Source organism: Salvia splendens, chromosome 20 (assembly GCF_004379255.2).
Source record: "Salvia splendens isolate huo1 chromosome 20, SspV2, whole genome shotgun sequence".
Lineage (NCBI taxonomy): Eukaryota > Viridiplantae > Streptophyta > Magnoliopsida > Lamiales > Lamiaceae > Salvia > Salvia splendens.
The window spans coordinates 25906759-25974707 of NC_056051.1; the positions used below are offsets into that span (position 1 = coordinate 25906759).

A 67949-nucleotide genomic window follows, 5' to 3' on the forward strand; every position below is an offset into this window, starting at 1 on the left:
CCGAAGAAGTCATCGGAGAAGAAGAGAGAAGAGAGAATTCACTGAATCGAGTGATTAGAGAGAGAAGTGTAAAGTGAAAAACAAATCAGCCATACACTTCACACATAACAAACACAACCCTCCATCCAACGGTGCAGATTCAAGATCCAAGTGAAGGCAAGACGTGACAACAATCTGACGGTGGAGAAGAAGGGTCGTCGGGCTAAAGGGCTCACCAGCTTGGGCTTAGCACAATCAATTCGGCATTGAGCCAGAATTAATACATAGCCCAAATAAATGTCCACCAACAAATATTCAACACATCAGACCTATAGTATTTTCTAGTTTGTATATGTATGATTCTTTATCTGTCACTTTATATAAAACTTGCAATTGCAAACATTGGCATGCATGTTAAAAAGGTGCTCCTTCAACTGAGCTACATCCTTTAGTTCTTATAATGCATATTCCATTTGATATTCAAATTTGCTAATGTATTAGAGACCATCCCAAAAGTAAAAATTAAAAGAATTGTTAAAAAAAAAGTAGAAGAATTAAAAAAATATTTCTCATATATGTACTACTGGAGAAATTAAAATTTTCATTAGTATATATACCAAATCCAAGAAGAAAGCAAATGTACTACTCGGATGCACTATAATCAATAAGTGAAATCCTATAAAAATCAAAGCAAATTTCAGTCATTGGATCCTTAGATTGGATGATTGTGAATTTGTGATAATAATATCTGAGCTACATTATTATAGTAAAAGCGTTACATTATTAGCTGAGCTACATTATTAGACTACACAATCTACATTAGACTAAAGAACGTTACATTATTAGCAGAGCTACATTATAAGACTACACAATCTACAGTATTAGATGACACGTGACATTAATCTAACGGTTACATCACAAAATCTAATGACTGAGATTTATTTTGATTTTTGACATAATTTCACTTAGTGATTTAAGCACGTCCTTGTACTTAGTATATAGCATCTTTCATGATTATATAATTCTTTACTTGTCGACGATGCCAAATAATATTATCAAATATTTTTATCTCTCTTTAGAATAAAGGTGCAGACTTTGCTGCTTTAAAAGAATTACTCATGTAAGAGTAATATACTTTGAGTTTGGGTACAAGTTTTAGTGGTATTACGCACTTTACTCTTAGCATATTTTATGAAATGAATAATTTTGATAATAGATGTCAGAGTATTCTACAATGAGGCGAAATTATAAAAGTAGTATTTAGGTGGACATGTAACACACCTTACTTGATAACCAAATAATCAAATATCGACACGATTTTGGGAAGGAACAAAGAAACTAGCAACATGGTATTTTTAACAAAATCTTTACTCAGTATATATAGAATAAAAAACATACCAATGGCAATGGCGTCGAACCAAATTATCCACGTGCCAAACCAAATTAATGAATATAATTAGTAATGTGACGATGACAATTGAAGAAAGTGGATGTTGTGATATTCTATTGATATTCTTGGCAGACTAACCAAGTCAAGTATACATGATATACATGCTGCTTTGTGAAAGTAGCACGCATCATTATTCCATCCAAATCATTCAATATATATATTTGAAATTGTTGTCATCTTCTCCTCACTCACATTCAATTGCATTCATCACTTAAGAGAAAACATTCAGAGGCACTTTCGCATTTCGTCGACTTCTCTTACCTTAAGTTGGTATTTTTGAGTTGATCTTTTTTTTTGTTTTAACTGAATATTGAATTCTGCATATAACACAATAGTTAGCTTGTCTCATGGAGTAGTATTCTATAGATTAAGATTTGGCTAGGTTAGTGGCTGCTTTTATTTGAAGTTGTTGTATTTGAACACCATGTTTCTCTAATTTTTAATGACAGGTGATATGGAGGGTGATATGCATTTCAGTCATGATCATCCATTGATTTCCTTTCGAGATGAGATGGAAGAGGATGCATTTACTGATAACTATCATTCTTGTAAAATTTGTGGTTTACCAATTCTATTTGCTCCCTCCTACACTTGCACCTTCGCTGCTTGTGATTTTTTTCTGCACGAATCTTGTGCGCACAAAATCCAACCAGTAATCATCCATCCCAATCATAAAGACCACGCCCTTTGTCTCCAAGTAGGAAGTCCCAATTTCTTCTACAAAAGTGTAGATAGCGATTTTAAAATGCATCCTTTGGATGCAACAGCAGTGGATGATGTAGAGATCAAAAGCAAACACAAGAGCCATCCACCTCACCCTCTCGTGGCTCACTGTAGACAGATTTTGACTCGTTGTGATGCGTGTGGGGAGAGACATGATGGTTTCTTCTTCTCCTGCCAACAATGTAAATTCTGGATTCATCAAGACTGCACCATACTGCCTACCACTCTCAACCTCCTCTCTAATCCTTGGCCTTTCCTTCTCGTATATTCTATTCCTGCCATTTCCCAATATTATGAGTGCATCGTTTGCCTCAAATCCTTGCTTCCTACCCATAATGCCATCTATTTGTGTCCCCAAACCTTCCAGTTTTCTCATGTCAGATGTGGACTCGAGAATATTCAATCCAGTACGTAAGTATATATACTATAACCCATTCACTCCACTTCATATATTAATATCGATATATTCGTTAATTGCAGAAACAAGGCTAGAGTTGATCCAACTGCCGGATGACGAGTTTGACACATTTCCAAGTTTGGAGATCCGTACATACTCCCAGCCTGATGAGGATCCTAGTCATGAAAATGAGAATTTTCATGAGCATCCTTTGATCCTAGTTGGTGATGAGGAAGATGGTCACACTTACAAACTAGTGTGTGATATATGCATACAAACCATTACTATTCCATCTCCATTTTACAGATGCTCTCAACAAACTGGCGGCTGCTCTTTCCTTGCTCATAAAGTTTGTTCAGAGCTTCTCCCCATTATCAAGTTTGTGATTCCAATTGGTTATGGCAGAGATACAATTATGGCAGAACCTTGTCCAAACCAGGCCAAATGGTTCTTCAATTCAATTTTTTTCTGTATGTTCTGCCATCTTCCTTGCAATGCACCTTGCTACTTCTTTTCTGAGATAGTTTTTCGTTTGTATGATATCCCCTGCATGATGGTTAATCTGTCGTGCATGGCTGCTCCAAGCATTATAAAGCACATCTCACACAGTCAACACCTTCTCTTTCGCACCACTGCCTATAGGCGTGCCTCCCCCGTCAGTTGTTGTTCCCGTGGCTGCTTTCTTTATGATGTCTATAAGTGCACTATCTGTGATTTCTGCATTCATATAAGGTGCGCCTTGCTACCAAAAAGGGTTCGTTTTCGTGAATTCGATCAACATCCACTGAACTTGATCACTACCGGTACTAGTAATAGTAGTGGTAGTGATCATGATATATGTGAGGTGTGTGAGGAGGGTATAGAGTGCAAGTATTGGTTCTACCACTGTGCTAAATGTGACTACTCTTTTCACATAAACTGCATTCCCTCGGTTGGCTATTTGTCCAAAGTCAAGTTTGGAGGCAAATTTGATATTCCTTGTCACTCTCATACTCTCACACTTAAACGGATGCTTACTTACGGAAGAAATGAGAAGTGTGGGCATTGCCACAAAATCATTCCGGGATTGGTAGATCAAGCGGCTTTCTCCTGTTCACAATGCGATTATTGGATTCATTTTTCTTGTGCAAGGGATTCATTCACCTCCTCCCAGGATTGTACATCCTTGGTTTTCGAGGAAATCAATGAAGGGGTAATAAGCTTGATGGAGACCGACGAGATTAACTAACTGATACCGGCATAGTATCAACAAAGGAGGCGACGGTTGTAGAGAATCCATAGATAGAACCAAGTGCCGAGGAGGAGCTGCCCTAGGTGATAGAATATTAGAATCAGGGACCGAGGAGGAGCTTGCGTCGAGTGGACAAGTGTCACCAAGGAAGGAGAAGGAGGAGAAGAGGCAGCGCCATTCTGTAATGTGAATATTCAATCAGAATCAGAATCAGAATCACCTTATTTAATTTTGCCTCTTTACTTTATCGCAAGTTTCGTTCTTCCCAAACCCTAGTTTGGGCAAATCCCGGTTGCTCGACGGAGACATTCAGCGAACTGACCACATCTATCCCCACGATCTTGTTTATGTGTGTTGGTTTTACAAACTTTGATTTGGCTCTCTTTTTTTAGTCTATATTGGGGACAATAATAGAACTTGCTTCGGATCGTTCAATTTGAAAAATTATATCTCATATTTAAATATAGAGTATTTAGTTTGGTTCACAAAATTAAATTATAAATAAATAATTAATACTCCATATAATAATGAGAAATAGCCCCTATAGTCAGTTACAATACACTTAGATCCGGGACATATCCATTCTTTGACTATCTATTCTCTTTGTTCTGTTTTTTTAGTATATGAGAACATGTCTAGGACAATCAATATCATTATTCTTATTTTGTTCTCTTTATCATTTTCCAAAAATACATTAAAGCAATTTATGGAAACATATAATACTAAAGTTTCATTTTGGTCCTTAATATATTGCGATTTTTTTATGTGGGTCCAAAATATTATCTTTTGAATTATTCGGTCTCTCACATTTGAAATCGGATTACATTTAGTCCGAAATGGACGAAACTGTTAAAATTTAACAGTCAACATGGATTTATCGGATTTTGACCCGATTAATCATTTTTAATTAATTCAAAAATAATAATTATTATTATAAATAAAAAAAAAAACTTTTATATTATAAATTAAAAATAATCCCCTCCCCCTCCAACATCTCCACCGTCTCCTCCGCCCTCCCCGCCTCCCGATTCCCCCTCATCGCCCCCACCACCGTCGTCATCGTCTCATCCCTCAGCCTCACCCCCTCCTTACATCATCACCCCCTTCGTTGAGAATGCAGCGGCGTCTTTTCCGATTTCAACCCCACTCATCCCCTCCCCCTTCCTCCCTCACCCAGAAACACCCACATTTCTCTCAAACCAATCCACCGCCTTCGTCCTCGCCTGGGCCCACTCCCGCCCTCCAAATCCTCATCAACGATGAGAATCAGCAGCAGCTGGAGCAGAATGACCCTTTTACCCCCAAGCCCACCCCCTTCAAGAGACCCCATCTCCAGCAACAATTCTTCTGTTCACTCACCAAGACTCCGACTCTCTCCAACGCCCTCCACAGATACGGCGTGGACCCACCTGCAAAATTCAGTCTTTTCCACAATAGGTCTCAGAAATTCTTGACCCATTTCCACCACCACCTCCGCCACCTGCGCCGCCGTCTCCGCCTCCACCTCCGCCTCCGCAACAATAGCAATCCTGAGGCTCCCCACGATTAGGTTGTTCCTTGCCAAGTCCTTGTCGATTAAGATAAATGCCAAGGGCCAGGTGAGCCAGCCTCATTTTCCGGTGCTTTGGTCAATTGGTTCGAGGCAGAAGGCGGATAAGAAGGTCATTTCCGGGTGTTATGTTCAAGCATACACCAATGGGGATGTCTATGAGGGCGAGTTTCATAAGGGGAAATGTAGTGGCAGTCGGGTTTATTACTATTACATGAGTGGGAGGTATGAAGGTGATTGGGTTGATGGCAAGTATGATGGCTATGGCGCTGAGACGTGGGCTCGGGGCAGCCGGTATAGAGGGCAGTACCGGCAAGGCCTTAGGCATGGTTTCGGAGTATATAGAGGGCAGTATCGGGAGGCGGGGGGCGGCGGAGATGGTGGAGATGCTGGAGGGGGGAGGAGGTGGGGTGGGGGAGGGGGGGTTTATATAATATAAAAGTTTTATTTATTTATAATAATTATTATTATTTTTGAATTAATTAAAAATGATTAATCGGGTCAAAATCCGATAAATCCACGTTGACTGTTAAATTTTAACAGTTCCGTCCATTTCGGACTAAATGTGATCTGATTTCAAATGTGAGGGACCGAATAATTCAAAAGATAATGTTTTGGACCAAAATAAAAAAAATCACAATATGTTAAGGACCAAAATGAGACTTTAGTCAACATATAAACAATATGACAATTTTATACAGTTAGAAAATAGTATTTTCTCCGTCCTATAGAAATAGGCCATTTGGGATCGGCACGAGTTTTAATGTGTAATTGATAAAGTAAGAGAGAATAAGAAAAAGTAGTTGAAATTATGTGATAGATTGTGAGGCACATAAAAGACAAAGGAAAAAGAAGGATAATAAAGTTTTTATAAATTGATATGGACTATTTCAATGGGATGAACGAAAAAGAAATATGGCATAGTATACTATTAATGTACTAGAATGCTATCCACCAATAAAAATAGATTGATTTTATTAAACATACCAAATAAAAAAAGTATATAAAAAAAAGTATTTAAACGACGAATGAGTTAATTAATACTGGTAAAATATAATTTCAGAGTATCTGCAATTTCGGTCTGTTCGTCAACGTACACTAATCAAGCCCCCTTTTCATTTTTAAATTTGAACTAAAAATAGCAACAAAACTCATAAATTTTCACCAAAACACCAACAAACTCACGTGTTTTTTTAAATAAAAACAAAGAATTTCCTCAACAAAGCATTTCTTAATTTGAATTAGAAACCCAATGCTCTCTCTCCTGATTCTCCCTCTCTCTCAAAGAAATGCTGGAAATCTGCATTTGCATGTAGAAATCTGGAATTAGCGGTTGGAGAATTACGAAAGAGGCTGTTCCTTTATCTTCCGACACTTACAATTTTATTTGAATTTGAAAAAATGGCAGCAAATATAGGGATTATGGACAGTGCTTACTTCGTCGGGAGAAATGAGATTCTTAGCTGGATCAACGACAGGCTTCACCTCAATCTCTCTCGTATTGAAGAGGTAAAATGATATATTTTAGCAATGTATATGAAAACCTATTTCATTTTCGGTAGAAATTGTTTATTTCCATTGTTTCCGTAGAAAATGATTGCACTCGAATTTTCGTTTTTCATTCAATTTCTGAATTAATTTGGTGCAATTCGTAAATTAGGTCACGAGAAAATGTACATTTGGGAGAATTTCTCGTGATTTTTGTTGCCATTTGGTTAATGTACTGTTTTGGGGTTAGGCTGTTGCGCTGTTTGCTCCATCTTAAAATTTTGATTTTGAAATATGCATACAGTGAGTTTTTTGGGGATTTTGTTCTATTTAAAAGTGCATAGTCCATCAAAGAAACTAAATCATAGTGTGTAGGGAGTATATGCAGGTTGAATTCGATTTGCTGTAATACACAATATCCTTCTTATCAGCCGTGTGTTTGAAGCAATAATTCCAATTCAGAGACATTTAGCTGTGTGAATTCATCTAATAAGCTAACTTTCTATGCAGTTGGTCTTGTCGTGATCTAAAATATAGACTGTGGTACTTTCTAACCATTTAATTGTTGCCTTCGCAAGGGCTTCTATCTGGATTGACACTGTTGAATCATGTTACACGCTAAATGAATAAATAAACTTCAACTGCATAGTATACATATCTGGATTCTTGAAACTAGTATTTTGCACGTACCCCAATCTATGTCAAAGTGTGGCAGTTAGTGGAGTGAACAATTTGAATCAGTATTTTATTCTATGCAACTATGCAAGGTGTGTCTCTCATATAAAAGATCAGCATTGTATTTATATTATAATCATCCTATTAGTGACAGCTTCGTCTGTTTTTTGTGTTGATTAAAAACTGAAGCTTTTGGTGTAGGCTGTTATGACTGTGGTTGAAACTTCGTGTACAGCAAATTTTACAGAACCAAAGGAAGAATAACTACTAATTTGGATTATTTATATGTGTACACGTAGAAATAAGTAAATCGGGGCATAAATATATATTAAAATTATGCCTATTTCTATCATCTTGTGTGTCAGTGAAAGCTAGTTTGTATCTCTTTTCGTTGACTGAAGAGCTATGCTCGGTTGATATCGTGCTATATTCTCACTATACGCATTCATCCAGGCTGCATCTGGGGCTGTGCAATGCCAGATGATGGACATGACTCACCCAGGAATCGTTCCCATGCACAAGGTGATGACTTCATTTTCTTGCTCTTTCTTGTTTTGCTCATGCCTAATCTTAAGGTATTTCTGACATCATTCAGTTGTAGGTGAACTTTGATGGTAAGACTGAATACGATTTTATCCAGAATTACAAAGTGCTTCAGGATGTTTTTACAAAACTCAAAATTGATAAGGTACTCCTTTGCTTTGTTCATATATTCTGTTAATTTTTGTTTTATCATATATCTAGCATTACTGCTATGAGAATACTTCTCCCAACTCAATTTCCAACTAATAATAAGCTTCTTTCATATAACCTTTCTCGTCATGTTTATTGGAGCGTAAAGTCTTTGTATATGGTTTTGTTCTATTACCATAAAGTGCTACCACAATTCCAGCATAAAGTGTATTTCTTAATCCTCTTTCAAATTATTGCAGCATATTGAGGTCAACAGACTTGTCAAAGCAAGACCATTGGACAACTTGGAGTTCCTACAATGGCTGAAACGCTATTGTGATTCTGTAAATGGGGGTCTAATGAATGAGTAAGACCTCCTTTAACTGCTGATTTTGAATTTTCCCCAACTGAAATTAGTCACTGAATCACTCATTCCTTTTCTTCTGTATTGACTTTCCAGGAACTACAATCCCGTAGAGCGCAGAACTAAAGGTGGAAATAGAAGTATCAGGGGTCCACTGAAGAACCAGAAGTCATTACAGACAAACAACTCTGTTAACTCGGGCTCATGCGATGAAGATCCAGTGGTTCTTAGAAGAAGTAGAAGTAATATCTCTATTCTTTTTTCCCATTTTCTTTATTACTTAAGCTTCCATGCTAATAAATTCTGACCTTCAGGCATTGGCACCAAGAATATGAAGCCAGGGCCCACCTTGTCTGAGTTCCAATCAATGACGAAGGAGGTATAATGCTGGACTTTTTGCTGTATGTTGTTATCTAGAATGACACTATTGGCCTTATCAGTTTCAATTTGTGTACCTTCTGTTTGCTATCAGTAAGAAACATCAAGAAACGTCTTTATTCAACATTTTTCTGTCAGTCTCATCTGTTCTCGACATAGATATTCTTGCTCCGTACATCTTTTGTGTAATCTGACAATCTTTAGTTATATTTCTTGGCCATCCATTTTCAATATTACTGCTCTTCATGTTTAACATACGACCTTGTAAATCCAGTTTTATCTCATTGCTTTCTTAAACTTTGATGTTTTGCTTTGTTTTGATGAGGTTCCGTAATTTCAGATTACTGATCTCAAAGTTTCAGTCGATCTTCTGGAAAAGGAAAGAGACTTCTACTTCGCCAAATTGCGTGATGTAGAAGTGCTTTGTCAGACTCCCGAGTTAGAAAATCTTCCGGTAAGAACTATACTTAGCATACTCACATTTTCTGGAACTGGTACTAATGGTGTAACTGCTGCATTAAACGTACTCATGTCCGTAGTCATTTCTGACCTTTCAGTCCGTGTCGTATATGCTTAGGAAACGTAGACCAATACTAAACTCGTCGGTATATGTATCTTGCAGATGTCTGTGGCGATAAAGAAGATTTTATATGCTGCAGACGAGAACAAGGACGCTCTTGCAGAGGCTCAAGAAATAGTGTCTGAGTTGATAAATGCTGAGCAAACCGGGTTGTCCGATGATAGCTGAACACTAACTCAAGAGTAGAATCTAAATGTGCCATGGAAGAAAGGATGCCAAATCTCTTTATTGCATCATTTTAGTTCAGTACATCTGCTGAATTTGGAAAGCATTTGTTGGAAATTTGTGTGGCACTTTGTTTTAAAATTTGTGACAAATTTATGGAATCTTGTGGTTTCATATTGAGGTGGTTTATGCCAAACTATTGCTCATTTTTCAATTGTATTGTTAACTATCGACTTTGACCAATTAATTCTGAAATATATGATAATCCAAATCTATGAGTTTATATTTTAGTATGACAACTAATTCCTATTTTGAATACTAAAATTGATAGTTTTGGATGATGAAATATTGTTAGTTTCATTAACCCTTGCATTAAAAAAGGAATGCTCCAAGTGGTAGTATGGTTAATCCAGATCCTAAAGATTTCGGGTTTGAGTTCACCATGATATAGTCTTCAAAATTTATTTCTATTTATTAAAAAAGAAAAAGTAATTATGCGAAAGTGCAATATTTAGTTTTTAAAGGGTTAAAAAATGTAGTGAAGGAAATTTGCAATTTGCAGAGTAAAACATTAATTAAAAGATTCAAAATCAATCCGATTCCAAAAGGTCGCAACATCGAGAAATCGATCAATCTAGCTGAGCTTTGAGGTTCAATTGAGGAATAGATATGGAGAAATTGATGTTGATAAGATCCTTGAGCCGGTCAATTTTGCGCAGATCTCAAGTGTTTTCATCCGCCGCCGCCGTCGCCGTCGCCGCCAACCAAAAACTCCGTCACCTCCACTTCTCATCTCCATCGGTCCCCGCCTCTTCTCCAAATCAGGGTATTACTCTATTTATTTGATTTTTTTCTGGATTATCTGTGTTCAGACTGAGCTGTAGTTATGCATGCGCAACATTTCTTTGGGTTTTCCTTTTTGTGATACGATTATGGAAAAGAGATGGTATATTCCTGGAGTTTAGCTATAGGCCGGATTAGTCTCATGTTTGCGTTCTCGGAATTGAAGAGTGAAATTGACGAAATTGTGAATTTTCTAGTCATTGTTTGTAATTTTGTTTTATAAGAAGCAAACAGAAATAGGAAATGCCTGCAATTTGTTTGCTCCAAAATATGTATATGGAACGAAAGCTTTGTGAGCATTCTGGTTTGATTTTTTGTACTATGTGTTTTCATTCGATGGTTTATCTCGGCATTAAAAAGAAGAAGTCGAAGGATTCGAGTGTTTCCGTTCCATGCTCATTTCTGTAGAACTTGACATTTTTGCCTCTGTTTCATTCTGCAACATTAGATGTGGAGCAATGGAATAATTTCTTCGTATTTGTAAATATTAGTGGATGATGCGCATGCGTATAGTTTTATGGAACAGGATGTAGGGCAATGAAATTAGGATATTTGTCAGGTATGGCCTGTAAAGTTGCAGATATTATGCATAGATGCATCTCTCTCTAATCAAAAGGATGCATAGGAAAAAAAATTGATGCATATGTTGTGATTGTACCTACCTACTGCTTAATTAGATCCTGGTAGGATTTATTTTACCTGCATATTTCTTTTAAGCTGTGTTTTTGTAAGCTGTTTCATGGCTATCTTGACCTGGATGGTGCATGCCACTTATGTGCATTTGGTATTTCTCACCTATAGATTTCCGGCATCCTTTTGTGCAAAATCTTGGGAGCATTCGCTCTTTCAGTTACGATATTTCCAACTTTCCTGCTATCGAGGACCCACAGATTAAACGTGCCTTTAAAGACTTGATGGCTACAAACTGGGATGACCTCTCACCTGCAGTCGTCCATGACGTGAAGAAGGCATTATCCAAGAGTACTGAAGACAAATCTGCCCAGGATGCCCTGAGAGATGTTTTCCGAGCAGCAGAGGCTGTTGAGGAATTTACAGGGATCATCATGTCTCTGAAAATGGAACTGGATGATGCTATTGGACTTAGTGGCGAGGTACTATGAATTATGATGGTTTTGATTCCATAGTGTCTTTCCTGGTTGTATCTGATAATCGGGTTTTTGGCAGAACGTGAGACCACTGCCAGAAGACTATCAGAAGGCAATTAAGACACTCTTCAGCAGATACACTGAGTATTTGGCTGCGTTTGAGCCGAAAGAGACCTATTTGAAGAAGAAAGTTGAGACAGAGTTGGGATCAAAGATGATATACTTGAAAATGAGGTGTGGTGGCCTTGAAGCTGACTGGGGAAAGGTATAATTCCTCTTCATAATTATTGATGCAAAACTTGAGCTCCCCCCCCAAAAAAAAATAGATGGCATATATTTCGTAATTTATCCAATTAACATTTCACCCCTTAGGGTGTTCTTGATGAGCTTTGTAAACAACCGAATAACTTCCAAAATTCAAAGAAAAAAAAAGTAAAAACAAGTTGCTGATAGTGGAGCATACACCCATAAGCTTCTTATCTTTAGGATGTAAAACAACTCTTAAGCCTGAATGATTAGGTAAATCTAAAATCAGGAGTGAGCCACTTGTGGGAATTGTCACTGCAACCATTCTTGTCAATCAGCTCGAGGTTAAGGATCGTGTTTCTGATACAAACTATTTGTTTCCAGCAAATATTGTTACTGATCACTAGTATTGGAACCCTGTCACTGCTTAAAAACATGAACTATTCGCCACCTAATGATCTTATCCTTGCTTTTTTTCCCATCAAATTGCAGGTTACAGTCCTCGGGACTTCTGGACTCTCTGGTTCTTATGTTGAGCAACGAGCATGAACTTCAGAAGACAGGTCACAGAATCTCTGCTTTGTGTTTAGATCCAATTTTTAGACAATGGCCATTGGAAAAAAAGTATCTTCTGCCATTTTTTCTGTTTCTAGTAGCATGTATGCTGAAACATGTCTTACCATCAAGTTAGTTTAATAAAAATAAAGGCAAACTTCTCTGCTCTCCAATGCTATTTTGATTAATCCGCGTTTGTCTTTAATTGGATTGTCAGTTTTTTCTAGTTACCCATTTTTCTATGGCTTATTTGTATTTGAAAATAACCATCTTTTATCCATTTGTCTTATAAGTCAAAATATAATAATCACTGACAATTTATGCATCTTTTCTGGAGTTGCAATAGTCAAAATAATACTATTGTTTGCATTAACCTTATTGTTTGCCTTGCAATTTATTGTTACAACAGCAGAAACCTCAAGATAAACAAACTGTCTGAATTAAACATTAAAATTAAGCACTATCATCCCTGAATCAACCAAATCTTAGTACTTGTAGCCATCCTCATATTTGTAGTTGTCTTCATACAACGAATGGTTATTGGTGAAATTGTCCATGCTCGGCATCGTCTCTTTCTTACTCTGCAATGAGAAAACCTCTAAAAAATGAGCAGCTACGTGTACATTGATGATGTCATTTCTGCTAGTTATGTTTACGTACCCTTTGGATGATCTTCTCGAATGCTTCGGGCCGGTTTTGTCGGATGTATCCCTCAGCTGCGGCGACAATGTCGTCAGGCTTGGTGAAGGTGTCCTTCATGTTGGGGACGTACCATATGTTGATTTTCTTCTGGCGTGTGACGATGTAGGGGCGCACCACGTTGTTGTACACAGATGCGGCTCCATTGAAGTATGGTATGACTAGCCCGCAGGTAAATATCAGCTTCGCATATGCCCAAAAGGGAAGCCTAACCATGGAGAAGGTTAATTTAGTCAGGCCTGTCATGTCAAATTGTGCGTGAGTTATGGTTTATATCCCAACTTATTGGTCATTCAATAAGTATCCAATGTTATTCATAATTCAATGAAATATACATTCATCTTAAATTAGCAAATAGATCATTGTAATAATATCTACTAACAATCTTAAAATTAACAAAAGTTATCAAATACTGCCACGTCCAAAAAAAAATAAGGACATTAGAGATGACATGAGAATTAATACATAATTGATAAAGTAAAATAGATGAGGATAAGAGTAGTTAAATTAGTGTCAGCGGACAGTGAGACTTATATTATTATTAGCGTTTAATGGTCATTAGTGGTTTAAGTTGTAAATAAATTGACGTATATATGTAATGAGTTTAGGAGAAGTTTCCATAAATGGACATAGGATAATTTTATGGGACGAACGAAAAGAGAAAATATCTTTTTTTATGGGACGGAAGGAGTAGTAGTAATCATTTTCACTGAACTCTTTAAACATCACATTTTTTTAAAAATCTCATACTTAAAATAAGTGCTTGTTTATGATAGCACGGAGGGAGGAAAAAATAGAATGTTGATATAGTGACCTTGAGGTCACGGGTTCAAACTGTCACTCATTAGGATATTTTCGGGCTTAATTCATAAACCCCGTTGAGTAGGATTGGTCGGATTTTGTCAAATGCGGGTCCGGTACACATGTGATAGTATGAATTAATTAATTTAGATTAGTACTCCATCCGTCCATTATTTAAAGAGTCATTTTGACTTGGCATGAGTTTTAAGAAATTATTTGACTTTGTGAAGAAAAATAAATGAAGATAGTGAGTGGAATGGGAGACTCATTTAAAGTATTAGTTTTATGTTGAATTGTAAGGATAAAAGGTTAGTGGGATATGTGATCCGCATACTAAATATGAAATAAAGTAGAATCGTGAGTAAATGCAAAAAGGTTCTTTAAACAGTGGATAAAGGGAGTATACAACTATACTATTTCCATCATAGTTTATTGAAATATCGAACAACTTTTCCAACAAAAAATTCCTCGACTTGTTGAAATGCTGATGTGTAAAAATGATTCCAATTGGACTCCATCCCAATAAGCATCACAGACCCTACTATCAGTCAATCCACTTTCACTCCTCCCTCCACCACCACCATGGGGTCTCACCACCACCACCACCTCCCCGCCGCCCCCTCCTGTCACTGCCACTGCTACCACCAACCCACCTACCCTCCCTGCAACCCCCAACCTACCTGCCCTCAGCCTCCAAATCCCCACATCCTCCCCATCTCCATTCACCCCTCTCCCTCCCCCCAAATCTACCTAAACACCCAAGAAAGCTACATTCAAGAACCAAGCCCCACCGCCATTTCCTCCCTCCTCCGCCGCATCGCCGCCCTCGAGTCCGCCTTCCTCCGCCGCTCCCCCTCCCACTCCCTCCGCGACGCCGCCGCCCGCTCCATCCAATCCCACTTCAGAGCCTTCCTCGTCCGCAGATCAATCACCCTCCGCCACCTCAAGGATTTGGCATCGATCAAATCCAGCCTCGGATTCCTCAAATCTAGGGTTTCTCACAAGACCCACTTCGATTACGACGCCGTTTACCGTAAAGCTGCGAACTTGCTCCTCAAACTCGACGATATTCAGGTGGGATTTCAAATTTGCGTTTAAATTATTGATTTTTAGGTTTTGAGTGTGTTTGATTTAACTTAATTTATCGTAAAGCTTCAACTTTGCTCCTCAAACTCGTCGATATTCAGGTGGGATTTCTAATTTGTATTGAAAGAATTGATTTTTAGGTTTTGGGTATGTTTAGTTTAATTTAATTTTATCGTAAAGCTCCAAACTTTGCTCCTCAAACTCGATGATATTCAAGTGGGATTTTAAATTTGTATTAAAAGTATTTATTTTTAGGTTTTGGTTATGTTTAATTTATCGTAAAGCTTCGAACTTGCTCTTCAAACTCGACGATATTCTGGTTGAATTTAATTTTGTATCGAATTTTAGGTGTTGGGTAAGTTCGAATTGATGTGTGGTGGATCTGATCTGATTAATCGTTTTGTGTTTGTTTTGATTTTTTGAAGGGTGGTGATCCCATGATTAGGAATGGGAAAATTTCTTTGAGCAGAGAGTTGTATAAATTTTTGGATTTTATTGAAGGGGCTTGTGTGCAGAGGAGGTTTGTGAAGCAGAATTTGAGATCTAGGGTTTCCAATATTGAGAATAAACTAGGCAATGTCGAATCCGGGTTTTCGAAAAGGGAGAAGCTTAGGGGTTTGGTCGAAAGAATTGATAGATTAGCTGAGGAGCTAGAAGAGGAGGAGGAGGTGGAGATTGAAAAGCCTAAGGGTGAATTGATCATGAGAAAGTATAGTGTTTCTGCGAATCCGAGCAGTGGTGGTGGTGGTTTGGTGAAGCAACGCGATGGGGTTGGGCCGAAGGTGAAGAAAAACGTGACCTTTGCAGAGAATGGGAAGGTTTATCGGGTCTTGAGGAGACCTTATCTAGAGGATGGTTTAGATGATGAGGAGGAGGATGAGGAAGAGCTCGTGGATGATCTTAGTCGGGAGATTGAAGAGATTGGGGTGTCAACGAAGGATGAAGTCGAGGATGGTTCCTTGAGCAGTGAGGGTGAGAAAGAGTTACATTCTTTGACGAAGCTTGATGAGGACGAACGTGGTGAATCCTCCGTGTTCTCTGCACCATTGCCTGCGAAGATGGAGAGGCGAAGCGGCTGAGGTTGAGTTGAGGTACAAGGTAGATTAACATTTTGATGAGATGGTGAGTGTTGTGACTTTAAAATTAGTAGGCCAGGTTGGATTGGTGTTGTGATAGTACTATGTTAGTTTAATGAGACATTGATTGAAAGTTTGGTAGGGATATGACCATTTATTCTTCTTGTGTAGAGGTGATGAATTGTACTCCCTCCATCCCAAGGAAGATGACCCCTTCCTTGGGCGACACGAGAATTTATGCAATTTTATTTTGTGTGTGGAGTGGAGAGAGTAAAGTAAAAGAGAGAATAAAATAGAGATAAAAGTGTTTCCATATATAGTAATGAGTCATCTTTGTTGGGACAAATCAAAAAGGAAAGTGGGTCATCTTTAGTGGGATGGACGGAGGGAGTATTAACATTTTGATGTTATCATTGTTGGAATTAGTGATGAAGTTGTGCTTTTTTGCTTCGTGAAAATTGTGTTTTTGAAGTTGTGTTTTATGCTAAAATGATGTCACTTTACAATTGATAAACTAATGCTAAAAAATGAAGAGGTGGAAATTACAAGTTCAGGTAAAATATGTTTGCCTGATAGAATTTGTAGTAAAAAAAAGAGACCTCAATTGAAATTGAGAAAGTAAGTGAAATACACACAAAAAAAGGGCCATGCCAAGTTTCATACTCTTTTTTATTTCATAAAAATAGACTTAAAATAGTAATTTTTTCCTATAATAAGGTGAGCATAATCTACCCTAACAATATTTTAGTCACTTTTATTTTTATCTTTCTCATACTTTAAGTTGTGAGCATTTTTTCTTACCACTATTATTTAAACTTTTATTTGTTTTTGGTACTGCCTAGATTATATAAGTTGTAGTGTTATACCATCGGGATTGCATAAAAATCCAATTATCAAATAATCAAAAATAAATTACAGTCCAATTGGGTTCTGGTTAATTTTTTTTGTGTGTGGCTATTTTTAATTAACGAATAATTGAACAGTTCAATCGGTTAACCAGTGATTTTACTTTTTAGTTCGATTATAACCAAACCAACCTGGTATACACAAAGATCAAAGTTCAAGTTATTTTTCAAATAAAAAAATAATTCCAAAAAATATTAAACAAATAAAAAATTATTTTAATAAATTGAAGGGGGCTTTTTAGGAAATTAAAAATTATTTCCCGGCAGAGAAACTCCTTTTTAGGCGGGAATTATCGCCATTCATTTTCTCCTCAAAACACTCCAACTTCTGCTTCCGCCGCCGTCGCCGGAAAGGTGAAGTTTCCTCCTCCGCTTCTGTTTCCGGTTAAACCCCAACTTCTATTCTTTACTTTATTATTCTTAGTTGCTTGCTTGTATAGCGTCGGACAATGCGAAGCAATTAAATTACTACTCTATTTAGGGTTTTCGTATTAAATAAATCTCAATTAAATGATGAATCAGAATACGATTTCGTCGCCATTTGTAGAGATTCAAGTGCTGACTTGTTTAATGTGTGTGTGGTTTTACTTTATTTCCTTTTTAGTTTTACTTTATTAATTGAAGTGAAGTTTATTGTGAAGGGGAAGTGAAAATTGTGCATCTAAAACCCCCAAAAATTAACTGCTTGATGTTTGTTGAACTTACACAAGGTTTTTGATTACACAAGGCCTTGAAATCTAGCTAGTTATGGATTATTGATGATTATTGAAGGCTTGTGACTGAGATTTTGCTCTCATCTCTTGAGAAAAGCTGACAAAAATCCTAATTTGTGAGTATTTTGTAGAGTTGGCATGCTTTCTCCAGCATTTCATGCTTGAGAAATCTGTTTCTTGAGCTTTTAGAGTTAGAGCTGTGTGTGTTTGTGTGTGTGGTTCTGTATTTTTTTAAATTTATTCATCATATTTTGTTCTGTTTTTTTTGTATGTTGATCAATGTGAAATTTCATTCAGATGGATGGGGATAAAGTTATTTTGGCTCATCACGGGCAATGGCAGGGACACATATACCGAACTAGGACGGAGTCACTCATCTTCTGGCCGGTGCTGAAGACGTCTCTGGATGAATTCATGGATCTCGTGCATAGCATTGTCGAGGCTGATCTGACCAAATACAAGTATGTTCTGTATTGTCTGGTCTCTCTTGAGGACTCTCAAGTGAAATCGAGAATCTTTACGACACGAGATTTGCACCGTGCTGCCAAGATGTTAGCAACGCCTAAATTCTTCGTGACTCTTGATTGGAGGAAGCCCCATAAAGAATCCCCTCCTTGTAATGATCAGATTCCAACTGTCCAGCGTTTGCAAACTAGTGTTGTTTCTAGGAACAAACACCCTCGTCCACCTTCGTATAGTCCACCATCTACGTATTATCCACCATCTGCGTATTACGGAACAAGGCCTAGCTCAGCACCGGTGGCCAAATCAAAGGCTGTCAACCAGCCTAACAAAGTGGCAAAGGTTTTTGAAGGTCAAACTGCTGGGAAAAACTTATGTGGCATTGATGGAGGTAATCACGACGAGGTGCGCTCAGATGACGAGGATAAAGTTATTGTGGCTCATCAGGGATGTTGGCGGGGACAAATATACAAACCTGCGATGGAGTCACTCATCTTCTTGCCGTTGCTGAAGACATCTTTCGATGAATTTGTGGATCTCGTGCATAGAATTGTCGAGGCTGATCAGACCAAATTCAAATATGTTCTGCATTGTCTGCTCTCTCATGTGAAATGGAGAATCTTATCGACACAAGATTTGCACCGTGCTGCCAAGATGTTCAAAACACCTAAATTCTTCGTTACTCTTGATTGCAGGCTCCCCACACCATCCCATCCTACTAATGTGGTCAAGTCAAAGGCTTCTCAAGGTGCATTTGGTGACAATCAAATTCCAACTGTCCATTGTTTTCCAACTAGTGACGATGAAGATAAAGTTATTCTGGCTCATCACGGGGAATGGAAGGGACAGCTATACCACTCTGGGACGGAGTCACTTATCTTCTGGCCGTTGCTGAAGACATCTTTCGATGAATTCGTGGATCTCGTGCATAGAGTTGTCGAGGCTGATCAGACCAGATTCAAGTATGTTCTGACTTGTGTGATCTCTCATGAGTACTCTCAAGTGAAATGGAGAATCGTATCGACACAAGATTTGCATCGTGCTGCCAAGATGTTCAAAACGCCTAAATTCTTTGTGAGTCTTGATTGGAGTGACCCCACGCCATCCCCTCCTTCTAATGAGGTCAAGACAAGGGCTTCTCAAGGTGCATTTGGTGATGATCAAATTCCAACTGTCCACTGTTTTCAAACTGGTGATAGTGAGGATAAAATTATTGTGGCATATCACGGGGATTGGGTGGGACGGAAATACCAATCCGGGAAGGAGTCACTCGTCTTCTGGCCGTTGCTGAAGACATCTTTCGACGAATTCATGGATCTCGTGCATAGAATAGTCGGGTTTAATCAGACCATATTCAAGTATGTCCTGCATTGTCTGGTCTCTCATGAGGACTCTCTAGTGAAATGGAGAATGTTATCAACACAAGATTTGCACCGTGCTGCCAAGGTGTTCAAAACGCCAAAATTCTTCATGACTAGTGATTGGAGGCTCCCCGCGCCACCCCCTCCTTCTAATGAGGGCAAGTCAAAGGCTTCTCAAGGTGCATTTGGTGATGACCAAATGGATGTCAACCAGCCTAACAAAGTGGCAAAGGTTTTTGAAGGTCAAACTGCAGGGAAAAACTTATGTGGCATTGATGGAAGTAATCACGACGAGGTGAGCTCAGATGATGAGGATAAAGTTATTGTTGCTTATAACGGGGATTGGTCGGGATGGAAATACCAATATGGGACGGAGTCACTCTTCTTCATGCCGTCGTTGCTGAAAACATCTTTAGATGAATTCATGGATTTCGTGCATAGAATTGTCGAGGCTGATCAGACCACCTTCAAATATGTTCTGCATTGTCGGGTCTCTAATGAGGACTCTCAAGTGAAATCGAGAATCCTATCGACACAAGATTTGCACCGTGCTGCCAAGATGTTTAAAACGCCTAAATTCTTCGTGACTCTTGATCGTCTCCCTACACCATCCCCTCCTCATGAGGTCAAGTCGAAGGCTTCTCAAGGTGCATTTGGTGATCAAATTCCACCCGGCCATCATTTTCCAACTAGTAGTCGTGGACTCAACTATGGGAAAGGTAATTATTACGAGGTGAGCTCAGATAGTGAGGCTTCTCAAGGTGCATTTGGTGAGCGAATTCTAGCTGGCTATCATGTTCCAGCTAATGGTCATGGACTCAACTATGGGAAAGGTAATCACAACGAGGTGAGCTCAAATAATGAGGTCAAGTCGAAGGCTTCTCAGGGTGCATTTGGTGATCGAATTCCAACTGGCCATCGTTTTCCTACTAGTAGTCGAGGACTCAACAATGAGAAAGGTAATCACAACGAGGTGAGCTCAGATGATGAGGACTACAAGAATGAGAGTTGGGTGGAGGTGGTGCGTAAAACTATATACGATAATTTAGGGTGGGAGGAGGACGAGTACTTCATCCCGGAGGATGTGCCATGGGGCAGACTCACGCCTCCGGTGGGACTTATCATTGGTGGTTTAAACGAGCGAGTCCTGAGGAGCAGAAGGATTCCAATGGAACACACATTCGAAGATTGGTGGCCGAGGGTGTTGTCTCGCTTGCCCGGTTGTGGGGTTGCACCGGCTGGTGAGACGGTTACAGAGGTGGTCGATGAGACAGTTGTGGAGGTGCTTGATAGTTGGTCTTCTTGTCTAAAGAAATCCAGCGTTTAGTGCTGCACAAATATGTGATGTTGAATTTCCTCCTATTTTGAGTAAGCATTTTTGTACTATGTTTCTTGTCACTTTGTAAATTAGTGATTTATGGGGTGTCATTTCTGCCCAATTCTCCTCTCAAAATTATTTAATGAAAAGTCTCAAAGAAAAGCCCCAAGTGCGGATCACGTGGTAAAAATTGATCAATTAATTATTAAGAAAAATATATTGTGGGATAATGTGTATAGTGTGTAGGATGAGAATCTTATGATATATAATTAAATGTAGTATGCCAATTGTAGATGATAGAGTAGAACTTACTTTTTCTTGCAATTATAGATTGGGTCTTTGATATAATAGAATTTAATTAGAAGTTTTATGAACAATTTTAATGTAAAATTATTAAAGTAACGTAGAGATAGAAGTTGATTAATTTAGGGGGACAGATCAAAATGATAAAAGTAGATTATTTTTTGAGGAAGGATGGAGTATACTGTTTCAGGTGGTATCCATAATATCGTCGAAATCGAAGCCCATGATAAAAAAAATTGATGGACACCTTATTACTAGATTCCCAATCCATTCACAACTCTTCTATGAAATCGCTATACATAATCTAGTTATCAGTGCACTCCACCTGTTCGGTAAAAGCCCCAAGAGAACCCCTCAATTATAGCAGCGATGAGGCGATTGTTGTTGAACTCTGTTTCTTCTCTGAAGCATTACTCTTCATCTGCATCAGCATCAGCATCAAACGTGCTTAAACCCGGTGACATTTTGAAGCAATCCAGAATATTTTCCATAGCCGAAGTCGAGGATTACTCGAAGCTAACACACGATTATAATCCACTCCACTTTGATTTGGAATGCGCCACGAAAGCCGGATACAAAGACACTCCTATCCCGGGATTGCTCGTTGCTTCCCTGTTTCCGAGGATCATTGCTTCCCATTTCGTAAGTGTTTCTTCTTTCAATTGCACATTTTGTTTTAGAATTGATTCCAAGTATATGTGATTGATGATCATTGTATCTTTGTTTAGCCGGGGGCGATTTACGTGAAGCAAACGCTGGAGTTTAGGGCGCCGGTCTTCGTTGGAGATGATGTTGTTGGTGAAGTGCAGGCAAATAGCATTAGACAGATCAAAGATAAGTTCATGTAAGAAATAAAACTTGCTTTTTTTGTCATGTGAACTTGTTTCTTTATTGAATGGTGCGTTGTTTCTTTGGCCGATAGGGTGAAATTTGCGACTACTTGCCGGAAAGATGGTGGCGAGGTCGTGATTGGTGGTGAGGCTACGGCGATTCTACCCGCGCTGGCTGTGAATAGAGACGGCCGGTGTTGATCGAAGACTGCAATTTCTACCTGCCTTTTTCTTGAATGCTATGAGTTTGCCTTTTTATCTTTCTTTGTTGCTTAAATTCTATTTTCAATCCATTGATTTTGAAGGGATCTTTTGATTCTTGATTCTAAGATGTTAGTACATTTGAAGAGACTATTAAATTCCATCATTTTTAGCTAGTCCAACTTCAGAAATTGTTTCATACTCAGACTATCAAAGTTCTTTCAGAGTAAAAAAATGAAGATCGAGAAACATCAGCAAATATTGAAAGCTTGCATATTCAGACTATCAAGGTTCTTTTAGAGTTAAAAAAAGATAGAGAAAAATAAAAACATATTGAAAGTTTGCATATTTACAAATAAATAACTTAAATCATATCAATAGGTTACTAGTCTCCACCAACTACTAGCTTTGCTCACTTTATGGTTTTCCCCGCGAACTTCAAACTCGGTGAAAACACCCATTAACTTGGCGATAATAGCCAATTTCCCACTAGTTAGATCCGACGTGGCACATCATGAAATGGCATCGCTTACAGAACCTCTAATTAAGCGACGTTGTTTGGTGAAACATCCAACTGAATCCACGTATAATCATATACATTTTGATGTGCCACATCAGACTTTTTTTTGTCAATTTTAAAGTTCGTAGGAAAACCCAAAAGTGACATAGTTGATGATATTAGGTTCTAATAAAGTAATAGCAATTCATTAATTATTAGCCTCCCCGTTTTAACATAATATACCACATTTTCGATTAATCCTATGATTCCTACCAACCTAGATCAACCGTAATTATACTAACACCATGTCTAGACAAAGCAGTTGATGGTAACCACCCCTATTTTTACCGAAACAAAACAAAAATCTCAGGCAAACTGATGAAAACCAAACAAGAAATTTCATTTTTCAATTCCCACAAAAAACATTTCCAAAAAAATCGGATTGCACAATGCCTAATGTAGCTTGTACATAAAATCCCAAGATTCTACAATCTTGATATCATTTTAATCCAGAATCTAGGGAGGATGAAAGACGCCGACCGACGTCCGGATGCAGCGATCAACATTGTGAAGCCCGTGAACTTCGCCGGGGGGCTCGAGTTTTCCAACCTCACATACACTGTGATCAAGAAGGTGAAAGATATCAATGGAAAATGGGTGAAGCAAGAAGCTGACTTGCTGCATGACATAACTGGCTATGCAGCGAAAGGCTGTATCACCGCAGTCATGGGCCCGAGCGGCGCCGGGAAGTCGACATTTTTAGACGGTCTGGCCGGCCGGATCGCGGGGGGGGGGCTAATGGGGCGCGTGCCACTAGACGGCACCGACGTTAACCCGAGCCTGATCAAGAGGATTTCAGCATACATAATGCAGGATGATAGGCTGTTTCCTATGCTCACTGTTTACGAGACACTGATGTTTGCTGCTGATTTCAGGCTCGGATCGAGGTCCACGTCCGACAAAAGGCAGTGCGTCGAGCAGCTGATCGAGAAGCTTGGTTTATCGGTATGTCACTTGAAAATCCTACTCCTAAAATGAAACAGTTTAGACACTAACTATTGAGCAGTCATCGAGGAATACTTACATAGGCGACGAAGGGAGGAGGGGCGTCTCGGGTGGGGAGCGTCGGAGGGTGACGATCGGTGTGGACATCATCCACGGACCTTCTCTCTTGTTCTTGGACGAGCCCACTTCGGGTTTGGACTCCACCAGTGCTCACAGTGTGATGGAGAAGGTTCACGACATAGCGCGATCCGGGAGCACTGTGGTGCTCACAATCCACCAGCCCTCGTCGCGGATACAGCTGCTGCTAGACCACGTCTTCATCCTGGCTCGAGGGCAGCTCGTGTACCAGGGCTCTCCTAGGGATGTCGTTGGCCACCTAGGCCGGATCGGGCGCAGGGTCTCGAAGGGCGAGAACCCCATGGAGTATTTCATCGATGTGGTGCAAGAGTATGATAGATCGGACATAGGTGTCGAGGCGTTGGCTGAATTTGCTCTCACCGGAGTTAGGCCACCGCAGCTGGTGGCCTATGAAGAGATGCCGGCTTCAACGGAACTCCCGCCACCTAAACGGGGCAGCCACAAGCCGGCGGCAGACGGGCATCGAGCTTTAGCTAAAAAAAGGTAAAAGCTATACCTGCAGCCCGACTCCGGGATACTGCGCCTACTCGAGCGAGATTCTACAAGGGACGCCGACTCCTCACAGCAGCGACCACACTCTCAACAAAGACGACTACATGACCGACAGTGCCATCACCATGGAATCATACCGGAAATTTAACTCAAAGTTCGCCAATTCCTTCCTCCTCGAGACATGGATACTGATGCACCGCAACTTCATCAACATCATGAGAACTCCCGAGCTCTTTGTGTCCCGCCTTTTCGTCCTGACCATTATGGGATTCATGATGGCAACCATGTTCTGGCACCCGAAAGACAACGCTCAGGGCATCACTGACCGCGTGAGCTTCTTCATCTTCACAGTCTGCCTCTTCTTCTTCTCCTCCAACGACGCTGTCCCAGCCTTCATCCAGGAGCGCTTTGTCTTCATCCGCGAGACATCCCACAACGCCTACCGCGCGTCTTCCTACACTGTTGCTGGCCTCATCACGTACCTCCCTTTCCTTGCCCTGCAGGCGGCTCTGTATGCATCGATCGTATGGCTCCCGTTGAAACTTGATGGAGCTTTCGGATACTTCCTTCTCGTACTGTACTTATCGCTGATCTCAACCAACTCCTTTGTGGTCTTCGTCAGCTCAGTAGTGCCCAGCTACATCCTCGGGTATGCAGCTGTGATTGCATTCACCGCGCTCTTCTTCCTCTTCTGTGGCTACTTCCTCAGCAGCAACGCGATGCCGCGTTGCTGGAAGTGGATGCATTACGTCTCCACCATGACTTATCCGTACGAAGGGCTGCTAATGAATGAGCATCAGAAAGACAAGACCTTCGGAAACGTACCTGGGAACAGCATCCTTGAATCACTCGGCATAGGAATCGAACACAATCTCAAGTGGCATAAGGTTTATGCAATCCTGGGATGGGCTGTTCTTTACAGATTTCTCTTCTACATCGTTCTTCGTTTCTTCTCGAAGAATCAAAGAAAATAGGACGATTCACAAGAAAACATTCGAAAAAAATTAGAGCAAGACAAATAAGAGTGCTTTCAGAGGCATCATTGACAAAGATATAATTCGATTCATCATATCAATCTCGAAACAGAATGAGAGAATGGAGAAACATATAGACCTTTCCATACGACTTTCTAATTCCCTGTTCTACGTGCTATGTGTTGCATCGGGATGGTCTAAAATTCACGAAGACATCTCTATTAACTAGAAACCGAAATATACATAAAGCACTAGTACTAACTTCTCATTATTTGCTGTTTCTATAACTTTGAGGAACTGCTCTTCCTAACTCGAACTGGTATTCTAGAACTTGAGACGGCCATTTGTCGGCTGGAGTGAGATATCGGGCGTGTGGTTTGCTCACTAGAGAAATATGCTTGGATGCGAGTTGTTCAATACCGACCTCTGGAGGATCTTGGATGTTCGAGCAGAATGTGGCAAGATGTGAAGGACTTATTTGCCCTCGTGTTCCGTGTTGCACGAAGGGAAAGAAAAAAGGACTGTCAAGATTGTGGGATGCACGCTCGTTGTTATGACATTCAGGAGGGGCCATGTTGAGGTCGAGCTGTAATTTGGTCTTTGCTTTGATCTCTGTCCGAAGCTTACCAATCTCCGCCTCCAAAGCAGTGTTATCATCCTTTAGCTCGCTCGTCTCAACATTAACCTTCAATATGTGCGATATACAGTTAGTTATCATGCAATTAGGCCAAAAGAAAGTCGTTAGAAAACAAAAAAAAACGAGTTAAGATGAGTTACATATTTGGATTCGGACAACAAGGTGGCGTTCTCTTTTCTGAGTCGTTCAATCAGATCCAGCATTTCTTTCACTGTTTGCGTGGCTGCAACCAACATGGAAGCCTTACCGCTGTTCTGATCAGACAGTTCTGTGAGGATACGTTCACCAAAAATCATCAGTCGTTACTCATTGAGGAATCTTCTTTTAAAGTTAGGTGTCTCATCAAGTTAGACGTAGAAAACTTCAAACGTTACCTAGAGAATTTGCTAGAGCAAGAAACAGCTCGTTCAAATTCTCGCGTTTCATCTTCTCCCTCTCAGATTTGTGAGTTCTTTTAGGAATCTTTCCATTGTTCTTGCTAGAAATGTCACTGGAGAAGTGAGCTTCATTGATCAGATGAAACAACAAAAACCCACAGCACGATCAAAGAATGCTAATTCACCTAGCCACTCGATCTACCACAAGATGCCTTCACTCATAATCAAATGCATTTGACTAAACGAGAAACGACAAAAGAAAGTGACAGCTTTATTTTTTTATCCCTGTAATTTGAAATATAGAAGAAGCACATGATCTATGTATAGAGCTTACTGAAGCCTTTAATAGTCAAAAACAAAAAACACCTACCATACATAGAACTTACCCACTCGTTGACGTCTCCACTGCCATTTTAGACTTAACTATGGGGGCAATATGGGGTTGCATCTAAGTTCCTGCCACAAATTATGATAAACCAACCAAACAGTCAGTGGCTGAAATGTAACACCAACTCAACAATGTAGTCTGCTGTTTGAATAAAGAAATCAATTAAGAATCGAAGTTTCGTATCCCCTACCACTTATCAAGATTTAAACAGAATACCAATTTTTCTTAGCTCGTGAAAAGCTCAATCAAAGAGGGAATTAGGTAAAGGATAAAGTAAGCCAATACTATATCACCAAAAAAAGACCCTTATTCCCCAAACAGATTCCACAACTAAAAGAGAAACAGAAGCATCATTAGAAGCTAAAAAGGTTAAATTCATTACAATCTTCTTCTTCTAACAAGAAGAAAAATTCCTAATCTCAATCTCATATAGCGTAGCAAAAGACACAAATTCAACATAATCCTATTTTCTCCATGGGATTTTTTTTTTGTTTTAAAATAGTTATTCAACAAGAATTCAAAGCTACTGTTTACATATCATACATAACTAAAGTGAAACACAAGAGGGCAAGATCACAGCTTTTGTCACAGAAGAGAGAAACAAAAGAATAATTGGGAGCTAAAAGGCCAAATTCACCAAAAAAGACCCTTATTCCCCATAGAGATTCCATAACTAAAACAGAGAAACAGAAGCATAATTGGAAGCTAAAAAGGTTAAATTCACTAGAATCTTCTAACAAGAAGAAAATTTCCTAATCTTAATCACATAAAATATACCAAAACACACAAATTCAATACATATTCCTATTTTTTTCCATGGGAATTTTTTCTTTCGAAAATAGCTACTGTATTTCATCAAGAAGAACCCAAAGCCACTGTTTACATATCATTACCAAAGTGAAGCACAAGAGGGCAAGATCACATCTTTAAAAGGCCAAACTCATCAAAATCTTCTAACAAGAATAAAAATTCCCAATCTCCATTTCATAGAACAACAAATTCAATGCATAAATAAAAGTTTGAGAATTGCAATTCAACAAGAATTCAAAGTCACTGTTTACATATCATTACCAAGATCACAACTTCTCACGGAAGAGAGAGAAACCGATGTGAGATAGAGGTTGATTTGCAAGAGAGTAATGAAACAAGAACTCACCCACATAAATAGAACTTGTGGGGAAGTCAAGGATGGAGAAAATGAGAGGATTCTTGCTTGCTGCAGCGATTTGGAGGTGTGGTTGGTTGAGAGAGAGAGAGAGCGTGTGGCGAGCACTGGGAAAAGGAGTCATCAAATGAAGATGGAAGCCACGGTGGCAGTGTGTGTTGTCGTCTAGTGTGTGCCATGCACGTTCCGGCAACAGTTATTCCACGTGCTTTCAATGCTCTCTATCCATCCATCTCAACTCTTTCTCGTTTTACCGGATTAATTTATTATATTTTGTAATTACAAATTATCGAAAAATTATGAATTCTGGTCAAATTTTAGTTGGTCATTCGAAATAGCATGGGCTACGCATAGATGATACATAAAATTGGAAAAATCATAAAGTTTGGATCCGTGTGCTGTTTTCGGATGGTGAAAAAATTTGATTGTCATAAGATATTATTGATGTTTTTCAACCAGACGATGACATTTTTTGCATGAACAGACATCTTTTAACAGCGTTGACCTGCAGTATAATTTCTTGGTTGTCATATTATATAACGATTTCATAAAAAAAGTCGCTATGAGATAATCGTGAAGAAATTCAAACTTCATTATTTTTTAAAACAATTTGGCTTATAAATATATGTGAAATATAATTTATTTGTTTGCTAAGGTAGATAACTTTTATATCCCGAAGCTATTTGACCTAAATAAAAAGACATATTATTGTATTATGATTTGTCTTAATAGTCTTGCCCTACCAAATTATCCATGATTCTTTATATAAAAACTATAGTCAATTGGACTTGGGCATGAAATTATTAGTACATACTAATAATTTAAGATGATGCAATGTTATTTGAAGTAGTACTATGTTTTCATTATATTATGTAAAACATTTAAACACACGAATGTAAAAACAAAATGAAGCCACATAATCTAATTTGTCTATCACAAATTGTATAACAAAATTTTTAATGACTAATATACCCTTATATGGATGTCCACATTATGGACATATAACAACACTCAAATATTTATTATATTCATTATATTATTATAATATGGTTGGCTATGTAGAAGTAGAACGTGGTACGGCCTTCCGTTATAAACTTACACAAGGCGGAATGAAACATGCCGTTTTTACATAGTCAATTTCTCAAATACTATCTCCTATTTTTCTAAGTTTTAATTTTTCAAGGGAAATAAGCCAATTATTGATAACATATCCTATGGTGTCAACTTGCACACATATATAATAATATCTAAAACGTAGATTAAAATCAAAAAGTCAAGCTTGATAACATATATATTGAAAGGAACCTTTGATAATTTATACTTGTGTACATGTGACTGCAATACACATTAGTGTGCACATTGTAAGGACATTTTATGATTTCACCAAAGTTTTACAATTTTTTTTTATTTTCTCTTTTATACTACTAATCTTGCTAATCCAAATAAGCATATCATTGGTTTACATCATAAACTTTTAGTCAAAAACAATTAGTATTTCTTATATTCATCCGCACCCCACCATGGCTCATCCAACCATCCTCACAAGGGCATAACTGTCAAGAGAAAAAAGAGTAAAAGCTTGATATAAAAGCAATAAAATGTGATGCTCCTATATAATAAAATATCCTTTTAATTAGTTTAGTTTTTAAGTATAGTTTTCATGTACTATATATTTCTGTTTTACATAAAATGTAAAGAGTGTAGTAGGTAAATATTTTACTTAATACATATACATTTCTACGTTACTCTCTCTCTCTTAAATATGTGAAGAAATCCAGTAGAGAAAAACTACATTAGGCTTCTGAACAACCAAAACTGAAATCGCGAATCTTCATGTTTCCATTCAAGGCGAGTGCAAGCAAATCGAACTCTTCAACATACCAGAGTTCCGAAACTGTGGCCTGCGATCATCAAAATGAAGAAAATCGCAATTTCATATGCTATTTATCGCACTACATCATCGCGTAAGTAGACGTTATACATCTCACACAACCTCATGTGCACGGCGTTTTTGTGATGCTATGTGGCGAGCATAAATTTTCACATAAAATGTCTCTGTGATAGGAGCTTTCGACTAACCTTCAGTCCAGCGATCTTGCGGTTTAGTCTGCTTACAAGCTCGTGGAAAACTTGGAGATCTGACATTTTCTTTTCCTCCTGTGCGGATGAGAGAAGTGTAAGACTTGACAGAATAACGAGGATTCGTATTGCACAACATTTTTCGCTTTTTCAGTGAGATCTAACAATCAAGTTAGTTTAGCATTGGTGCAACAAATGGAAAGTTAAGGAATCACTACAACATGCGTTACAACATGCGTTAGACAGTGATTACAGCACGTCGTACCTCAGACAACCTTTTAGGGGGGGCGAGAAGTCTTGCAAATGAAGTATGAAGCATTGCCTCATTATACTGTGCCAAACATATAAACAGTGTCAAAAATATTGTCAATCCTGAAAATCTGTAAAATTTTAGAGCCCAACGACAATTCAAAATAGACCTGTTCTTATCACAGCATAAAATATCAAATATTTTCGTAACCTACCTTCAAATGCATTACTAGTATATTTGTTTATGTGTACCAATTTTCATTTTCTATTTACTCCCCCTCTTGTGCAGCTTGGTAAGAGGGTGTTTACATAGCATTGCACCCTTCCTTCATTAACATGAATCATAGGAAAGATAATACAGGAAGATATGTGAAGTTGGTTCTCACAAGCTGCTTTTGTGGAGCGCGGGGAAGAGCTGATTTTAGTTTAGCACGAACGGTTACAGGATCTGTACCAGAGACCACCTGAGCAGAATAAGTATGAGTTATCACCATTACTAAGAAATGAGACGAGCATTTAACATATATTTTCCACCATAAATACAAGCCCATTGGCTGCAAACTCAGCATAGTTGGCACATGCTTTATTAAGAGGGTTTGCGTAGAAAACAAATAATAGCACCAATGCTAAACCTCCAAGACCAAAGATGTCATAGTTGCAATTCTATAGCAAGCCTATTTGAAACAAATAGAGAGATATAAATGGCAGTTACTACAGAATCATGATTCAAGAATAGAATATCAGAGAAAAAATTTCCGGTGAAATTTTTAAAAACAAGAAAAAAAGAATAAACGTCCAATAGAGCGACGAACTTCCAAATAGCAAAAATGGAAAGAGCTATAGCCGACCCCTCAAAATCCCATGAACTCTTTTTCACCCTCTATTTCTTTATTTTGGTAATTCTTTTACACACCCATATATAAATAAAAGAAAAAGAACAAAATTTGTTGTATGCAGAGTTCATCTTAAAACTGGAAATGGTTGTGGACAGAAAGCATGAAAAAGCATACCTGCCAACAACCTAGTAATACGCCAGTCGAGGTCAAAACAACCTTATCTAGGACAACATGCATTGGGCAGATTGACTTCGAAACTTCTTTTACGGCAAGAGCTTCAGCTTCTATCTGAGAATCGAGATGTTAGAGCAAGCAATGAAATAAAACATGAGAAGAAAAGAAGAAAATCTATGGATTAGGACCAATAATATCAGTACCTCCTTTTCTGAGGCAGGGACAGGAGTTATGTGATGTGAGGCGTGGAACATGCTAAAGTGATACATACTCGAGTTCTGAAACCAGATTGCTAAGCAAAAATCTGATCAATATTCTCAAAATATACAGAATTGCACATGCAATATGTTTTTAGATGTATCTTTAAGCTATAAAATAACATCTTACCTTCTCCAAAGTATGGCAAAAGAATGTTCTTTACGGCCTCCCTGCATCAATAGCAAGCAAATAAAGCATTTATACCCCAAAACATATAGCACAAACTAAACTCTGATTGATTTTATGTAATTCAAACATCTGAAAACAGGAATAGTTTTGTGAATTCGAGAAGAAAGAGAAAGCTTGTTACATGGCCGCACATTAATTTTCCAGCAACAATTCAACATGTACACCAATCTTCCAAGCATTCAGTGGTGTTAACTTAGAACTCACAATTCAATAGTAGTTTTAGGATGTGGGAATAATAAGATAAAATGTAGGATTAGTAAGAGATTATGTACTCAACGGAAAACATAAGAATAGATCTCACTCCACCAAAATTTTGATGCACACAAATATATTATGAGGTTTCTTATATCTGAAAATCTGATTTTAACAAATATTGGATGCCATAGTCAATCCAGTCAGAAAGACCGATTCCGCTTCAATTCTCACAAATCCTTTAACACCTATTAAATTTCGAATAAATCCATTTCAAGCTTCATAAGTACATCTTTATACTATACAGATAACAATCACTCAGAATGTGTAATTATAAGTATGATAACTCACGAGATTGGAACGGAGAACTCAGTACTTAAATGCAATACATTTGCTCGGACCGGAGGTTCCGCAACCTACATTAATGCAAACAATAACTATCCAGTGAGAAAAGCACCATCGGACTTGCTTGGAAAATTCGATCTATTCCGATGGTATTACCTTAAGAACAGGGGTCAGCGTTCCATCCTTTATAGTAAAAAGATCGGATAGGGATAACGACTGAGAAGTCTGTCCTTGTTTGAGAAAAACTGCTCCTTTCTCATCCAGCTCTTTCGCCAATTGTGTATATAGTATCGATCGTTGCTCCGCATTCGCAATAGCAGAACCCGCTGCACACCAAAAATGCTAGTTACATAATCTTTATACACACAAATTCATCGTATCAAGTGCAGAAGAACCAGGACACCAAATTGAAGAAATTTAACCATAGGCACAGAACAACGAATCATCAAAATTAACTGCTCTAGAACCCTAACCAAAATCCAGCAAATGAATTAAATTTAACTTCACAAACCAAGCATTTCTTTAATAATCATTTTAAATTAGGGGATACAAAACCTAGAAGTAGAAACAAAGCTAATTTCACGGAGCATAGTTGCAAAACCTAATTTCACGGAGCTTAGTTGCAAAACCTAATTTTACAGAGCTTAATTGCAAATTTCAATCAATTATAAGCTGTAGCGAGATTCTGGCTTCAATCACAAACTCCGAAAACAAAATCGCTCACAAAAGCTAGCAAACTAAGAAATATATACATACCTGAGAGTGTGATCCAACTAGAACGAGCTGAAGAGTTGCGTAAAGCCATCTGAAACAAACAGAAGAAGGTAAGAGCGCAGATTAACCAGACTGCAGCGATCTTCACTGACCGACGCCACCAATGCTTGATTATCCCTCTAGCCATCCCAATATGCTTATATTGAACTGTTAATCATCAACACATTGAAGATTTTGCACAGTAATCAATAGTTGTTTAGAATTCCATTCGTGAATTGAACGATTTCTACAGCTGAAATCAGTTCAGAATCTTCAGCAAATTTGCGTGGCTTTTTTACCTTCTTTTTCCTTTTTTTTTCTTTTTTTCTCTTTTCAATTAAAAATACATTAAGCTTCTTAAATGCTAAACATTTTTATTTTTTATAAACGATTCTACAATATTTTCTGTTAATTTAAGAGATAATAGTAGTTGATTAATAAATTATGAATATTATACGATGACAAATCAGGAAATTTCAAAAACTCTAAACAGTCCCATGTTATTTGGTACAATGGGAACATTTATAGACAATTAATCCTAATATTTAGCATTAAACTAAACTAAACTAAAAGTTCACACAAATAAATCATTATAATTTTTTTTTAGTTTTGGACATTATTGTCCAATATATAAAAGTGCATTTTTGAATAAGAAAATTAAGGTTGAATTTGAATTGGGCTACTCATAGTTTTAAGGGTCGACATTGGTGGGCCATTTATGCTAGATGGGTTTGGGCCTAAATAGTTAAATCTATTTTGCTAACATAACAATAATCAATACAGGATTAAAGTTTAATAATTAAAATAGTTTAAATTAAAATGTATAACCTCAAAATTAACATACTAATCCTATTGATCTTCTTTATTACAAAAAATAGCATACTAATCTTAGATCAATAATTTATTCGATATATATCATTATTGAAAAGAAACTTGAATTAGGTATAAGGTGATATTTAGCAATAAATAAATCAATAAATGTCCCACATGTATCATATATATGTAAAAACAAACAGAGTTTCTTGTGACTTACATTGACATTGAATACTTGCCACTTTCTACAATACTTGCCACATGTTCATTATTTACAGTATTAATTAATTTAATATTTATTATTGTATTGTTGTGTGAACTCTTCTTTTTAACATTATGTTGGTGAGTTGTATTTCAATTTTATCCAAATAGAAAATTCATAAGAAGTTTAGTAACTAAGAGATGAAAAAGACAAAGATCATAAGTTCAGCATGTGTTCGGCAGAATACCCACATGAGAAAAAGACATGTCTTGATTAACTAAAATATCTTCTTCATCTCTCTCATTACCGTTATAGTATTAAACTCGGTTTGTTGAGATGGTCTCACCGTTATTTAGAAAGTTGGATAATTATAGAACAAAACTAGTGGGATCGGATAGAGTGACGAAGGACGTTGCTGACATCGAAAGGAAAACACATTGCGACTAACCGTCATTGCTAATGGATGACGGATCAAGAATGGTATTGAACCCCAACTCTGAATGCTTGGGTCGACGGAATCGTGGCACAATATAGTTCAAGACAACTAAAAAAAGAATTTTATGAAATAGTTTTCAATGATCATTCAATAGAGAGATATATAGAGGATGTGGGTAAAAAAGCAAGTAGTAGTAGTACCATAGTACCATAATACAATTTTGGGTTGGGGAGAATAATACTTTTGAATATGTTTACAAAGGGAGTAATACATTTACACTATTTAATATTGATTTGCAACATATATATTAAATGGTGTATTCAACAATTAACAATCAATTCATGTCGACATGACAAAGCATAGTTCATGTCAAATAATTGAAACAAATGTATTTATACATTAGTACGCTGTCTTTCTTATTCTTACCATAAATATACAAATATTCAACCAATTTTCTTATTAAAAACAAATATATAAATGTATTAATTCATAATTCGACATGTTTAGATGCACTTATTCCTTTATAAAATGAAATTATCTTTTTCATATTTAGATACATCTTCAGACCAACGTACAATTAAAATCATATAATGAACTAATTATTAGTATTATATTAATATTACGAAATATAATTCTTTTTTTAAATACATAAGATTAGTTGATCCTCAAAATACACATGATATATATGTATTAAAATTACACATATACAACATTATTAGCTATACAATTAATAAACTAAACTAAACCATCAAATGATCAATCAAGATCGAGCCACAAAGCAATCATATGTGGACCAAACATAGAAGACAATCAATAAACTCCAACTACTAAAAAGTCATTAAGATGAAGAAGTATGATTAGTGGAAAATTTAAGAAGCCAAATTTAGCAACAAAAAAATTGTACGTGTTAACAACTTAAGACACAACAATTCGGCCCCAAAAATCTTCGACGTGGACTAGTTAATTAGGGTTTAGTTTCCTAAAAAAGACAAAAAAAAAATCAGATAAAATACTTATTTTGAGGTTACAAGATCTCTAGAAATGGGACCAAAATTGGTTGTACAAAAATTGGTCCCAACCCCATGTGACATTTTTGTACGATCATATGACAAATTGTATGCCAAAGTATTATGATGTTGTGACATCTAACATCAATCCCAATTGAACATTGAACAATGAAAAGGCTGTTGAAATAGATGGTGTTTAATGGATCCCAAAGCCAACTTGCATGAAAATAACCAACTTCTTTTCTTGGATGTTGCACCACTTGGTAATGGATTTATTTTCATTTCCTATTTGGAAAAAAACAAAAGAGGGGATGACTTCTTTTTATGTCAATGTATTATGTTCATACTTTGTGGAATTATGCTAAAAAAGAAAAATATGTTGACGATGGTTATTGTAAGGAAAAGAATATTTAATCATCCTTGTAAAATAGGTAGACATAACTCCTATTAAAAGTTTAAGCAAATTGGAAAATCGAGTATCAGTTCAAAATGAATTGTTACATGACTTCGAGTAAAAAAGTTGAATTGATATAACAGTCTAAAAAGAACTTCTAAGTTTTAGACGACTAATCCTTAAAAAAACAAACCAACATTTCAATTCAAAATTGTGTGGGGTTGGTGAATTGCAGGAGATGGCTAGTGACGCAGGCATCGGATATTGCGTCTGTTGGGTCCTCGATAGTGCACACCCGAACTCCACATTAGTATGATATTGTCCGCTTTGGGCAAAGCCCTCACGGTTTTGCTCTTGGGGTACTCCTCAAAAGGAGTCATACTAATGGAGTTGAGGTAGCTCATTTATATGCTTGCAACTCTTGTCTCTTGGGGTACTCCCCAAAAGGCCTCATACTAATGGAGTTGGGGTAGTTCATTTATATGCTTGCAACTCTTGTCCATTCTCCGATATGGGATATGGTTTGCTTGACCGTAGCGTCGACCTAACAAGTATCCTAATTAGTAAGCCCTAAAAATCACCCATGTTTTCATGATTTAAGCCTTTCTAGTCTTGTAGGTAGGGATGAGCATTAATTTTTTAGATCTAATTTTTGAACCGGTCAAAAAAATTGAATTTTGAAAGAACAAATTGAATCGATCCGAAACATCCAAAAATCTAAAATCTAATATTTCTGAAATAAATATCTGTAATATTCAAAAAAAAAATCCAAAAAAGCCAAAAATCCAAAATAAATTGTTTAGTTATCATAAATTTATATATAATTTAAATACAATTCGGGTTTTGTAATTAAAAAAACTTACCCGAATTGAACTGAATTTTTTAGTAATTTTGAAGGAAAAGAAATTCGGCCTGATTCAAAGATGTAAAATAACCTAATTGAATTTAATATTTCAAATTGGTTCATTTGAAATTGTTCGCCCCTACTTATTAGTTATTTAGTACACATTAGAAAATAATTAATCTGATCGAGTCATGAATATTTCAAAGCCGACCATATTTATTACCCAAACTGAGAGGTTTTGGAGATGCCAGCAAATGCAAGCACTTTATCTTGGAATATAGTTAGTTTTAGGACAAGTAGAAATAGATAGGTCGAAGGGTGTGACATGTTTCAATGAAAACGTACGTGAAGCTAGTTTGAGTAACTATATATGGTGGTCCATATATGACTTTTCTTTTGCATCTTTGAGTCTTATCTCATTCTAGTGCATGCCCCACTCTTGAAATGGACGGTTATTACTTTGTACAAACAAAGTAATTACTAAGAGAATACTATATACAACTTCCGTCCCGCATTAACTGTCGTATTTACTTTTCTGCACTCATTTTTGTAAAAATAATAATAAATAATTAAAGTCGAGAGATAGTAAAATTAGAGAGAGAACACGGTAGAGAAGAGTCTTCTTTACATTATTCTCTCACTTACTTTACTATTTCTCCGCTTTAACTATTTATTATTATTTTTATAAAACGAGTGCAAAAAATTAAATGTGACAGTTAATGTGGAACGGATGTAGTAATTGTCATTATACATTGGCGGTTTTGGGGGCGAGATTATCAGTTTGTTAGGATCGAAAAACTCAATTATCTCGAGTCATTAAAATTGTCAAACCTTATTATGGTCATATGATGTGACAACTCTGTTCTAACCTCGCCCAATGGTCCTAGAATTTACTACCTCTACCTATGTACTTGTAGAAAATTCTACTACAAACTACTCCTATAAATCATCTAGTTATTCAACTACAAAATCAAGTTTATTTTATTATTCAAACATACAGGCCCCCAGTGGAACTATCTAAGACCTACACTTTTTTTCTTCTTTTTTATTTATTTATTTATTATTATTAAGAAAGAATTGTTAGAAAAGCTATGGAGTTTAGTCAATTATCGATCCGGCTCACAATTTTAGTAATCAATAAAAAAAAGTAGTACTCCTTCCATCCCAACTAAGTTGAGTCGTATTCGTTTTTGGGATGTCCCAATTAAATTAAGTCATTTCCTTTGTTGACTAAAAACAAAACATTCAATCACTCTTATTTTTTTATATCACCTATTTTACTCTCTTTTTATCTTTCTTACTTTATTAATCTCTTTTACTTTTCAACACAATTTCTTAATCTCTGTTTCTAAAAGTTTTGTATACAAAGGGCGTATGAAGTTTGAAGTTCTCAATTATACATTAGCAAAAAAGTGGTGAAATTATATCAGATATAAAGTCGTAAAATTATACTACATTGATGTACGTATTGTCAGTGAGTAAAAACCAACAATCTTTAACAAAGAAATCCACATAGATTAAAAAAAATAAAAAATATTGCACTAATACGATTAGATTTTTTTATCATAAGTTAATTGAGAACAAATTCAAATCTCACAACTTTTTCCAACTACTTTTGTAAGTTGGGAACGAACCAAAAATTATTAAATTTCACTATTTTTATGACAATTTACTCAAATAATAATTATAATATTAATATTTTACTCCCTCCGTCCTGGCTAAGATGATACATTCCTTAGTCGGCACGGGATTTTAGAAGTTGGTTAAAGTGGTTAATTGGAGAAAGAAATAGTAGTGTAAGTATTAAATGGAAAGAAAAAGAGAGTTGAATATTTAATTGAGAAGAAAAAAAAGTGGTCGGATGTATTAATTGCAAAGAGAAAGTTACTAAAAATAAAAATGTATAATCTTGATTGGGACAAACTTAAAAGGAAAGTGTGTCATATTAAATGGGACTGAAGGAGTACTATAGACAGTACTCCCGTAGTTAAAATAAAAGAAGATATTTTACTACAGCAAAATTTCCAGCCTGTGGGCCCGCCACCTGAGCCAACACACCTGGAAGCAGAAGATAAGGTATGGGGCCCCACGCAGCCTAATTGCTATGGCCCATCCTTCTTCAACAATTTGAAAGATGAAAAAGGAAATTCCATTTAATCAAAGACTTCAGTAATAAATATTTGGATAAAATATAAAAGGACACTAAGATTTAATCACATAGAGATTGGTTTCCCATGCTATGCAAACATGTGTTGTTATGTCACACTTTCATTTTCCATAGCACACTATTAGGCTATTAGCAATTAAAGTACTACTACTGAAAATAAATCCAAGACTATGCAATGTGGGAAATATTAGAAAATTTACTATATACTCCTACTAGCTTTTTTTTAACACACACACACACAGGTACACACCCACACACATATCGGAGTTCGTGATACATTCGGCAAGCGAGCTAACCCTGACACACAGCCCCTCATGGCTCGAAGACTAGCCCTGACACATGCAGCCACGCACCAGCCTGTGAGCAAGAACCTCCTCAGGCTCGTTCTCTAGCCCCCCGTTCGACGGGTCCGGGGCAGCCGGGGTCGGGACCGTAAATTCTCACCATCAAGCGGGTCGGGTCTGCAAGCTTGCCAAGCCCAAAGGCCCACAGGAGAAATTAATCCCAAGTTGCGCCATCCAGGATTCGAACTCATGACCTCTTGGATGGCGGTATCCTTGCCTCACGTCTGTCAAATTTCACTAGATATTAATATAGGCCAAAGGTTTAACTTTTTTCCTAATTATAATGAACTAGTATTGATCGTTATATGCTAGTTTCCTAGTATATAAAATATGACGTATAGCCGCTAATATCACGAACTTATGGCATTTTTCCTGTAAACTTCTCTGCTAAAATCATAAACATGAACGGGTTTTACCAATTTTTAACCCGGCCTTATTAATATCTAGTGAAATTTGACAGACGTGACACACCTTCAAATTTACATGTATCCCGCCCGATTCAAAGTACGGATTTGTACATGAATTTGGCTAGTTATTGTGGTGATGCAAAACTACTTCAATTGATACAATAAACTAAAAGTAATTCCATGTATCTAGCTAGTAGTATTATTAAAGAAGAACGCTTTTTTCTATTTTGGCCTAGGTATATTTGGGGATCACTAGTGAGACCAAATTCTTCACCACTTTAGAGTATCCACACACTTCCCTGGACAAACCACTTTTTATTGTCTTCAGCCACTTCTGATTTGCCCACAGCGACAAAAAAAAGTTTCCACAGCAATAATTGACACTTTTTTTTGCCACATTTCACTTTATTTTATTTTTTGTATATTTTAATTCAATTATAATTAAAATTATCTAACTGTAAATAATTAGAAAACAAGATAATAATAAAATTAAAAAAACTATTGGGACCAAATATTCGTTGTATTATGGATACGGGAAAATCTTCGTCTCCACCGTGTATTTTTAGAGATAGAAAAATTAGAGAGTGAAAAGTGGATAGAGAGTGAAATGGGTGTGAAGATGTGTGTGGAGTGAAAATGAAGATGGGAGGTGTATTTATAATAAAAATTATTAAAATTTCGAAATTAAAAAAAAATGGCTAAGCCGCGCCGGAATGGCCGCACAGTAGACCGCACGGCTCTATCGCCGCGGCGCTCCCCACCCCACCGCGTCCTCACCGAGTAGTCGGATGGCCCTTCCGTCCACGCCGGGGCGGACGTTTCCTCCACTAAGGATCACCGCGGCTGCGGCGACTCCGGGGTGGCCGGCGCGCCGCCTACCCTTATAGGTCACTTATAAGTTTATTTGTTCAAGAACTCAATTCTCCACTTCTCACAATCGATCAAGTGTAATGTGGGAGACTAATTAATTAGAAATATTTGTTTCTATGTAGTGTAACATGAAAATAATCAAATCATACAATTACATAGTATATCTCTTGTGCAATTAAAGATCATCAAATTAACCTTATGTATATAGTGATTAAAATCGAATTGTGATCATTACTACTTCACAAAAAAATCAGCTCAATGATCCCAACTGTTAAAAACCATGGCCTTCCCAAAACCCTAGAAATCCTCTATATTCATCATCACACCACTTCAAAAACAAAAAAAAATAGCACCAAATCAAAAATTATATTGAAGAAAAAAAAAACAGACTCATGAATAATTTTGAAAGACAAAATAAATTACTCAAACCTCACGTGCATGTGTTTTACATATCTCCACCTCACGAGTGGTGGCTACTGTCGTCGCCGCCGCCGTGGGACCCACTCGCCTGAGGATCCGACATTCCTCCGCCCCGATAATGACTCAATCCGCCCAGCACACCCAATTGCCCCTCCCCTCCGCTCAATTGCTGGCTCGGTAGCAGCGTGATTGGCCCGGGAAAGTTCATGAAATGCAAGCCGCTCGAAGCGCTGCCTCGATACAACGCGGCGGCTGCGGCGGCGCTGCTGCTGTTGGCGCTCGGAAACGTCCAAATCGGATCGAATCCGGCCATGTTGCTCGAATTCGCCACCATCCAGAAATTCGCCGGCGCGGCGGCTTGGCTCGCCGCCGCCGCCGCCATGGCGGAGGCGTTGCTCGACTGCAGCAGGTAATCCTGCTCCTGCTCCGCCCTCCGTTTCCGCCCCATGCCGCCACCGTCTTCCATTTCCCCCAAATCAATCGAATTTTCCCGCGCTTCCTGCTTCGCCGGCATCATAAAGCTAGGGTTCAGGACTCCGCCGGCCGCCGGAAAATTGAGGATCGCGGCGGAGGAGGGGGAGGGATCGCCGGGGAAGAGGCTTCCGCGGCGGTGGTGTAGCGGCGACGGCGACGGCGACATGGCGTAGGTAGGGTTGAAGTAGGTGGACCTGAGCTGGGACGGCACCGACATGCTGGAGCCGGAGCTGCGGAGGGAGATGTTTAGCGAGGTGAAGTTGGCCGGGATGGTGCCGGTGCCCGTGGCCGCGATCACGGACGGCTCGGCCTGCTGGAGGAGCCACTCGATGGTCTCTCCGTCCGATTTGTGGCCGAGCTCCCGCGTCAGCTGGAAAACCCTAGCCGCGCATAGGGCCGGCATCCGGATGCGGCGGCCACGGCCGTCCACCTTCGTGTGGCGGTCCTTCGTGGAGGTGCGCTTAGGTGGAGGCTTCTTGGCAGCCTCGGAGGCGGCCGTGATGATCTGGAGCGAAGAGGCAGAGGCGGAGCAGTTGTAATTAGGGTTTGAGGGGGCCGAGACCGAGATGGCGAGGGAGGGGTAGGGGGAGCTAGTCGATTCATCTTCCTTCTTTTCGAGTAATTGGAACGGGAAATTGAGGCGGCTGTGGTGGTGGTCGTGGTCGTGGTGGAGGTGGAAATGATCATCACCTCCTTCCATGATCACATTTAGGTATAGTAACAAAACATGATTTTTTTTAATAGTATAACTATAACCCCACTTCTTGAAAAACCTTCTTGAAAAATGAATTGAAGTAGAACTTAATTTTATTTAATGTGTGTGTGTGTGTGACATAAGAAGAATTATATTTTCTCTCTTTTGTGAAGCAATTCCTCTTCAACAATGGAGGGAGAAAGAGGGAGAAGAGATGAGGACAAGCTTTAAGCAACAAAGATAATGAGTGAGAATTATATGGGGTGTGAGCTTTAAAAAGCAAAATAAAAAAGGAAATTAAATTGCAAAGGGGAAAAAGAACATGCTTTTGTTGGGGCTCTTTTTTTATTGTCTTTTTGACAAAAAACCCTTTATTGAAATGCACCAGAAAGAAGAATAACGAGATTTTGTGATCATTCTTGATATTTTTTATCTATTTATTCATTCTCCTCTTTTTCGTTTTTGGTGATAATATATATATATATATATAATACCCTTTTCTCTTTTTATCTTTTTCTTTCTTGCCAACTCAAATCCCAAAACTTCTTCTAATTAACTAATAATCAATAATGATCGTACACCCTTCATCAACATATTTTTCTCCATAATTATATATAGGGATAAATAGTTTTCTTGAGCTATATAAATTAGTTATTTTCAATTATTTTATTTTTCATTTTTATTTTTATTTTTATTTTTTTATATTATTGTGGTTGGACAGTAGCTTTGGTTCAGAGTCCACGTGAGGTGCTCTTTTTATCATTCAATCCATAAAGACAATGGTGTCCAAAATGGGACCCAATCTCAAGTCAAAAAATTGAGAGAGACTTAGGGGAAAAAATGATTTTAATGAAAAATTGGGGTTGATGTGTGGGGGGTATGTGTCACCCTCTAATTCATGTAATCATTTCATTTTGCCTTTGGTTCTTTGCCTTTTTTTCTGCTGGAATTTTGCTTTTTGGGCACTTGTTAATTAAGTAGCCTTAATCAATGTTTTGCTTGCCACATCAAGCCTAAGATATTTTAATTTTTATTGTGATGCTGTCACACCAATCTTTTGGGGAAGCAAAATGATGTAGTTCAGTTTTTAAATTATCAGATATTGTTGAATATTCGTGACTGTGTATTAAAGAAAGATTGATTTTTATGAAAACATTATGGAGAAGTTGAGAAAATATTTATTTCTGGGGCTGGAGTAGGAATTCTGTTGAGATTAATCGGAGATGCGATCGAATTGTAGGAGTGAATTTAAGCAAGGAATTGCAAGTGAGAATCTTGAAGAATGTATTTTATTTCTTGGAGATGAATTTTTCAGAGAGAATGTGGAAAAATCAGATTACCTTTTCTAAATCCGATTTCCCTCCTTTTAAACTACAACTAAGCGTTTAAATCCTACGGCTAGGATTTAATCTCTACTCGATCGTGCATCTGACGGCTCCTGAGCCATTTCAGCTAATGAAGCGCGTTTCACCATATTTGCAGCATCATCAATTGCATCTAAGCAATCAACTTCTACAAATCTCCACCTTTATTGCTTAGATGAATTCTTCAGCCACCGCTGATCACACAAACCCACCAGCCTCCGGCACAATTCAAACTTTTCTCTTGGCAATGGTTTGGTCAGCATGTCTGCTGGATTAACAGCCGTGTCAACCTTGAATAGGCTCACATTTCCATTCTCTACTTCTTCCCTCACGAAATGCAACCGCACATCAATGTGCTTACTACGTTCGTGGAATACTTGATGCTTCGCTAAGCTCAAAGCAACATTGTTGTCACAGCCTATAGGCACTGTCAGCTGCTCTACCCCAAAATCAGTTGCTATCCCCCTTAACCATGTACTCTCTTTCACTGCTGATGTTAATGCAATATATTCAGCTTCTATAGTAGAAAGAGCCACTACACTTTGCAATCCTGATTTCCAGCTAACAGCCGCCCCATACATTGTGAAGATGTACCCTGATTGGGATTTTCTGGTGTCCAAGCTCCCAGCAAAATCACTATCACAGAACCCAACTAAAGCATGTCCTTCATTGTAATCACAGCTCTTGAACAATATTCCTACATCTCCAGCTCCTCTTAGATATCTCAGAATCCATCTCAGTGCCTGCCAATGTTCTCTTCCATGATTGCTCATATACCTGCTGGTACAACTGACTGCTTGAGCCACATCTGGCCTTGTACCAATCATGGCATACATCACACTTCCAACTACATTGGCATACGTGATATTCTGCATTTCAGACCTCTCTTCCTCAGTTTTTGGTGACTGCTCCACAGTGAGCCTGAAATGTTGAGCCATTGGGGTTGCTGTGACTTTGGAGTTTTCCATCTTGAATCTCCTCAATACTCTAGATATGTAGTCACTCTGATTCAACCATATCTCTCTCCTTTTTCTGTTCCTCACAATGTTCAAACCAAGGATCCTCTTAGCTCCACCTAGATCCTTCATGTCAAAAGCCAAGCTTAAATCATGCTTAACTTTCTGAACCTCAATCTTTGATGCCCCTGCCACAAGCATGTCATCTACATATAACAGCAAATAAGCCACTGCTACTCCATGTTTCTTCTTGATATAAACACATTCATCATATCTGGATCTTTCAAATCCATTACTCAGCACATAGTCATCAAACTTTTTGTGCCACTGTCTACTGGCTTGCTTCAGTCCATAGAGGCTCTTTTTCAATAGACATACCTTGTCTTCCATTCCATGCCTAACAAAACCCTCTGGTTGGCACATGTAGATAGTTTCCTCCAAGTCACCATGAAGAAAAGTTGTCTTAACATCTAATTGTTCCATTTCCCAGTCCAGTTTTGCCACCACAGCCAGCAGAACTCTTATCGAAGTGTGTTTTACCACAGGTGAAAACACCTCATTGTAGTCAACACCTTGTTCTTGAGTGAACCCTCGGGCTACCAATCTTGCCTTGAATCTTATCTTTTCATTATCTGCTGATTCAATCTTTTTCTTGAACAGCCACTTGCAAGAGATCAGCTTCCTGCCCTCCACTTTATCCACCAAGATCCAGGTTCCATTCTTGAGTAAGGAATCAATTTCATCAATCATGGCTTTCAACCACTGATCCTTCTCTTTACAGTTCATTGCTTCTTTGTATGAGCCTGGTTCAGACATCTCTATTTCCTCAGCCACACAAAGAGCAAAATACAACATATCATAGTCAGCATATCTTGCTGGAGGTCTCATATTTCTCCTCCTGACCCTATCTCTGGCCAGCTGATACCCCTCTGTCTCTGATTGTGCTCCAGAACCTTCACCACTATCTGGTTGCATGGTGATTTCCTCATCATCTGCTTTCTGGGACTCCACCTCAATCTGAGTCATTTCCACAGATTTCTGCACAGCTTCACTTTTGCTTCTGAATGGCATTTCATTTTCCACAAAAGTAACATCTCTACTAATCAATACTTTGTGGTTTCCTGGCTCTATACACCAGAGTCTATAACCTTTCACTCCGGTCTCATATCCAAGCATGACACACCTCACAGCTCTAGCATCCAACTTAGTCTGCTTCAAGTATGCAAATGCTTTGCAGCCAAACGGTTTAAGATGGTTGTATTCACCATAGCTTCCATACCATCTCAGATCTGGTGTGTCTCCATCTATGCTAGATGAAGGACATTTGTTAATCATCTTCACTGCAGTAGCCACAGCCTCAGCCCAGAATCTCTTCTCCATTCCAGAAGACAGCAACATACACCTCACCCTTTCCATGATAGTTCTGTTACCCCTCTCTGCAACACCATTCTGCTGTGGATTCAATGGAACAGTGCGATGTCTCTTAATGCCTTTAGATTTGCAAAATTCACCAAATTCCCTTGACACAAACTCTAAACCATTATCAGTTCTCAGGCACTTCACCACACACCCCTTTTCTTGCTCAACTAGAGCACACCATTCCTTAAACTTTGATAGAGCCTCAGATTTCTCTTTGAGGATATATATCCAAAATTTTCTGGAATAATCATCAATCACTGACATATAATACCTTCCCCCACCCACTGACACCACAGGAGAGGGCCCCCATAGATCACTATGCACATAATCTAATGGAGCTTTAGATGTGTGTTTACCTTTCTGAAATGGTAATTTCTTGGCTTTTCCCATCATGCACTCTTCACAAGCCTTGTCTGGTTTCTCATCTACTCCAGATATCACCTCCCTCTTCATCAATTCCCTGATACTCCCCATAGCTGGATGCCCCAATTTCTTATGCCAAGTGACAGCAGTCTCCACTCCAACATTGTTGACTTGCTCACTTAGTACAACAGCCGAGCCACAGAGATAATATAGACTGCCATTTCTTCTGCCTTTCATGACCACAACTCCATTTCTTCTCACCTCCATGACTCCATCTGATGAGCAGAATGAGCATCCTTTCCTTTCCAACATTCCCAGAGAGATCAAGTTTCTCTTCACTTCAGGGATGTATCTGACATCATTCAATATAGCAGAGGAATTATCATCTAATCTGAACCGAATCTTCCCAATCCCCTCAATCTTACACACTTGATCATTTCCCAGTACTACAGATCCATGTGCATCAGAAATCTCCTCAAACAACTCAAGATTTGGGCACATGTGCAAGCTACAACCAGAGTCCAATATCCATGGCTCTCCACACCCCTTCTCCATGACATTCAGTGCATGCGGGACTTCCATTTCTTGCACACAATCTGAGCTAGATTTAGATGGACCAGCTTCTTGCGCTTGCTTCCTTTTCCATGCGAAACAATCTTTCTTCAAATGTCCCGGTTTCTTGCACCAAAAACAAGCACGAGATTCCCTCTCTTTCTGGTCCATGCCATTGGTTCTGGGAGCATCTCTTTCTTTCTTGAACGGCTTCTTGCCTTTGAATTTCTTTATGTTGAGGCTCTCGGACGTCGGCTCATTCCCCTTTTCTGTACATCGTTGGATTTCTTTAGATCTTATGGCCGATTGTACTTGCACCAGGGATACAGTTCCCTCTCTGCCAAACAAGATAGCATCTCTCATTTGATCATAAGACTTAGGCAAAGCATTCAATAAGAGTATAGCCTTGTCTTCTTCCCCAAGCTTGACATCAATATTTTCAATGTCATCAATGGCCTTATTGAAATCTTCCAACTGCTCCAATACATCTTTATCCTCTGTGAATCGATATGATACAGCCTTTGCTTCATGAAGAGCCGATTTGCCAACGACTTTGTCATGTATAATTCTTCGCACTTCTCAAGAATTCCTAGCGCAGTGGTTTCTTTGGCCACCTCACGCAAGACCTTGTCTCCTAGACTCAAGACCACCACGCTATGCGCTTTTGCGAGTACTTCCGCCCGCTTAACCTTGGCCTTATCATCGAGCACCACCTCTGGATCATCCTTGTTCAACGCATCCGCCAATCCCTGCTGAATTAGCAACGCTCGGATCTTCATTCGCCAAAGACCGAAATCGTTCTTTCCCGTGAACTTCTCCGCCTCAAACCTAGAAGCCATTTTGATCCAATCCAGAGCTCAATCAACGTAAGAATCAATCGCCACCTCCGCCGTTCCCACAGACTGCGCCACTTGTTGAGATTAATCGGAGATGCGATCGAATTGTAGGAGTGAATTTAAGCAAGGAATTGCAAGTGAGAATCTTGAAGAATGTATTTTATTTCTTGGAGATGAATTTTTCAGAGAGAATGTGGAAAAATCAGATTACCTTTTCTAAATCCGATTTCCCTCCTTTTAAACTACAACTAAGCGTTTAAATCCTACGGCTAGGATTTAATCTCTACTCGATCGTGCATCTGACGGCTCCTGAGCCATTTCAGCTAATGAAGCGCGTTTCACCATATTTGCAGCATCATCAATTGCATCTAAGCAATCAACTTCTACAAATTCAATGCAGGTGTGCAGAAGATAATTGAATGATTATTATATACAGATATAAATAGTAATTTGCTCATGTTTTATTTTGATGTTTTGTTTTTTTGGTGGCTTCTTTAAATATTATTCAAAACAGCTTTGGTTCTTTGTTGTGGAAACAAATTAAATAGTGTTGCAAATTGTACATGTTTTAGGGAAAAAGGTTAATTTGGCTAAATGCTGAAAATTTCATGTGAAAATAGATGTCTTTGCATGTTCTTTCTAAAATAGTTAACGATTTTGTATAGTACCCCATGATATAATTGTAATTTTCAAAGGGAATAAAAGAATAGTTTTTTTTAGAACAAAAAGGATAAATACTTAATTTAAGGTAATAGGTTTAGTTTAGGTCTTGACTTTGATTTAGTAGTAACAAAAGATGTATGACACGAATTGGAAAGAAAAAGTATAATAAGTTTATACAAAGCTTAGTTGAGACTAAACCGATTTTTTTAAGACAGAAAGTGGACCTAATTAATTATTCCCTCCGTCCGCGAATAGAAGTCATGTTTTTCCATTTTAGTCCGTCCGTAAATAGGAATCCCGGTTCACCTTTACCATAAATGGTAATAGGGTCCCACCATCCACTAACTAATTTCACTCACATTTTATTTAAAATTAATATATACAAGTGGGACCTCTATTCCACTACCACCCACTTTTTTAACATTTCTTAAAACACGTGCCGCCAAGGAATGAAACTCCTAATAACGGACGGAGGGAGTACTTAATTAGGTTTCGGACTACATATATATAGCTCATTAAAATAAGTTATTTATACATTTATTTTTTAATCTTATATTTTACTCAATTTACATATAAATATCTTGCATCCTTAGTTAATTGACAAAATAATATATTTACAAAATAAAACTATGATATGTACAAACTTGACGTTTAAAACTATATTTCTATAAAACAATTAACTGTGTTACCAATATTGGTGTGCATATATTCTAGAATAGCAATATTCCTAAATCTGTCGACGTATATAATAAATTAATAATATATAAAAATTGATGAAATTTAACATCATAATTACAGTGTGTGGGGAAATCTTAAATTGGTTGGATCATGCCACATATTTTATTTGTACACACCTTTTTGGGTGACTTGGGATAAGAAATGGTATGGCTGCAAGACTGTCACCTCTTCAATTTTAGAAATATATAATGCACCTTCAAATACTTGTTTATATGCTTCATCAGACCTCATGTTTATTTTACCATTACTTTATTTTTTTCCCAATATTAATATATATCAAGAATAAGCATAGGTATTTAGGTACATATGTTTGTATACGCATTGGTAGTTAGTACACTTCTGATTGTATTCGTGTTGTTGATGGCTTCAAGTCTTGTCTTTATTTGGTATTTAGTGTTTAGTCTTTTTGTGGAGCGGACGTTTTCTACGGTTGGTAGTTTTTGTCTAGCCATCTCCATCTTTTACGTTTATTTTGTGTTTCCTTCTTTTTTTGTCACATGGACCTATGTTGTTTGAATTCGTAATATCTTGCTGATATTTGTTTTGGCTCGTTGACTTGAGTAATATGTATTTCATCTAAAATAATAAGGCTATATATCTAGTGTTCTATCAATTGATTGATTAGAAATAACTATTTAGCACATATAAATCTCAAAAAATAAAGTTACGTTAACTCGAGGACCGGACTGAAAGGCGCCAGCTAAGACACATCCAAAAAAATCAAAGTAACGAAGGCACAACGAAAAAGGTATCGATGAATCACATCAAATGACACAAAATAAGAAGCAAGAATCACACTGATGAAATAGCCCACATCACTATGGGTAATAACACCGACATCAAAACAAAAGATGAAGATACTTGCCAAGAAATCCACATTCGACAATAAAAACGTATGAATTTTTTTTCAACTTGAGTTATTAAGTGAAGAGTTGACACAATTACAAACGAACTTAATTTTTTATAATTATATTCGGACTAAAAACTCACTATATTAGGAAAATTATGTTATAGTAATGTATATAACCATTATATAATCTTTCACATTTTTTTTATTTAATTTTTTTAACTGTATTACCTAGCTTCTAGCCTACTACTTATAGGTGCTTTGTGTAGCTCATCTTAGCAATATCGACATGATTGAATTTAACAATTTAAGATCGTGTCGGGCCAAAGCATATATATATGACCTAATTTTACCGATTCTAATTCTATATACCTACATAGGTAGCTAGAATAACATTAAATTTCTTGTAACTATTTTTCGATGATATTGATGTAGAAAATTAAAAACAATGATAGGTTTTGATATGCAAGTTGCAACTAATAATAATTTAATAGCATATTTTATAATCATTTAATCATAAAATAAGTGCTCGTAATGACAATATGATCCTTTTGAAGGTCTTATTTAATTCGAACACACATTCTCTATCTCTTTGAATTTGAAGATCTGAATATTATTTTTTACAGTGTGGGCGGCAATATTTATTTTCAATCAATAAATTGAGATGTATTTGCTTAATGTATCAATAAAATTGAGATATATATGAGTAAAATTTACAATTTGATTAGCTAAACAAATGCAAAATAAATTGATATTGAGGTGGAATGAATAAGATTCTACTTTTATCATGATATTTCATAAGGTGATAATACATTATCTATATTATATTTGAAACTTTACAACCAAAGATTGTATTAAAAGGTGTGTCACATAACAAACACCGGCTTCCAGTGGGCTTGTTTTTACCTTTGATGGTGATATGAGATATCTAAGCAACAATATCAATAATTAACTTTACATAAATGATAAAGAATTTATAGATTTTCGTGTTTTATGTTGTTTCGTGGTTTAATTATTCAAAACATTTGTTTTGATTTTTCTTGATTATGTTGCAAACTTAGAATTGGAGAGAAAAATTATTGATAAGGCAACTACACTAGTGGATTAAAGGTTGATGTCCGAATTTTTTCCCTCTCTAAGTATTTGACAGAGGCGACACTAAGATTGGAAAAGATAACAGTTTTCTCATGGAGAGAATTATCTGTGGTCAATAATTTAGGTATGTTCACTTCGATTTTGTGCATGTCTTCCCCAATTATGATATATGATCAGTGGCAGATCCAGGACTTTTGATTCGGGGTGCAATAAATTTGTATAGTTACTCGGAATTTCAAACTCCGACTTAGCATAAATTAAGATTAACATAATATTATCTTAATGCTTCATATATAACACTAAAGTGACGTTTATTGTATAGAAGAAAAATATACTATGTTAATTTACTTCAATTTTTATATATATTTTTTTAAAATAAAGTATTTATTTGAAATACTATTACTCTAAGATAGTGTTTATTATAGAAAAAATTATATATGAACCACTGGTTTAGAATAATTAACACAGAAATATAAAATACTCCTACTAGACTAGTGTAATGTTTATTTATTGGAGTATATGTTATCAATTAAATATTGTATAAAAATTAATTAAATCAATAATAACGCTTACTTAGACTATTGTAATGTTTATTTATTGGAGTATATTTTCCAATTAAATAGTGTATAAAATTAATTAAAACAATAATACCGCTGCCGAAAAGGATCAAACTCAGGCATCCTGATCATGTAGAGTATTACAACAACTTACCGCTGCACCACCACCACTGTTTAGTTATTAGCACATATAAATATATAATTAGCATGACATTTGGGGGTACAGTGGTACCCCTTGTCCCAATGTGGCTCCGCCACTGTATATGATGGAAACCAAAAGTATGTTTATTTTTTAAAATATTATTTTATCCGATTCAAAACATTCAAGCTAAAAATATGGCAAACTTAGCATTGCAGGAGCAATTCAAAGAAATTAATTGCTACCAATCGAGAAAATTAATTATGAATATTAATTCAGTCATAAAGTGATAAAACCATGTCAGTATTAATTGCTACCAATCGAGAAAAAACTAATCGAAGCCATAAAATATACTAATATACATCATTGACACTACACAACCGTATACGAATAAGACAACTCATAATATTAAAACACACACCTATAATTCAGGTCTAATAATTAATTGTGTTGGAAGAATTTAGCAGAAATTTAGTGTTTTTCATCTATAAATAGATAGTGACACATATACTAGTGTAGGTATATAGTAAAGGATGGAATTATGATATGTGAAAGAAATGGCAGTAAAAATATTAGATTTTTTATTCTAATATACTTTATTTTTTAACATGGTAGTCTTTTGCAAAAATATCTTGCGTGAGAATTTTAACATAACCTAAACATTGTGTTATTTTTATATAATAATTTCCGTCAAAAATTGTAAAAATAAATTATGGTCTAATTTTTTTTTATTTGTAAGTATGATAATGAGTTATATCTAGTTCGTCATAGTTTCATTCACCTAGATAATTATTTTACAAAGGTGTACAAAAATAAATATACATACAAAAATAAGCAAGAAAAGCAAACAAATAAGAAATAGTAAGATCAGTTAGTTAGCATGAAAAGCAAATAAATAACTTTAAGCTCTATTTTTCTAGTTTTGATTTAGAAAATTATAGTTTGTCTTTCTATTGAACAGCGCAATTGTACATTAGTATTTAACTGAAAAATACATGATAACTTGTAAACTTTCATATAAAAGAGAATGAAATCACAAATATCATGTTCATTCAATTTCCAATTTTATCTTTGAGAGACCTTGTTTTCACTCACCTAATCACAAATCACTTTATGATTTGATATTCCGTTTCTAAACCTTGTGGAACTGACCAAAATTAAATCGATGATTTACCTTTGAACTATCTCTTTCTAACAGAAACAAGTCAAATATCGATCACAAGTACTCTTCTTATTTAACTTGAAATTCCTCTGAGACCACTAGTCTCTGATGTGGATGAGGTTGACGGATAATATCTGGATGTGTACTGCTCCTTTACTTATGTTGTCTTATGTTTATCCATTGCTTTTCTTCTCTAGTAGTTTTGAATAGAGCGTTTGTTTTTATATATATCTTGTAGTACGATTCATTTATTGCATATCACAAACTACACATATTAAAGAAATTGATAGAAAGAAATTTTTGAAATTAAAATACTAATAGTAGTTGGCAATGTTGAAATAAGTAAAAATGGGACAAAATAATATAGATACATAAATGATGTTGCAAGAGCATATAACACATGATAAGTTGTTTGTCTAATCAAGTAACCATAAGATTGCTAAGCAGTGAGGGAAATCAAAGGTGACTGTTGCCATGTGAATTGGGACCAGTTTCCTTTTGCTGCTTCTTTTCAGACCACAATCCCTAAACATCACAACCTCCCATTTATTTTACTTTCATATCTGTCTCCAATGATTTGGGTTTTGGTTCAATAGTTTCATTTCTTGGTTTTGAGTGAGGCACCCAAATTTTCATTTTAGTTTGTATGGATGTATATTGGGAAATAAATTACGATTATTTCATTTGATTTTCTACTTGTCTCACCAGTACTTAACTCACTAAACACTTACAAATTCTATAGGTGGATGGCACTAGGCGCGACTGGAATTGTGGATGATCGATGCACCTTTTGCAACGAGGGACCAGATGCGATTGAACACATTTTCTTCGATTGCAAGATTTTGTCCTGTGTTTGTACTTTTCATCTGAGGGGTGGAGCATTTCACTATGTCTTCCAAATCAAGCAGAAGCATGCTTCATGTCCTAATTTAATGCCCTTTTAGGATGTTTCACAAGAAGATTTGGATCTCCATTTTCTACGTTACCTTGTGGTCTGTTTGAAATATCTAAAATAAAATTGCATTCCAAGACTTCAAGGCTCAAGCCCAACCGGTACTTTGTGAAGAAGATATTTTTGTAGCATCTACGTTACCTCGTGGTCTATCTGGAGCACAAAATATGAACCATAAGAGTTTGGTCTAATCCGGATAAAATAATGAAATTTGTGTGCTGAAATTGAAAATTCCGGTATGTTATCTCGAATTCTTCGGTGAAATATGGAGATTTATATTTTTTTTTTACACCAGTTTGTTCTAGTTAGTGTGCTCAAAGTAAAGTAATCGATGATACATATAACATGAGAGATATATTTATTATAGTAGTATATTGTTATTTCCATTTTTATTACAATGCTATAGTATAGTAGATAAATTAAACAGCATGCAATACTTTCTTTTCATGCCTCGAAAATCGGCCAATTTGATTGACACAACTATCTAAATAATTCAAACGTGCTTTTTAATAAATTCATGATAAGCTCATGAATGATTATTCCGTCCCACTTTATTTGGTCTACTATTTCTTTTATCGATACACCAGATTTTATTTGGATATTAAAATTATAGTGCAAAATTATGTATATAATCAACATATTTAATGTAGTATAAAATGAATAAACAAAAATGAAATCTGGTTAATTTAATGTGATACTACGACAAAGAATACAAGTCATTCCTTTATATATGTATATAATTTATATCCAAAAAATGCATTTACTTAATACATAAAAATATTTGTACATTTAAATGCCGACGACCACTCAACGATACTTACTCTGACGCAAACGTGTTGTGTTTTTTTAGTTAAAAAAAATACTCAAACTACCAAATATAATAAGTATATATGTATTCAAAAAAGTAGTCAAACTTTAACCAATGAGTATGAGTTCAACAAAGCAGTCCACAATAATTTGTTACAAGAATAAAAACAACATATGCATAAAACCCTTTTCTATAAGTCGCCGACATACTATTATAGAAATCTACTAACAACCAAATATACAAATTCTACCAACAATCCAAACCAAAGGTAGAACTCAGCACATCCCTTGTACAACACAGAGAAAGACGATCACACCCATGAACTCACGCACGTCGTGCTTATCAAGGCAGGGAAAGAAAATTGCAGCAATAAGTAATTTTATCATCGGTAGCCGGTTTGAAATTTTCGTCAACGTGTCATGTAATTATTCGTCACGCTCCAAATAAAAAAAATCACATAGTATCATTTTACAATGCTACCTAAAGATGGGAATCTACCTAAGCTAGGCCCCATACACATATACATGATCCATATGTAGAGGAACATATTAGTTGGTGCATAATGAGGGGATTAGGTTATATTGCTAGAAGATGTGAAAAGTGAGACAGTTGGAATCTTTGGGCGTTGGGTGGAAGAGAAAGAGCTGACGCCATGACAACTATACAACTGTTGCCTCCACACACACACACACACACACACATTGTTTTATACTATATGTACATACAAATTGCAGAGACATACCAAAATCAATTATTTGGAGTCACATCACCTAACTTTAATTTACCTCCAAAAACAGTAGCACGCACCCCAAATAATTCTCCACTTTACCCATCAATCTCTGCGTTTTGGAAATCTCATGTCTCATGTACAATAATTTTATAATAAAAGTATGCCGGGCCGGGCCTGGCCGGGCCATATTTTTATTGCATCCGGTCCGGTCTGATTTGATTTGATTTGATTTTATATGTTGGGCAATATTTTTTCCTGGTCCATTATAATCCGATTCGACTGGATCCTCTTGAACATGTACGTGACAAGAGCTCAATTTGCATCGGGTCTGATTTGATTTTATTCGTTGTGGGCAATATTTTTATTGCTCCATTATAATTCGATTCGATTTGATCCAATTGAACATGCATGTGACAAGAACTCAAATCTTTTGTTCGAATTCGAACATGAAGTCCTTGGTACGACAATTATTGGGCCGGGCTGATAGCAAAAGACACTCAAGATTTGCATAAGGCGAGTAGAAGCTGGCAAAATAGCAGACCACGGAGAAGAAAATAGAACCCAAAAACAGCTAGTCCTACCACATGAACTATTACACAAACTCATTATCTCTGCATATGTGGCATCACCATTTTTATCTTTAAATCATGAATAATAATTCTAAATATAGTACCTTTAATCAATTTTGTACCAAACTTATCAAGTGAAAATTCTAAAATGAATATATTATCCTCCTCCCATCTAACAAGGAACTAATCATAATTATGCATCATCATTTCTTTACTTCTCAATTTATCTTAAATCTTCAACAATAATTCTAAACATAGTACTCCCTCGGTCATAAGATAGTTGATACATTTTTTTCGGGCACTAAATTTAAAATATTAGTGCTTAAAGGTTAAGTGATAAGAGAATAAAATAAAGTGAAAAATAAAAAATATGAGAGAACATAAAAATTTTGCTAAAAAATAACCCAACTAATTTGAGAATCCAAATTTTTTTTATTTAAAAATACATGGCAACAGCCCAATTTAAAGGAATTTAAATATTATTGTACTTAGGTGATTTCATACCCAAAGAACAGTTATTTATGAGCAAAAATGCCCAATATTATTAAACCTTAACCCAAATTTTAAAAATAAGAGTACTCCCTCAATCCAGGATTAAGTGTCTCAAAATATTCTTTTGTCCGTTCACAATTAAGTAATTTCATTTACATTTTATGTCATTTTTATTAACTAATTCTGTATTCCACTAACTCGTCCACTTATATTTTATTTAAAATTAATATATAAATATAAGGTCTGATTAAATTTCACTTTCTGAATTAATATATAAATATAAGTTGTACTAAATTTCACACGATTATTAAAATCGTGCCAAAGTCAACTTCAGGAGGAGTATATTTTTATCAAAATTAATTTCTATACTAAGGGCTAGTTTGATTTGTCCTTTATGGTTTCTCAAGAAAAGGAATTGCTCTTGTTAGTAATTCCCTTTTCATGATAGGAGAGAAATATTTCCATTGTTTGGTTTGTCCTTTATGGTTTCTATAGTTTAAATTCAAATGTTTGGTTTGGATTTTAAGCACTTAAGAATAGCTTGAAATACCAGAAATATCCTCATATATTTTTCTTATTTCCAATATTATCCTCGTCTAACCCTAGTAAGCATCTCATGTGCAACTTTAATCCACATGAGTTAAAATCATCAGCCACCGCTAATATGCTGCAAAAAAGAAATTATGCAATTTTTTTTATCAGACTCTTATTATGCAACAAAAATAATCAGCAATGCAAGTACAGAAGATTCAAACTTAGACCTGATTCCACAATGTGGTTGCTAATTGATCTCGGAAGTTGTTCCAATCATTTGTTGCTTCGATGAAATCAACGTATGGAACATCATTGGAGTCTTCATCAACTCCATGTCCATCGGTCCAATCCTCGAGAAGAGCTTCTAATGGATCAACAGCCATCTCGCCCCGGACATAGTTGTGTAACAAGAAACATGCACTAATTATACGAATTTGCACCTTGATGGGGTAGAATGATGGACTTCGGAGTATGCCCCATCGCATCTTCAGCACAGCGAATGCTCGTTCAATAATATTGCGCGCTTTAGTATGTCGCATATTGTACAGCTCAACAGGGTTCTGAGGCATATCAGCGTTTGGGCCCCATTCTTTAAGGTGATATCTGACGCCTCGGTAAGGTGTCAAAAATCCATTGCTATTTGCATAACCATTGTCACAGAGGTAATAATTCCCTAGGTATGAGGAATGGTATTTGTTCAGAAAAGAAATACGTAATATCAAATAAATATTTACACAGAAGATTGGAAACAATACCTAATGGGACTCTCAGACCATGAGGTCGGTTTACCGCATCCCTCAAAACACGAGCGTCTCCGGCAGATCCCTCCCACCCCGGTTGAACGTATGTAAATCGCATATCCCGATCACAAGCTGCCAATGTATTTGTTGCTATCTGTCCCTTTCTGTTCCTAAATCGAGGTTTGAGGGCAGAAGGAACCAAAACGCTAATGAAAGTACCGTCTAGAGCGCCAAGACATCCCTACAAGAAACATAATGTACATAACCAACACAATCAGACACATAGCAAATGATCAATCGAGTGCGATGAATGTATATTAACTAATTGCAATTGATGAAATAATACCTTGAAGTGTTTCCATCTCCAATCGACACAGTCGTCGCGAACTGGCTCAGGATTCACAATGAATAACGTGTGCATCTTTATGATAGCCTTGAGAACTTCGTTTACGTAGTAGGAAATAGTTTGGCCCGATCGCAAAAAGTCAAATCTAGTGATACGATTCTTTTTATGGTGTGCTAGTATGCTTAGGAATATGGCCAATTGTTCTTCAATATAAACCGACCTTCTGTCACGAAGAGTTCCAAGCTGTCGGCATATAGAGCATAATCTACCAAACGCATTCCTATCCATCCTAAGGTTGACTAAGCAGTCAGTGTCGGTAACACCGACTAACCTATTCATATGACTGACTTGTAAGTCTACCCTGCCCATCTGGCTATAAGGAAGAACTAATGGAGTACGCTTCCTTTTCTTATTCTGAGACAGCTTAGTGTAGATCAGAAAATGATACAAAGACGGGTGATATAATAATTTCTCATTATCTCTTCTAACATCTGCACAATGGTCTTGTCCTTTTTTGCAGGCGAATCCATCTACAAAGAACAGATATGCGTAGACAGTTAGAACTACCACTTCAAAATATTGACACACAAGACCAGCTATTTCAACCAGTTATTCACTTATATTTCTTTGAGAATCCAATGTTTAGTTTCTTGATTTGTTGAGCAATAAAACTCCAATCAAGACACACATCAGGAATAGTCAATGAATTTGCACAGCAGCACAACTGCAATTAGGTAGTTCACATAAATATGAATCTCGGATAGTTTAACCACAATATTCAGCTAGAATATGCAGCACAATGCTAGAAATAGTCAATTATGAGAGTTGAATGGATGCAACACAGATTATTGTTACAAATCTGAAACTGTTTAATCGAAACCCACAAGATAAATTTGTGGGCTTCACTCACGAAATTAACATTCAAATACGCAGGTGGAAGCTTACCTTGGTCGACGTGGGTATTTAACTCGAAGTCCCAGAAGAAGCCGATGCCAATTGATGATTCCGCGGAGAAAAGACGAGAGCACGCAGCGGTAAAAAAAATGTTAAGAAAAGGAGGTGAAATGTTACGTGATTGAAGAAGATGAGGACAAATGGGTCATTTCAGTTTTCCAATGAAGTTAACACTCCGAGGTAGAAAACGTTTCTGCCAAAATTTGGAAGATACCCTAACTAATGAAATGGGCAAAAATGAGGCGGGCCGGACTCATTAATGGAGGCCCTATTGAAATGGTATTCATCAAACCAAACATGAGAAAATGTTAGTTTTGGACATTTAATACTCTTATTTGCCAAACCAAACACCTCCTAAAAAGAAAAAGAAAAATAGAAAGAAGAAGCAAAAAGAGAGAATTAGCTCAAAGCAGTTATGGCGAACTGAAACTCTCATCACTATCGAAATGCTATGCTCCACCGCTCCCATTTCTTCCACACCCACACTCACACCTTCCTCCGCCGTCTCTCTCTCCTCTCCCTCTCCCCCTCCCCCCAATGCCCCAATCTGCTCCCCCTCCTCGCCGCCTCACGCTCCCTCCCCTCCACCCAGCGCCTCCACGCCCTCCTCCCCTCCAGCCTCTCCCTAGCCGCCGCCCTCATCCTCTCCTACGCCTCCCACGCCTCCTCCCCCCCTCACACCCTCCTCTCCCTCTTCTCCCCCACCGCCCCCTTCTCCACCTCCAGCTTCCTCCACAACACCTTAATCCGCGCCTCCACGCTCCTCCCCGCCTCCTCCGATCTCGGATTCGCCGCCTATAGCCATTTGCTCGCCGCAACTCCTTTCTTTCCAGACGATTACACCTTCCCCTTCGCTCTCAAGCTCTGCGCCGATTCCCGCCGCGTGTCGAAGGGGATAGAAATCCACGCGAGGCTGATTAAAGCCGGACTTGATGGAGATTTGTTTGTGAATAACACCCTGATTTTGTTCTACGGTAGCTGCGACGAATTGAGGAGTGCGGATAAGGTGTTTGATGAAATGCCGAGCAGAGATTTGATATCTTTTTTTCGGATGATAACTGTTATTCAAAATCAATTAGTTTTTTTAGGGATATGTTTCTGAAGTCTGACTTCTTGCCTAACGTGATTAGTGCTGCGTTGGAGGACGAGAGGTTTGTCCGTTTGATCCATTGTTACGCGATCAAGGCGTGTTTGGGTGGCGAGACGAAGGTTGGTAACGCGTTGGTTGATGCCTATGGCAAGTGCGGGAATGTGAGGGCTTCTGAGAGAGTTTTTCGTGAGATGGATGAAAGAAATGAGGTTTCTTGGAATTCGATTATTGGTGGTTTTTCGTATAGGGGTTTAACGAGAGAGGCGTTGGATTGTTTTAGGTCGATGATCGTTGAGAGTGTGAGATTGAACACTGTGACTATTTCTACAATCTTGCCGTTGATATCGGAGCTGAATCTGTTCGATGAGGGCTCACAGCTTCACGGATTCAGTGTGAAATCGAACATGGATTGCGATGTCTTCGTTGCTAACGCCTTGATTGACATGTATGGCAAATGGAAGCGTATGAGTGAGGCTTGGGACGTCTTCTGCGCGGTTGATGCAAGGAACATAGTGTCGTGGAACACGATGATCGGGAACTTGACACAGAACGGGTTTGCAACGGAAGCTATAGAGCTAGTTAGAGAGATGCAAACTCATGGTGAAGTTCCTAATTCCATAACACTGACCAACGTTCTCCCTGCTTGTGGGAGAGTCTGCTCACTTCATCGTGGCAGAGAATTGCACGCTAGGTGTGTCCGTTTCGGGCCAGCGTTTGAGCTATTTGTCTCGAATGCTTTGACAGACATGTATGCCAAGTGTGGTCGCCTCGACCTTGCTCAGGCTATGTTCGACATTTCGCCCAGGGATGAGGTGTCGTACAACATCCTCATCGCTGGCTACTCTCAGACAAGCCAGAGCTCGAAATCTATAAGCTTGTTTAGAGAGATGGAGATGGTGGGGATGATTCATGACACTGTTTCCTACACCGGAGTTTTGGCTGCCTGTGCGAACATCTCCGCTTCCGAGGCAGGTAGGCAAATCCACGCGCTGACAGTGATTAGGATGTTTGACGAGCATCTCTTCGTTGCAAACTCGCTGTTAGACATGTACACTAAGTGTGGGCGGATTGACATTGCGATGAAGGTGTTTGATCGGATCCCGATTAAGGATACTGCTTCGTGGAACATGGTGATTTTAGGGTTCGGGATGCTCGGGGAGTTCGAGGCTGCAGTCGAACTTTTCAAAGCTATGAAGGAGGATGGCGTCCGGCACGACTCAGTTTCTTACATAGCAGTGTTGTCAGCCTGCAGCCACGGCGGGCTAGTCGAGATGGGGAAGGAGATCTTCGACGATATGCATTATTCTTGCGTGGTGGATCTTCTAGGGCGCAACGGACTTATGGAGGAGGCGGTGGGGGTTATTAGGGGAATGCCGGTCGAGCCAGGGGCGAACACATGGGGGGGGTTGCTCGGGGCTAGTCGGATTCATGGGAACGTGGAGGTGGGGTGCTGGGCTGCAGAGAGGCTTCTTGAGCTGCAGCCCGATCATCCCGGGTACTACGTGGTGCTGTCAAACATGTACGCGGAGGCGGGGAGGTGGGACGAGGCGGATCGGGTTAGGAAGGTGATGAGTTTGAGGAGAGTGAAGAAGAAAGCTGGGTGCAGTTGGGTTGAGAGTGAAGATCAGATGCATGGTTTTGTTGCTGGAGACAGATTTGATCCGTATTTAGCATTCAATGAGTGAACATTTTTTTTTCTAAATCAAGATTAAGATATTGCTTTGTAGTTTGATTTTTAATCAATTTTGGATACAGTAAAGGCCATTTTTGCCATATTCCCAGTAGTGAATGATACAAAAATGTTGAGAAAATGAAAATGATAGCATATTATAATTATGATACATTATGTAAAACTCAATCTTAATACAAAACGCAGAGTTAAATATACTAATGTCATTTTTAAATCACTGTTAGTTTATTTTTAAGTTATTTAAGTAAAGATAATCTAAAATGGTCTAAAAATGACTTCAAATCTAAAATTTATAAAATAACTTAAAACTAATTAATAATAATTTTATATAATTTTGATTAATTATTAACTATCAGATTGCCATTTGGCCTTCGTTTTGTACTATCAATTTTTGTTTGATCACATTCCACGTCAAACTAATTATATTCTAATCAAATTAATATATTATATCAAAATCTAAGATTGGCATTTGGCATGCGTTTTGACTATCAATTTTTGTTTTGATCACATTCCACGTCAAACCTAATTATATTCTAATCAAATTAATATATTATATCAAAATCTAAGATTAACTAAATGGAGATAGATATACATCCAAACATACTCAATATTTTACAAAGTATATGATTAAATATAAAGTTAACCGGCAAAAAGTAGTGAAATTCAATCAAATTATGATTTGCCTCACAACTCAAATAAAAAAATTTGATCCATCCTGGAAAATCAGGCCACCTACATCTAACAAATTATTAATGTTTTTCAACATGCAATTCTTAAGCTGGCATATCAAATATATTAACTTATTTTTATGGAATAATTGTGAATAAATACGAATTTTAAGTTTTTCCAATTAATTTTCAAATTACGAGATGGATGGACCAGGACAAAACTTTATAGTCTTTTTTTAACAATTTCCCCGTAAATGTAATATGAAGTATAGTTGACGCCATTTCTTGCCATCAACTTATAAGCTCTAGCATTGTGTGGGCTCACTAAAATGATTTTGAAATTATATATATGAAGTGATCTTATCACACACATAAAAATCAATAAATTACTAATATTTATTCAATATTTCTCATGTGGCCTATAAGGCCGAGCCTTAAAATCTAAGGTGCTAAATTCTTTTGCCAAGTTGAAAATAAAATAATACATCACGCCCAGGTACAAAAACATTCCTAGTGAATACATAATGACTTAACATTTTGAATTCCCAATGTTTTGAGTGAAAAAGGACTTGGGATGTAAATAGTGATGCTAGGCAAGCAATAATAGGCATACAGTGGCAGAACACCACTTAGCGTATAAGCTTTGGTGTTTTTGGAGTAGATATATATTGTATTGCGGCAACTAAGCAATAAGTCGCCGTTCATCAAAACTTTGAGTGGAATATAACTATATGTTGTATATTCCATTATCCAAGAACTTGTATCTCTATAGTTGTCCATCTTCCAAATTGTAGAAGTGAATCTAGATGATGATGCATCTAATAAACATAGTCGATCCTCTAAAATGCATAGGTGATATCTCACATATAATGAATGCAAGCGTGTTTTCGCAGGATCAAGTGGCTGAAGAGGAAGTGGAAAACTGGTAAAAAGCTCTGTTTCAAGATCAAAGCAACAAACCAAAAAATTATTCTCAAAATCACAAGCAACCCAGTGAATATTTCCGTTAAAAAATATAGCATGACTGAATGACGGTCTTGCTATAAATGAGTCCCACAATGGTACTGTAAGTGTACGCAATCTAGTTGTCAGTGGTGTTGGGATCCTTCTCCACGAATATTCTCCTCCTAGAGAGTACACGTGACAAAACATAGATTCATCGACACATAAAATCTTATATTGTCCACTTATTTTGCTCACTCCAAATCCATATACACACCTACGTGTAGGTAGGTGAGGAAGCTCAGTATATTCACAGGTCATTAGATTGGCTACGAAAAGAATATCGTGATTATCATCCAACCCATCCCACAACAAAAGCAAGCCATTAACTGAACTAATTATCAAACGATGGTGAGGAGTTGAATAAGGAGGGGCCAATTCGAATCGGAAAAGTGGCTGACCGTCCTCATCAGCGACTGCATATCCCATCTTGTCTTCATGAACGAAAGCCATGAATTGTTTCGCAAGCATACCATCCTCTTCTATTAGATCGCGCCATAACTTACAAACGCTCCAACACCTCATAATGCTGCTGATTGGGAGTCTTGTAAAGATATCTCTCCATATTTCTTTCGGTAGCCATATTTTTTTCAAATCTTTCTTAGAAGGATCTCTCTCCATATTACTTTGACGGCGGCTTATGAAAAGTAAGAATTAATTAGGGATAGAAACATGATAACAATTCTTTTCGTACATATTTATACTATAGAATTTGGGAGATTTTCCTATATCAAATTCCAATCAACATCGAAATAATCAGGGATATAAACATGATAATAATTCTTTTCGTACTTATTTATACTATAGGATTTGGGAGATATTTAAGGAAGATAAATTCTAATCAACATCGAAATAAACATGGAAATAAATTAAATACTGAGTATAATTAAGGAAGATAATATTTATAAAATAATATTTGGGAGATATTCCTAATTTCCTATATCATATCCTAATCAACATGAAAATAAATTAAATATTGATTACAATGCACACTAAGGCTTGATTTATAAAAAAAATGCACACTGAGGGTTGAAGAGGAAAATTGGTATAAAAAAAAACTCTAATTCAAGATCAAACCAACAAACAAAAAAAATTATTCACAAAATCACATACAACCCGTATACATATCCGTTACAAAATATAGCATAATTAAATGATGGTCTAATTGAAATTTGCTCCAGCAATGCAGTGCAGGCAATATAGATGTCGCTGGTGTTGGGATCCTTCTCCATGAACATTCTCGTCCTAGAGTGTACACATAAGAAAACCTAGATTTATCGACACATAAATTCTTATATTGTCTACTTAATTTGCTCACTCCACATACATATAGGTAGAGGAAGAAACTAAATATATTCACAAGTCATTGGATTGACTATGAAAATAATATTGCGATTATCATCCAATCCATCCAATAATTGAGTTGAGAGTGAAGATCAGATGCTTGGTTTTGTTGCTGGAGACAGATTTGATCCATATTTAGCATTCAAAGAGAACATTTTTTTTTCTAAATCAAGATTAAGTTATTATTTTGTAGTTTGATTTTAAATTAATTTTGGATGTATAGTATAGTTGAAGCCATTTTTGCCATGTTCCAAGTGTGCAACGGTGAAAATGATACTGTACTAGTTTTAATAGTAAAATGTTAGATAGATATTTGGTTAGTAGAAAGAAAAATAATGAGAAAATGAAAGTTGCACTCTTTCTTGACGTCTTATAAGACGGTTATTGCAGTCGATCGAGTGAGCATATTATAATATATACTATCATAGTTCAGATTTAATAAATTGTAATTGAGATAGATGTATCTTACATCCATAATATACAAAGTTTTTGCAATGAAATTCCATTAAAGAACCTATTTTCTTTATGGATAGACAACATCATTACACTCATTATCATTGAAATCCACTTATGATTCCTATAGCTGATATATCTGATATAATTTCATTAGTATTTTTTTTGGCCATGAAATAATTATGAACAAATACAAACTTTATAGTTTTCTGATTAATTTTCAATGTTACCAATATTGACAAGTAGTGATAGTGGAATGTGAAGTCTATATTATTAGTAAGAGATATAAAAAAAGTAAGAGAGAAAGTGATATCAGTGGAATGTGGGGTCCATCTTATTAGTAAGAGAGAAGAAAAATATAAGTAAGAGAGAAGTTGAAAACTTTCTTTTTTTAATTTTTCGTGGACGGAGGGAAGAAAATAGTACTCCCCTAAATAAAATATGATAACAAACAACTACACATTGTACATCTTAGTAGAGAGATGACAACTTTAACTGGTGACAGAAGAAAACCTACTAAATTCCATATCTTGGGAGAAGAATGTGATTCATTTTATCAAAATAAATAAGAGGATGCACGGATCGACAGAGACGGTTCTTACAGTAGAAAACGCGAGCTAGCTATACTTTCCGGTGTCGCCATCAATGCCATGAGAAATAATGAAACAAAATTAGAAGTATGAATACCCAACGCCACAAATTCAAGCAGAGATGATTAGGTTCAAATCCTCTCTTGTAGAAACCTATAAACCTGTTTAGTTGATGAAAACCAAACTTTCTGGAGACGCCTTAGTAGCCTTCCTCGTTTAATCTTCATTTTCGTCATCTTCTTCATCATCATCTTCAGAGCCATCACTATCCTTGTCCTGCAATGGTGTTCAAATTAAACTGCTTAATAATTTTCATAAACACTTCAAAATCTTGTTTGAGAAGAGGGATATGGAAGCCAACGCGTGGTAAAAAATGATAGAATCGCATGAAAAGAAAGCAGCCACAGAAAATAGTCAGATCTGACAAACATATAAGTTAGAGAGCCCTAACTTAACCCAAAACCATGGTCAAAGGTAAGGGTCGACTCCCACTTTCATGTCGAACCGGTGTGAGATTTGTATCACAATCCACTTAACATGGCTTTATAAAATTGATAGCATTCTGCTTATAGATCAACTGACCAATTTTAGAAGTTATAATGGATGCAATTAAATCAAGTCGTCGTCTAAGAAAAATGCTTTGTACTCATCAGAGTGCAGAAATTAGGCTAATCGGACACACGGGACTTAACTAAGCAAGGAATGAGTTATCGGGAGACTAACCTATAATTTCATGTGTATCCAGACAAGCAAGAGCTTAAGATTTATCAAGGATTAAGCAATACTTAAAAGGAATCTAGTTCGATAAAGGCAATAGTTGCAAGAATTAAGCAAAATTACTAAGGAATCTAGTTCGATAGAAGCAGAATGCACATGCTAGCGGTTCTAAATTTATCTAGAAAACCTCATTTGGAAGTCATGTAAGGGTATCCTCTTACCTCATCATCATCCATTATTACGAAATCCTCTTCATCAGCGTCCTCCTAAAGCAAGATCGTTTAGGAAAGTGCAGAGTTAGAAAGTGGACCATAGAAAGCATGGGTCGGAATAATTTGTAGAAAGTACATCGAAGGAAGTTAGGGAATAATGCATACATTGTTAAAATATGTGAGGGGGTTTGGCCATAAATCCTCCTTGATAATTTCAGCAATCTGCTTTAGACGGCAAGACAAAAAAATACATAAAAATTTATTCTTTGTTTTGAAAAAGGGCGCGGAAAATGTAAATAAAGCCTAAGCTCATTTGATAATAAGCCTGACAAGTTTACCTCATCGTCAATCTCTCCCATATCACCAGTATGCTGGCTTTCGTTGAACCAGGAAAAGAAGCTGCATTTCAAAGTGTATTTAGTCTAAAAAATAATTATCACGGTGAATACAAGACTTTAGATGAATCATGATCATACGCCAATTTCTACCAGCTCCCGTAAGAATCGGAGGGAAAAAATGAATAGCAGAAGAGAAGAATCGAAGGTACCAACCTCTCCTCAGTTTGAGGTCGCTTGTTTCCTTTCTTCTCTTCAGCCGCAACACCATTAGCAATACCCTTCAAATTCCAGAGATGCACAATAGACTCAATCTCCATTCAAAGTATAGGGACGTATTCTTAAAGCTATAATTTGAAGCTTACCATGCCTTCTTTCCATTTTATCGATGTTGATGAGATTTTGGTTGTACCTTCCTCAAGGAACATAAAGGTCTTTGTGAGCTTCGTCTCTTCAAAATAAGGGTTGGGTTTAAATTCCTGACATAAAAAATCAAGGGATTTTCGAATGAGATTGATGTGAATCAAATTGTACATTTTTATTCTCCTAACTTTACATGATTTATATAGTTTGATGCTTGCAAAAGTATGTTTTGTGGTGTAGGAAGAGGAATAAATGGTGAAATAAAGAATGAAGTTCGGATGATGAAGAGCTGTACAGAAAGCTCTCAAAATTGGCCACCCGGCCGGGTGTATTTTATGCCTAATTAAATACCCGGCCGGGTATGATGTTTAGAACACGAAAATTCAGCAAGTCCCCAAAATTGGCCACCCGACCGGGTGAATTTTATGCCCAATAAAACACCCGGCCGGGTGTATCATTGTTTAACTGCAAACGGCAGTTTCTCGTGCGGCAGTTTCCTCTCCCACATGGGGAGTTGAACGAAGATGAGAGAGGGAGAGGACGTTGCTGCGGGGCAGTTGGGTGGAGAGAGGAATTGGAAGTGACAAGTGAGGGTGGTGGCAGGAGAGATTGAAAAAAAGGGGTCAGAGAGGAATTAATTAAAAAGGAGGGAGAGAGGCGGTGACGTTTTTGGACAGAAGTGAGAAACAAA

General features: G+C 37.2%; 12 protein-coding genes and 2 pseudogenes across 15 annotated transcripts in view; 8 read left to right on the top strand and 6 right to left on the bottom strand.

Annotated features, from left to right (window-relative positions):
- The first annotated feature begins 1634 nt into the window (after positions 1 to 1634).
- Positions 1635 to 4176, top strand: LOC121780866. Its single transcript, XM_042178505.1, has 3 exons — positions 1635 to 1695; positions 1879 to 2559; positions 2633 to 4176. Exons 2-3 carry the CDS (start codon positions 1884 to 1886, stop codon positions 3775 to 3777), a joined length of 1821 nt encoding a protein of 606 aa, XP_042034439.1. The 5' UTR covers positions 1635 to 1695; positions 1879 to 1883; the 3' UTR covers positions 3778 to 4176.
- Positions 4177 to 5885: 1709 nt separating this feature from the next.
- LOC121780827 (microtubule-associated protein RP/EB family member 1A-like) lies at positions 5886 to 9941 on the top strand. Its single transcript, XM_042178463.1, has 8 exons — positions 5886 to 6838; positions 7946 to 8014; positions 8094 to 8180; positions 8425 to 8531; positions 8625 to 8770; positions 8843 to 8907; positions 9247 to 9360; positions 9529 to 9941. Exons 1-8 carry the CDS (start codon positions 6731 to 6733, stop codon positions 9652 to 9654), a joined length of 822 nt encoding a protein of 273 aa, XP_042034397.1. The 5' UTR covers positions 5886 to 6730; the 3' UTR covers positions 9655 to 9941.
- Positions 9942 to 10185: 244 nt separating this feature from the next.
- LOC121780828 (succinate dehydrogenase subunit 5, mitochondrial-like) lies at positions 10186 to 12574 on the top strand. The gene is made up of 4 exons (XM_042178464.1): positions 10186 to 10477; positions 11296 to 11606; positions 11680 to 11865; positions 12339 to 12574. Exons 1-4 carry the CDS (start codon positions 10321 to 10323, stop codon positions 12393 to 12395), a joined length of 711 nt encoding a protein of 236 aa, XP_042034398.1. The 5' UTR covers positions 10186 to 10320; the 3' UTR covers positions 12396 to 12574.
- Positions 12575 to 12713: 139 nt separating this feature from the next.
- LOC121781753 (HVA22-like protein a) lies at positions 12714 to 13346 on the bottom strand. Its single transcript, XM_042179445.1, has 2 exons — positions 13062 to 13346; positions 12714 to 12982 (listed from the first exon to the last, which is right to left on the bottom strand). Exons 1-2 carry the CDS (start codon positions 13344 to 13346, stop codon positions 12887 to 12889), a joined length of 381 nt encoding a protein of 126 aa, XP_042035379.1. The 3' UTR covers positions 12714 to 12886.
- A 1103-nt stretch (positions 13347 to 14449) lies between these two features.
- LOC121780825 (BAG family molecular chaperone regulator 8, chloroplastic-like) lies at positions 14450 to 16233 on the top strand. Its single transcript, XM_042178462.1, has 2 exons — positions 14450 to 14975; positions 15413 to 16233. The coding sequence occupies exons 1-2, from the start codon at positions 14484 to 14486 to the stop codon at positions 16064 to 16066; spliced, it is 1146 nt and encodes a 381-aa protein (XP_042034396.1). The 5' UTR covers positions 14450 to 14483; the 3' UTR covers positions 16067 to 16233.
- A 133-nt stretch (positions 16234 to 16366) lies between these two features.
- On the top strand, positions 16367 to 21616 carry LOC121780824. Of its 3 annotated transcripts, none has more exons than XM_042178461.1 (2): positions 16367 to 20872; positions 21556 to 21616. In XM_042178461.1, the coding sequence occupies exon 1, from the start codon at positions 17979 to 17981 to the stop codon at positions 20829 to 20831; it is 2853 nt and encodes a 950-aa protein (XP_042034395.1). In that variant the 5' UTR covers positions 16367 to 17978; the 3' UTR covers positions 20832 to 20872; positions 21556 to 21616. The 3 variants fall into 3 exon arrangements, with proteins under 3 accessions (XP_042034395.1, XP_042034394.1, XP_042034393.1); XM_042178460.1 differs by lacking the exon at positions 21556 to 21616 and having other exon boundaries at positions 16367 to 17352; positions 17979 to 20943; XM_042178459.1 differs by lacking the exon at positions 21556 to 21616 and having other exon boundaries at positions 16367 to 17322; positions 17979 to 20943.
- On the top strand, positions 21113 to 22338 carry LOC121780829 ((R)-specific enoyl-CoA hydratase-like). Its single transcript, XM_042178465.1, has 3 exons — positions 21113 to 21767; positions 21854 to 21969; positions 22048 to 22338. Exons 1-3 carry the CDS (start codon positions 21495 to 21497, stop codon positions 22154 to 22156), a joined length of 498 nt encoding a protein of 165 aa, XP_042034399.1. The 5' UTR covers positions 21113 to 21494; the 3' UTR covers positions 22157 to 22338.
- Positions 22339 to 23077: 739 nt separating this feature from the next.
- Positions 23078 to 25273, top strand: LOC121781896 (annotated as a pseudogene).
- A 59-nt stretch (positions 25274 to 25332) lies between these two features.
- LOC121781895 (transcription factor bHLH47-like) lies at positions 25333 to 27947 on the bottom strand. Of its 2 annotated transcripts, none has more exons than XM_042179589.1 (5): positions 27823 to 27947; positions 26665 to 26734; positions 26276 to 26391; positions 26042 to 26169; positions 25333 to 25949 (listed from the first exon to the last, which is right to left on the bottom strand). In XM_042179589.1, exons 2-5 carry the CDS (start codon positions 26724 to 26726, stop codon positions 25533 to 25535), a joined length of 723 nt encoding a protein of 240 aa, XP_042035523.1. In that variant the 5' UTR covers positions 26727 to 26734; positions 27823 to 27947; the 3' UTR covers positions 25333 to 25532. The 2 variants fall into 2 exon arrangements, with proteins under 2 accessions (XP_042035523.1, XP_042035524.1); XM_042179590.1 differs by having other exon boundaries at positions 27738 to 27927.
- A 1498-nt stretch (positions 27948 to 29445) lies between these two features.
- LOC121782955 lies at positions 29446 to 33243 on the bottom strand. Its single transcript, XM_042180969.1, has 10 exons — positions 32910 to 33243; positions 32310 to 32479; positions 32160 to 32224; positions 31557 to 31597; positions 31373 to 31461; positions 31170 to 31283; positions 30546 to 30623; positions 30176 to 30241; positions 29911 to 29988; positions 29446 to 29732 (listed from the first exon to the last, which is right to left on the bottom strand). The coding sequence occupies exons 1-10, from the start codon at positions 33052 to 33054 to the stop codon at positions 29625 to 29627; spliced, it is 954 nt and encodes a 317-aa protein (XP_042036903.1). The 5' UTR covers positions 33055 to 33243; the 3' UTR covers positions 29446 to 29624.
- Positions 33244 to 38789: 5546 nt separating this feature from the next.
- Positions 38790 to 42215, bottom strand: LOC121782044 (transcription factor TCP14-like). The gene is made up of 2 exons (XM_042179748.1): positions 40820 to 42215; positions 38790 to 39337 (listed from the first exon to the last, which is right to left on the bottom strand). The coding sequence occupies exon 1, from the start codon at positions 41982 to 41984 to the stop codon at positions 40851 to 40853; it is 1134 nt and encodes a 377-aa protein (XP_042035682.1). The 5' UTR covers positions 41985 to 42215; the 3' UTR covers positions 38790 to 39337; positions 40820 to 40850.
- Positions 42216 to 56729: 14514 nt separating this feature from the next.
- On the bottom strand, positions 56730 to 58276 carry LOC121780735. Its single transcript, XM_042178365.1, has 4 exons — positions 57841 to 58276; positions 57510 to 57735; positions 56982 to 57427; positions 56730 to 56887 (listed from the first exon to the last, which is right to left on the bottom strand). The coding sequence occupies exons 1-4, from the start codon at positions 58207 to 58209 to the stop codon at positions 56870 to 56872; spliced, it is 1059 nt and encodes a 352-aa protein (XP_042034299.1). The 5' UTR covers positions 58210 to 58276; the 3' UTR covers positions 56730 to 56869.
- A 969-nt stretch (positions 58277 to 59245) lies between these two features.
- On the top strand, positions 59246 to 61659 carry LOC121781754 (annotated as a pseudogene).
- Positions 61660 to 65540: 3881 nt separating this feature from the next.
- Positions 65541 to 67949, bottom strand: part of LOC121781849 (NAP1-related protein 2-like) — a 5279-nt gene continuing 2870 nt past the window's right edge. Inside the window, exons 5-10 of the mRNA XM_042179549.1 lie at positions 67261 to 67374; positions 67112 to 67176; positions 66899 to 66959; positions 66726 to 66782; positions 66570 to 66614; positions 65541 to 65907 (exon numbers count right to left, since the gene is read on the bottom strand). Coding sequence (XP_042035483.1) covers positions 65848 to 65907; positions 66570 to 66614; positions 66726 to 66782; positions 66899 to 66959; positions 67112 to 67176; positions 67261 to 67374 — 402 coding nt within the window. The 3' untranslated portion in view covers positions 65541 to 65847. The remainder of the gene's footprint in view (positions 65908 to 66569; positions 66615 to 66725; positions 66783 to 66898; positions 66960 to 67111; positions 67177 to 67260; positions 67375 to 67949) is intronic.

What these genes read in the sequence shown, in the direction of transcription:
- LOC121780866 (XM_042178505.1), top strand. Translation starts at nt 1,884, where the DNA reads ATGGAGGGTGATATGCATTTCAGTCATGATCATCCATTGATTTCCTTT. An exon ending in ACTCGAGAATATTCAATCCA is followed by an intron (nt 2,560 to 2,632) that starts GTACGTAAGTAT and finishes CGTTAATTGCAG; the next exon opens with AAACAAGGCTAGAGTTGATC.
- LOC121780827 (XM_042178463.1), top strand. Translation starts at nt 6,731, where the DNA reads ATGGCAGCAAATATAGGGATTATGGACAGTGCTTACTTCGTCGGGAGA. An exon ending in TCCAATCAATGACGAAGGAG is followed by an intron (nt 8,908 to 9,246) that starts GTATAATGCTGG and finishes CCGTAATTTCAG; the next exon opens with ATTACTGATCTCAAAGTTTC. An exon ending in CCGAGTTAGAAAATCTTCCG is followed by an intron (nt 9,361 to 9,528) that starts GTAAGAACTATA and finishes TGTATCTTGCAG; the next exon opens with ATGTCTGTGGCGATAAAGAA.
- LOC121780828 (XM_042178464.1), top strand. Translation starts at nt 10,321, where the DNA reads ATGGAGAAATTGATGTTGATAAGATCCTTGAGCCGGTCAATTTTGCGC. An exon ending in CTATTGGACTTAGTGGCGAG is followed by an intron (nt 11,607 to 11,679) that starts GTACTATGAATT and finishes GGTTTTTGGCAG; the next exon opens with AACGTGAGACCACTGCCAGA. An exon ending in TTGAAGCTGACTGGGGAAAG is followed by an intron (nt 11,866 to 12,338) that starts GTATAATTCCTC and finishes ATCAAATTGCAG; the next exon opens with GTTACAGTCCTCGGGACTTC.
- LOC121781753 (XM_042179445.1), bottom strand. Translation starts at nt 13,346, where the DNA reads ATGACAGGCCTGACTAAATTAACCTTCTCCATGGTTAGGCTTCCCTTT. An exon ending in TCGAGAAGATCATCCAAAGG is followed by an intron (nt 12,983 to 13,061) that starts GTACGTAAACAT and finishes TTCTCATTGCAG; the next exon opens with AGTAAGAAAGAGACGATGCC.
- LOC121780825 (XM_042178462.1), top strand. Translation starts at nt 14,484, where the DNA reads ATGGGGTCTCACCACCACCACCACCTCCCCGCCGCCCCCTCCTGTCAC. An exon ending in TCAAACTCGACGATATTCAG is followed by an intron (nt 14,976 to 15,412) that starts GTGGGATTTCAA and finishes GATTTTTTGAAG; the next exon opens with GGTGGTGATCCCATGATTAG.
- LOC121780824 (XM_042178461.1), top strand. Translation starts at nt 17,979, where the DNA reads ATGGATGGGGATAAAGTTATTTTGGCTCATCACGGGCAATGGCAGGGA.
- LOC121780829 (XM_042178465.1), top strand. Translation starts at nt 21,495, where the DNA reads ATGAGGCGATTGTTGTTGAACTCTGTTTCTTCTCTGAAGCATTACTCT. An exon ending in GGATCATTGCTTCCCATTTC is followed by an intron (nt 21,768 to 21,853) that starts GTAAGTGTTTCT and finishes ATCTTTGTTTAG; the next exon opens with CCGGGGGCGATTTACGTGAA. An exon ending in CAGATCAAAGATAAGTTCAT is followed by an intron (nt 21,970 to 22,047) that starts GTAAGAAATAAA and finishes TTTGGCCGATAG; the next exon opens with GGTGAAATTTGCGACTACTT.
- LOC121781895 (XM_042179589.1), bottom strand. Translation starts at nt 26,726, where the DNA reads ATGCAACCCCATATTGCCCCCATAGTTAAGTCTAAAATGGCAGTGGAG. An exon ending in GTGGAGACGTCAACGAGTGG is followed by an intron (nt 26,392 to 26,664) that starts GTAAGTTCTATG and finishes TCACTTCTCCAG; the next exon opens with TGACATTTCTAGCAAGAACA. An exon ending in TGCTCTAGCAAATTCTCTAG is followed by an intron (nt 26,170 to 26,275) that starts GTAACGTTTGAA and finishes GTATCCTCACAG; the next exon opens with AACTGTCTGATCAGAACAGC.
- LOC121782955 (XM_042180969.1), bottom strand. Translation starts at nt 33,054, where the DNA reads ATGGCTAGAGGGATAATCAAGCATTGGTGGCGTCGGTCAGTGAAGATC. An exon ending in CGCTGACCCCTGTTCTTAAG is followed by an intron (nt 32,225 to 32,309) that starts GTAATACCATCG and finishes GCATTAATGTAG; the next exon opens with GTTGCGGAACCTCCGGTCCG. An exon ending in GCAAGATCGCTGGACTGAAG is followed by an intron (nt 29,733 to 29,910) that starts GTTAGTCGAAAG and finishes TGATGATCGCAG; the next exon opens with GCCACAGTTTCGGAACTCTG.
- LOC121782044 (XM_042179748.1), bottom strand. Translation starts at nt 41,984, where the DNA reads ATGGAAGGAGGTGATGATCATTTCCACCTCCACCACGACCACGACCAC.
- LOC121780735 (XM_042178365.1), bottom strand. Translation starts at nt 58,209, where the DNA reads ATGGGCAGGGTAGACTTACAAGTCAGTCATATGAATAGGTTAGTCGGT. An exon ending in GGAGATGGAAACACTTCAAG is followed by an intron (nt 57,736 to 57,840) that starts GTATTATTTCAT and finishes TGTTTCTTGTAG; the next exon opens with GGATGTCTTGGCGCTCTAGA. An exon ending in TGGTCTGAGAGTCCCATTAG is followed by an intron (nt 57,428 to 57,509) that starts GTATTGTTTCCA and finishes CCTCATACCTAG; the next exon opens with GGAATTATTACCTCTGTGAC.